Here is a 72,089-nt window from a genome sequence, read left to right as displayed (position 1 = left end):
ATTTCCAGTTTCAAAAAGTCCATCATGTAAAGAGGCTTATGAGATTACAGCTCTAAGCGCATAACAAGAATGGGTTAAATCTCAGTTCCCATTCTCATTACCATCATTGCCACAAGATGGGATTAATGTTGTGCCGTTTTTCCTGCTTCCTCTAAGCCCATCATTATGAGAATGAAGATGACAGCAGAGCAGGTGAGTGAGCTATCAAGGGTGGGCTGCTACACATTTGCCTCCCTTGTTCTTGTTCGGTACTAGTGACTGGCTGGTTGTTCACTGACCTTCCACCTCCACCTCCCAACTCTACCATCTTTAAATGGTTGATAGAGATGGTTGTTGTTTACAATACTAAAAATTAGAGTGCTGCTGAAATCAAACCAATTGCTACATTTCCCCCTATGAAGACAGCACTGACATACCTACATCACATTTTAAGACAAGCAAAACATAGTGCAAAGGAGGTAAAACAATCTCATTTCCAAGAAGTGGCAAATTCCAGGTACGGTTACCTAGCCAGGAATGGTGGCTGTTCACATCCAGGACGGGAGAATTGCATTGTTTATCCCTAGTCTACATCCTCCTACAGTGATGTAGCCATGAATATTCTGTAGATAGGCGAATTCTACAGAGTAGGGAGGCACCACACTTATGGTATCTCCCTGCACTGAAGCTAGAACTGTACACAAAAGTGAGATACCATAATTTAGTGAAATGAGGGGCCATGATTGAACATGGTCTCACTCACCAATCTCAAGAGATGGGGAGATAGAGGCAATACCAATCATTGAACAGTTACACATAGTGTTAACTGTGGTCTTTCATTTTAAGACTGCGTATGGCAAAGGTTGCTTTGACATCATCTGAAAGTCTCTCTTCAAATAAATCTTCATTAGCTGTGTATCATTTTTTAACAGAAGAGGTCATAGGGGATATAGTAGGCATAATCCGGAGTCCTTTGGTGTCTAAAATAAATTCTGAATACAAGATGAATAAGAAATAATGACACAATATTTTCAAGGGCACAGTGCAGTGCTCCTTATTGGAGGGAATCAAGTGATGCCAGGTTGCTCATAAAAGTTGGATTCAATCTTAATTATGACCTTTGTAAGAAATTAAATGTTATTATACCATACGGATTAGGAAACTAAGGGACAGAGAAGTCAAGGTAGTTAATGGGAATAAAACCAAGTCATCCTGAGAAATGCTATTTTGCAGTGATCAGATTCTAAACACAAGTTTTCGGGCTCTTTTTAATGCCCCTCCCCCCATTCTGCTTTTCTCATGTCCTCTAGTCTAACAGTCCAGAGACATCTATTTCTCTTGGTTGGCTACGTCCTATAATATAGGAACACCTATCTTATACTAGACCTCTAGGGACCCTCAGTGTCTATCAGATACATACCTCAGTGGATGTAACTGAACCATCTTGCCTTAGAGTTTGCTTTCTGGAAATTGAAGGGTAAGAACAAATGTATTACATGTATCTTAGATCTAAGAATGTATGAATCTGACAAGTTTCTTACAGTATCTCATTCCTCCAATCTTAAACTCAGTTCTCCACATTTCCACATCCATTTTCATTTTTAAAAGTTCTTGTGAAAATTCACCAGCATTTCAGTCCAAATTTCTCCCAATACACACATTTTTGTATTCAAGTTTGTCTAATATACACTTTTTTTTTGCAAAGCAGCTTCCCCAATGTAATGCATTTTTGTACATTATTTTCAGTAATAGGTGTGTTTATGTGCACAATTTACCCTAGCACGTGCATTCTTTTGGAAACTACTTGGCTTGGCGAACTGCACCGTAAAATTCAGAGAATTGCAATTTTCGATGGATGGCTGTGTTTTCGTATATGTATTGTTTCAGTGTAAGTTCACCGGGTTCACCTTCCACACTGAATTATAGGGTATACTATCATTCCTGCAGCTGTGAATGCTCTGCCAGCTAAGGGGATGCAATTGCCTCCACTGTTGAGAGACCTTTCATTGTTTGTTTCTCAGGAGGATGTGGCTTTCATTTCACAAGAATCAGGGCATGAACTGTGCCAGAAGAGAAATACAACATTCAAAATAGATACAAAGTAGGGGTTGTTGTTTTTTTGAGTGGCAATGCTCACAAAATGAAAAAATGGGGAGGTGGAGGTTTCTTGCTCAGACCTCTCACTGCTCTGCTCTATTTCCCTCTGTTAGACTCAGCCCAGGCTAGTGGGAGGGGGGGATCAGCCAGATACACTTACCCTGAGTCTTGGAGGGCTAAGCCAGCTGGGGCCCCCAGCGGATGCACACTGACATGCCAAGAACAAGACTCCTGCCTCAGACGAACTCTGCTCGGGGCTGTTTAGACTTCCAAAACAATTGTAACCATGTCGACTCAGAAGTAAGTCCCACTGAACTCCCAGGTTAGTAAGAAATAGCCTTACTATTCAGTCAACACTTGGAATGAAATGCAAGCAGAGACTGATGTGGAAGTATGAAGAGGCTCCTGAAAGGCTGTTGAACTTGTTGAGTTACTTGACTATATTTATTGCCAGAGCACACTTTCTTCTGAACCTCCCCGTCTCAAAATCACCACCTCTCCTTAGGGCTACCTGGTCAAAGACATTATAGTGCTACACACTGCTGTACTTTTGAAGAAGTGGTTTGTGTGGTTTATACACAAACCTAGTAAAATGTAGGAAAGATATGGGAGCAGCTGTAACTAATAAAAATAACAATGGTGCTGAAACTGCAGGAGGAGCAGAAGGAAGCACTGGCTGGCTGGCTGAGAACTATAGTTAATTATATTAAATAAAAGGTACAGATTTCAGGGGTAGCAAGTGATTACATTTTCCTGTGAAAGTTGTAAGACAACATGGAGATTATTAAATTGGAAGTGCCTATGGCATATTGCTTTGTAATGGTAAGCTATTCAGCTTGCTAAATGGTTGTATCATTATTTTCTTATTTATTTGTTTAGAAGATTTATTACCCCCACTTCACCATACAGTCCCAGGGCAGGTTACAACAATATAGTCCATATAGTGATAAAACAAAAGTAAAACAGTTTCACACACACACACACACACACACACACACAGAGAGAGAGAGAGAGAGAGAGAGAGCAAACAATAGAACAGTATAGGCAAATCCACACCATAAAGTTAAAGCACATTACTTCCTTCAAGGATTCCTGAAACTGCAGTTCCCCCCTGCTCTCACATAGCTATACCCTCAGCAAAATACAGTTTCCAGGATTGTTAAAAAATAATAATTCATAGGGACTATAGTTTGTTAAGGAGCTGGTAACTGTAGGTTTGTGAGGGGTAAATCACAGTTGCTGGGATTTTTTGAGAGAAGCAACATGTTTTAAATGTCTTGTGTGTACACAGCCTAAGTTTGATAGGTGTTTTTAGCTTAATTCTCTGCATCAATGGAGTCTGTTATCACTAGCTTCTTAGAAAATAAGATGGTTAAACTTTTTAATTGAAGAACTGTTTCCTATAAGCTGCTGATATTTTTCCTATGCATGTTCCTGTTCCATGCCAAGAACATTCCTAATCATGAAGAAAGTATTTGATAAGGGTTATACCAGAACAATGCAAAGGAACTGTGGGTGTTGAGATGGGAAGAAATGATGGATAGAAATGTTTTAAAGATTGACTAGCTCCTTGTGGAATCAGCAAGAGAGGAAGTGGAAACATTACAGGAATGAATGGGAAATGAAGTCACAGAGGATGGCAAAATGAGCTGAAGCATTAAATGAATGCTTTACAGCAAAAGAACACTAAAAATGTGCCATCTGAAGCTACCTGTTGTATCCACTCTCACGGATGACTTCCGGGCTAGTGAGGCAGAGATATTGAATAAGTTAAGGAAAGTTGAAACCAACAAATCATCCACACTGTGTGAAACTGGTCCTCTAAAGGAGCCCAGAACAGAAAATGGCACAGATTGGCACTTTCCTATCCATCACCTTCCAAGGTACAGATTTAACACTGGGTGGTTCTGAAGGAGAAAAGAAGCTGCAGACAAAATGCTTGACAGTAAAGGAAGGTCCTTTAGGTCAGGTTCAATGAGGTCGATGGATGCTTCCATATCCATGCACCCATGACGCTTTTAGCAGCACAGTTGTTTTGCATACCCGTGAACCAAAACTAATAGCCATCATGCATCTTTCCTTTCTAGTGTTATGAAAATGTGATTTACAAAGGAGGAAACAGGCTGGCCAGTAGTTGGTGGTGGGGCTGTGCAGCAAGGGGAGCACTTGGTTTCCCCCTGGCCATTTTATGAGCTTTTTCCATTTAGGAGGAACCAGCCCACCATCTTCCCAAATGAATGTCATTCACTGCCCAACAAGTACAGAAGCCATGACTGTTCTAGGACAGTTCAGCCAAGACATGTCTTTTTCTCTCCCATTTAATGTCCATGCATGTCATAATAAAATATGCTATCATTCATTTAAATGCCTATGGTATAAATGTCACCTGAGGAGTTTATGTCTTAATAAATCTGAAAGATCATTTACCTTGTTGATGTTAACTGCAGTAAGGGGAGCAAAAAGAAAAAAAAGAGGTAAAAAGAGAATAAATGCAAAGCTATATACCTGCAGGAGCTGCTGAATGAAATATAGGTACCATGGGAATTAGGATCTTACAGAATGTAGGATAGTATATAGTGTTACTTCCCCTGAAAGAAAGTCATTTAAATCTTAACTGTCAGACCCCAATTGCACAATCCTTCGTAGAAAATTACTTGTTGGAAGCAGTTTCTGCTACATGGGTGCTAATTCTATTGATCATCACTTGGATTAATTTAATCTTGAGGTCCATTTTGATGACAAGCTCCTGGATGTTCCCTATCCATGCTCAGTAAGGCCATAGCTGTCAACTTTTCCCTTTTCTTGCGAGGAATCCTATTCGGAATAAGGGAATTTCCCTTAAAAAAAGGAAAACGTTGACAGCTATGAGTAAGGCATGTGAGAAGGAATGGGTAGTATTCAGTGCTAATCCTACTCAGAGAAAACCTAATGAGCATGACTAATTTAGGTTAATTAATTTCAGTGGGTCTACTTTGAGTAGGCCTCAATTGAATATACCGTAACTCTCACTCAGGGAAAGTATGTTCTATGTTACATATCTTTGTCTTCCCCAAGTGGCAATGGATCGGACCACATGGGTCAAAGTGGATCAAACTGCATGTTAGTATTAAGCACAGTTAGCCCTTGAATTCAAGATATTTATCTCACTGAGTTGTAGGAGGCCCCAATTACCCTCACAGGGCCACACTTGCCAGTTTCCTCAGAAAGGGAACTGATTGCTATATCACTAGGGGAACTGTAACTCTGTGAGGGGAAAAGGTGTCCCCTAACAGCTCTCAGCACTCAAAACAAGCAAGTTCCCAGGATATTTTAGGGAAAGCCATGACAGTTAAAGCAATATCATATTTTGAATGTATGGTGCGGATGAAGTTTTGGTGTCTCGCAGTAGAGATATGTTGGGCCAACCCTGGTGCTTGAGGTTTTGATCTTTATATGTATTGAATCAAGTTCTGTTTCATGTAGCCTCACATCACTATTTTTCCCCGCTCACAACAGCTGAAAACAAAGCAAACATGCGGTGGTAAATCTCAAAGCATTTCTATGCAGCATATTCTAAAGCTTTTATTGAAGTGAAGAGCTTCTAAATGGTAACTTGGCTGAATGCATTTTTACAGCAATATTTAGTGATCAAAATCCATCACCCAGAATTTTATGTCCAAAATGCTGCTTCCTCAAGAAAGAACTATAACATCATTAATCTGATTTGTTCTTTGGATTTAAAGGAATTGCACATGCAGAGAGAAACTCTTAGCCCTTTATAATATTTTCATATAGGAGAAGCTTCCCTCTCAGTCTGTGTTATGCATTTGGCATCTTCTAACATAGGAGAAACAAGCCAGGAATACTTTAAAGGGATTAAACAAACCTTCTGTCCTGCTTCAGCTTCCTCTTTTAGGGGAGATTTCCATTGATCACAATCCACAGCCGGGGGGGGGGGGGCGGAGTGCTGATATTGCTGGAGTTTTTCTGATACTGTTAGGTAATATATAATTGCATGAGGTAGGTACTTGGTGTAATCTAATTGCTGTTATGTGATCAACTTTTAATGATTTTTTTACTTGATCCTATTAGTCCATATCCACTATGCTTCGTGTGTCACTGAGAAGTTCAGTTCAGCTGGAACTCTGCACATACCCTGGAATTATGCATTTCATTTGGCTTTGTCCTGAGCAGCGAGCATTATGCCATTGTAAAGAAATAAGAGAATATAGTGATATTTCAAGGTAAGTATATTCCTGTCAGAGAAAGCTTAAATAGCCCCCTCCTGATATCCTTTCCATAGTTGCTCCTGTACAGGGAATTTATTGAATAAACTGGTGTGCATAGTGACAACATGAACAAGCCTCATTAGTCCCCAGAACCTCTACCCTATATAAGGTAAGTAAATGTCCTTATTCAGACATTGATCCTAATACACTAACAATAAGGCATTCTTCAGCAAGCATTTTCTACTGATAATTAAGTCTAAATTTACATTCCTGGGTGATCTTTCTACTTTCCTCTACAACAAACACCATAGTCATCTAGCTGACAATTCTTCTTCTTCTAATTAATAATTGTATTAAATTTTAGCACTAAGAAAAACAAACATCATATTTCCAAAATAGAGCTGTAAAAAAACCAAAATTGGCTGAGAGGTCAGCTTGGTCAGAGGTAAGCATTTTGCCACTTGGCAATGAGAAACTCCATCAATATGTTTTAATAATTCAGTTAGCTAACATTTAATTTCTTTCATCCAGCCTTTTTGTGTTGGATCACCATTTGTGTGAGTGCTTACACCTCCAGGAAGTATATTTTGTATACCTAGATATGTCTCAGTCCATCAGTTCCTACTTTGATCAGTTTTTATCTTTCTCCAGTCTCTCCAGTTTAGTGTTTTAAGTATAGCACTCACTGAATCTAGTCTTGTACCTGAACCACTACACTCATTCTCATGAAAATATGGGTTCCTAAAGCACAAAATGGATCTGGGTGGGTTCTTTCAGATCAACTCTTAACACCAGCACCAGCAAATAGAGTTGCCTGGTGGATTAATCTCGGTAAAGATTTGGAAGAAAGATACAAGATGTCATTCTTCAGAGCTTTGCATCTCTATAATCTATCTTCTGAGAAAATACCCCTCCCCACCAAAAAAAAAAAAAAATCAAAACATGTTGGTGTTCAATGAACTCAAAATAATATACTTCGCTGGATAAACTGTAGGTGGAGATCTAATATTTTATTGTGATATTTCATTATTCTTGAGAATTTGTGTTTGGTTTGCTTAAGCACTGCATTAGATATAACAGAAAATACAATTTTGATTTTACTCTGTTATTCTGTATGAGATTTACTTATCAGACATGGAATGAAAAACTGGAAAATTGAACCAAAATGGATTTTAAATGAAAGAAGAGTACTACTAGCAGTTTAGCACAACCTCACTTGTCGGCAGAATATTCAGAACCTCATCAACGTATGGGAAGTTTGTGGAAATCCTGCAGAGTATAATTGCTGTTCTTCTTTTCAATCATTCCATTACATCCTTTGACTAATTGGTTTAGGGCAGTAGTGTGCTGTTAAATCCTATGCATGTTTATTCCATGGATTTCATTAAGGCTTGTTTCCAATTAAGCACACAGCCTTAAAGTTATTTGAAAGTTCTGCAGGCTGCAGACTTTTTAAGTGGCAGGTGCAAGAATCTGGTTCAGGATTTGCACAAAAAATGTGCACACACACATTCAAAAACTTTTCATGTATGGCATTCGCTAGCCTATATTCGCTCTCTAACAAGATGGTTTTCATTGTCTTGCCCTGATATTTGGTCACTGTAAAATGGAATAATATAGTGAAAAGCCATGTGAAGAAATCCTCCAGATTTCAATATTCTTCCCCAAGGCTATATTACCCCAGCTTGTAATCAGAGCTATATTACTTGACAGAGTACATTGATGCACGTATCAAATTCACACTAATGCTGCAAAATGTAGGCTTCAGCTGAGGTAACTGATGGAAAGGTTGCTCGTTTTTCTGTGCAAAGCAGTAATTACTGTTAAAACAAATGTCAGTGAAGAAATTTTCTCCAAATGCTGCTTTGTCCAGCCTTAATTCAAAGATCTGTAATCTGGATTTAAAGAAATTGTGCATGTAGAGAGCAATTCTATCCTTTTATAAGATTTATTTGGGATAAAAGGATATTATGTTCATGGTTTTCATCACACAAAGTGAACATTACTGGATAATTCAAAAAAAGCATTCTACATAGAGGACAGCACCCAACATGACAGTAAGAACAACTATTGCAACCCATTATGGGCATTTACCAATAGATGCTGGTCACATGGGGAAAAAATCTACTAAACACTAGAAATTGTTCCCCTCAAAATGCTGCTTGGAAATGTGGCCTTTCTGGTGAAACAAACAGCGAAACCAGGAGACCCACAAATTCTGAGTAAAACCCGAAGGAACTGAATTTTCAACATGATTTGTATGATGCTTCCATGGTCTTGATTTGCTTCAGCTTCAAGTCTAAATTAAAACATTATTGATCACTTGGCAACAAGCCATGGGAGAGAAGCAAAATGCTTACTAATCATATATAACTTTAAAATCAATGGCAGAGTGTTATGAAAGCCTGTGGGAATGGTTCATGAAAATCAGCCTCATTTCGCATACACTGCATGCATAGATTTGGGGGTCAAGAGAATGATCTATCAATATCATACTTTCTGCCTTTTCCAATGGGATTGGTAAAAACTTCTGCACATTCACACCATAATATCCATAGTTACCCTCCACATATGGAAGTCAGGGTGAATAAAGTTATTATACAGAGTACAGGTGTACTGTAGGTAAGCCTAGATGGTTTCCAGTATCCCCGAAACCAGCACACATCCTTTCAGACATTGGTTCTTGACCCAAAAAGGCATAGTTTATTCATTTACTTTTACATTTGTATCCAACCTTCTGGAGGGAAGCCCTTGGAAAGCATCACATAGGTAGTTCACTAGCTTCACATGGCTCGTCATGTTTCTTTTGACACTTCCCTCACAGCCTTGTGGCTTCGTGTAGAAGGATGGGGCAGCATTTCCTCAAGAGGAGCTATTGTGCCTAATCTCTAGAGTGGTGGTGGTTGTGAACCTCTTGGGTTTCTTGGGCCAGATCTTTATGAGGATTCACCTCACAGGCCAAGTTTGACAGGTGGGTGGGGCTGACCACCTGTCGATCCCCTGACATAGCAATGACATCAGGTGCAAGATTCTTTAAACTCCTAAAGTCAGGATTTCATAGCATCTTGAAAACAGCAGGGGATTCCGGTACAAACCCTGAATCCCTGGCTAAAATGTGCATACAGAGCCAAAACAGTATTTGACCCCACATTCCTGCCCATCATATTATGCCATTAGTGACACCAGCTGATGGGTGGGTTGGTGTGCTTCGAGGGAAATACCTTCAAGAGCCACGATTGCCCTGTGGGCCAGAGGTTTTCTGCCCCTGCCCTAGAACTGCACAGCTTTGAGAGTGAGGTTTGAAGAAGCCTTTCTCCACATTTTAACAATGCTTTGCTATGCTAACCAAAAAACTCTCTTCAAAAAGTCACTGTATTTTCAAAGCTCCAGGCTTGGTCATTTCAAGCCACAAGCCCTACATTTAGTTATTCACCCTTGTTCAGTGTGGGATAGTTGGGTGGGATAGCAGATATTGGTCGGCCATAGCAGAACTCACACTGCACCAAGATGTGTTGGGGGGGGGGGTGATATTTAAGAAATGGCTGAAGGGGGAAGTTATCACTGTTATGACGTGGGGTTTGTGATTTCAGCTCTTTTGACATAATATGCTGGAGACAGTTCTCTAGTAACACTTCTTTATTAAAGCAAACAAGACTGAGACCTGAGGAGGGGAGAGCTACATTTATAGGGACAGGGAACTAGCTAGAAAGGATACATTTTGGAGGGAACAATATCAGGCAATCACAGTCCTGCCTTTTGGAGGAAACCAATAAGACAGAGGATCCAAATACAGCAGCTTAAATGAGCCAATAGTAGCTGTACCCTCTGGAACCAAAAGGCAGTTACTTTAAGGTAAAGGTAAAGGTACCCCTGCCCGTACGGGCCAGTCTTGACAGACTCTGGGGTTGTGCGCCCATCTCACTTAAGAGGCCAGGGGCCAGCGCTGTCCGGAGACACTTCCGGGTCACGTGGCCAGCGTGACATCGCTGCTGTGGCGAGCCAGAGCCGCACACGGAAACGCCGTTTACCTTCCCGCTGGTAAGCGGTCCCTATTTATCTACTTGCACCCGGAGGTGCTTTCGAACTGCTAGGTTGGCAGGCGCTGGGACCGAGCAGCGGGAGCGCACCCCGCTGCAGGGATTCGAACCGCCGACCTTTCGATCGGCAAGTCCTAGGCGCTGAGGCTTTAACCCACAGCGCCACCTGTGTCCCTGCAGGCAGTTACTTTACCCTAATGCAAATACAGACAATAATAATACAGATATAAAATCCTTTGACTCAATACACAACAATCACCCTATAGCAAACGTTAAACGGTCTGGCTAGGATCAGGTGAGGATATTGCTGATCTTTGTGGCAACTGTGACTGATATAGTATATACCAACTCTCTGTCCTTTTAGTCATGATTACAACCAATCCTCCATTCTGATATCCTCTGTATATATGTAAATATATTTAGTAGTAAACTGAGAGGCGAAATGAACATCTATGAAGAAAGAAGCTAAAAAAGATATAGCAGCACATCATACAAATTACAAGATTGCATCAATGGATCAGAACAATGTCTTTGTTTTCAATTTAAGCACGGCACAAACCCAAAGTGATATACTTCCATGTCTGAGTTTTGAATAAAAGCAACTCCACCACTTCAAAATATCCCCTTGTCTAATCCAAATCATGTTAATAATTACAGCCTGCCCAATTTAGCTGCTTTAATTGATATTTTCCTTTCATCACCATGTTGCTGAAGTGATTTTATCAGGGAGAAAAGGACACTCCTGTCAAAATACTCCCTTCCTGCACCCCCATCCTCAAGCCCTGATTTCTTTAAACATTTCTGATATTCCTCAACTTAGCTTTCAGCTACATTTTTGCAGACATCATGGTTCAGGATTTACAGAAGCATATTCCCAATTCACATTTCCCATCAGTCAAGAAAGAAATGAAATGGGTCAGGAGAGGGCAAATCAAAGGTGGATGAACCAACAAACTCAAAGCTCTTGTAGGCTCATGAAAAATAGTGGTGTGTACTCTACTATTCCTCCCACCCTGTCTTCCAGGTGAACAGATGTTTTGATGCACAAGTCTAGCTTTTAATCACTGTGAATTATTTTCTCAAGGCATTCCAATCACAGGATTTGGGAGAAGTATTAAAAACTTGTTGTTTTTTTATGGCTCTCTGCCTTCCCGCATAAGCAGTGGAAGAGATCTTCATTGTATCTTCATAAATATCGGGGGGGGGGGGGCAGAAGCACATTCTACATCAACAGTTGCGATAACAGGGCTCTTGCTGGGTGCTTACATTTCCCCCACCACATTATTTCATGGGGATTTATGTCAATTTTACACACAAACATGCATACCTTTCTCCTGTGCAGGGCAACAGAAAGAAATCTCTCTTCCATAAAGAATAGGTTTTATCCCCAAAATCCTATTGTGGTGGGGCATATGCCTATCTCCAACCAGTGACCCTTGGGAAAATAGAGTTGTTTGGGAGGGGAATGACATTTTTGCTACCTGAGTCTTTCCTGGGGATCCATGCTGTTCCCACACCACCCCACAAGTGGTGAAGTCTCCCTTGTGGGGGAACTGCTGCAGCTATCATCTTGATACTTGGCAAATATCCTTCCATATGAAGGGGTCAACGTGTGTGCAAACCGCACACAAATTCTGAATGCCATTTCTTTTGCTTAAAATTCAGTCTTTGAAAGTGTGTCTCATAGGAAATTGCCAGTATTCTCTGTAGTTGTTGTAGTTGTACCTGTAGTTGTAGTTGTTGCCATCCTTACTCCAGTAATGAAGAAGTAGGTAATAGACAATATTGGTCAGCACTTGTTTAAGTTGGAGGGGGGAAGGGACAGTATCATATTTAGGCTTGTTGCACATTGTACCTGTTCAGAAATGCTTACCTCCTGAATACAGTGGTACCTTGGGTTACATACACTTCAGGTTACAGAATCCACTAACCCAGAAATATTACCTTGGGTTAAGAACTTTGCTTCAGGATGAGAACAGAAATCGTGTGGTGGCAGCGCAGTGGCAGCGGGAGGCCCCATTAGCTAAAGTGGTGCTTCAGGTTAAGAACAGTTTCCGGTTAAGAACGGACCTCCAGAACGAATTAAATTCTTAACCTGAGGTACCACTGTAATTCACATCATGGCTCACTTTCAAATCTGAAAGTAAATAATAAAAAGGGCAAAGCAGCATGATGCTTCCCTGGAGCAAACAGTGTGATCAACCCCATCTAAAATGCTGTTTGATAACCTTGGAAATAACCTTTGGAATGGGGAGGGGGAATGTTTGTTTTACCTATTTAGCTGTCTAACTGATGTAGGTGGCTTTTGTGTCTGCGTCTTTGGCTTGTCTAGCCAAAAAGTAGAATTGTAGGTAGAACGCTAGTTAGGAACCTTGTTGGATCAGACCAAAGGCCCATCTGCTCCAGCACCCTGTTTCTCACAAGGATTGACCACATGTGAATGGGAATAACAGAAGGATATGGGTGCAATGACATTCATGCCATGACTCCTGATCCCTAGCAACTAAAAGTTTTTGGAATAAATATGAGTTGCAGTGCGAAAGGGGCAGGGTGTACTTAACCCCAGCCCCCATATTTTCAGGGGGACAAGCCACTTGGGGGTGATCCAGAATCTGGAGTCTTGCAATGGCAGGCTGGAAAGAGTTGTCTGCCCTCCTATGTAAGTTGCCTCTTCCTGAGAATCCTCCAGATTTGGGACTCAAATTAGGGGTGCAGGGGGTGCAGGGCAAAGCAAAAGTTGCTGAAAATAGTTTCCAGCAGAGCAACATCACTGTTTAAAATTGTTGGAGTTTCTCAGATAAAAAGAAGCAAGGCAACCCACACAGTACTCTGGCCCCAACAGTCAGAGAACAAAATAATAAATGTGGTATAATATAGTAATTTATATTTGAGTTACAGTACAGAGAAACCTATTAAGGGAAAAACAAAAGTTACTGACTTATTCTATATATGGGAAGACGTTAGATATTAAAAATGGTTCATTTTGAAGCAGTATGGCTGCGCAATTCACATGCAGCAATACATTGTTTGTTTATTAGATTATGACTTTGATTTATGAAGGCCAGGGATATACTTTGCTTAGTGCTTGGGTTTTTGATAGGCATCACGTTTTAGGATGAAAAACTGTATTTTGCAAATTTTAAGTGCTCCCCCCTTTCTTTCTGAACATGTTCCCCTTTCACGAACTCCCAGGAAAGGTTTTCTATTCTCTTATAAGCTTCAAAATAATGTGATGGTTACAATAATGATGGTATAAACATCCTAGAAGCAAATAATATTATTATTAATAATAAGACACCTAGAAGCAACTCAGACTTCTGCAAATATTACTAAATATACTTACTGAAAATATACAGTGGTACTTTGGGTTACAGATGCTTCAGATTACAGACGCTTCAGGTAAAGACTCCGCTAACCCAGAAATAGTACCTCAGGTTAAGAACTTTGCTTCAGGATGAGAACAGAAATCGTGCCGCCGTGTTACGGCGGCAGTGGGAGGCCTCATTAGCTAAAGCGGTACCTCAGGTTAAGAACAGTTTCAGGTTAAGAATGGACCTCCAGAATGAATTAAGTTCTTAACCCAAGGTACCACTGTATACCAATAAACAGCCATACACACAGGGTTTGCTGGTTGTTTGGTTGGTTATCAGCTTCTCCAGCCCATGTCACCAGACTGGAATAGTAGTGGTTGGAAATTGCAGTGAGCAGAGTGCTATTGCACGCATTTCCTGCTTTCAGGCATCCTACAGGCATTTGGTCAGCTGTAGTGAGAACATGGTGCTGAACTAGATGGGCCATTGGCCTGTCCTAGCAGGCTTGTCTTATGTTCTTGTTCCACTGCATGGGGAAGTGGGGCACATTGCCCTTGCTAGAGGGTCAAAGTGTAGCACCCTGCTTGTGGTTAACGCTTAGCTGGAATGAAATATTCAACGCAGCAATAGAGAAATTAAAATAATAATTTATTTGTCAGACAAATAAATGAGAGGCTCAGTGGTATATGGTTACCAAGCTCTGGCCTCGCCTCTTGCCATCCTGGCCAGCACTTATATTCCCTTAATCCAGCCCCCTTTGCTCCTCCTGTGGCTGCCTCTGTCCAATCAGCCTGGTTGAAATTCCTATTGGCTGTTTGGTAGAACCAATCACAAAAGATACACCCACAAAAGATACACCCACTTCCTTGCCCTTATAAGGGAGACAAAGAGCTATATATAAATGACAAATAAGTAATAATATATCTTACATGGAATCTTAATTACCAGCTCACCTCTTGCCCTCCTTGCCCTCCTTGCCCTATTGCCTTCTAAAACAAATGTTTAATCTTACATTTTTATGTTCAACAGATGTCAAGGATCTTGAGTTTCACATCAATATTGAAAGATTTCCTTCATTTGAAAGTTTCTAAACAAATGCCTGACAACCATATATATATCAAGAGTGCTTGGATGGCGTCTTCTGTCTAGCAGGGGGGCTAGGCTGGTGGCTGACGTAATTTCAGGATAAATACAACTCTTACAACCATATGAAATAAGAATCTAGCATTCCTTAAATCCTTTGCATAATTACATTTAAGCCAATATATTTAAGCTAATATATTTCATTCACTTATCATAGGTAGCCTTTTAAAAGAATAAAGCCTTTGTAAAGTAAAAAGGAACTCAGTAAAAAACAGCTTTTAAAAAGAAGCCTCTTCAGTTTACACCTCCCCCCTTTCCCCCTCCTTTCCCAGCCAGCTAGATGCTTCTCCCATTAGCTCTTCCCAACAGCTTTAGAAAATTTCCCAAAAATGCTCTTTTTTCTTCTAGCCAAGCCAGTTGCCTTTTTCACTGCTCTTGGCCTTTCAACCTTGGAAAGAAGATCTGGCTCATTTTACTGAGAGGCACATTGGTATTATTTTACTATTTACCCTTGCCTTTAATTGTGTTTTCTCAGCCTTGGGGCAGCATATGTAATTCTCCCTTTTTTATGACTTTGAGAATTGTTTTTCTACTATAAATCAATGGGGCCCCCTTGTCTTAGGAGAAAAACCTCTTGCCAAGGTTCTTTCTGCCTGGCATGAAACATTTGAAAATCCTTTTTAAGCTCATTTTTAAATACAAGCCTTGATTGCAATATATAGAAGCTCTGATAAAAAATGCAGGCTTATGACTAGATGCCTCATTCCCCCCTTTCAAGCTCAAGGACCTTCATCCCAAGTGTCCTTGATAGCTTGACCTTCATCATATTCCTGAGGTAAAGCTCTGTATAGGGCCATGATATGAGGTAGAGTTTCATTTGAAACCATCTTGCTAATTGTACTTCTAAAACATGAAATGATACATGGCATCATACACAAAACCATTACCACTACTGTCAAGAAAAACAAGCAAGACAATAGTATCCCTTTGAGTCCTGTGACATTAGGTAACCAATTGGTGAGCCATCCCATATCCCATCCTTCCCATGTTTGTACTGGGACATGTGCTATATTCTCCATCTTTGTGGCCAACACACGGATTGCCTCACCATTATCTGAAATGTTAAAGCAACAGGCATTCCCTGTCAAGTTCAAGACTCCACATAGGCCTCCCTGCCTGGCAAGTACATAATCCATTCCCATTTTCAGCTGCAAAATGGCGGCTCTACTTTCATCCAACTGTTGTGCAATAAGTCTCAAACTCTGGGCCGTTGCATTGGTTACAAGTTCCACTACTGCTTGCAATCGAATTATTCTGTTTAGATTATAAATAGGATCCCGTGCCCCTTGTATGAGCTCACCTGGATTCCAGGAGGCAGGATCATAATAGGCTATAATGCGCTCTGGCGGCCAATCATCAGTACCGCTCCAACTTTGGGTACTTCCTCCTGCTATATGAGAAATATCAGCATTCCTTCGTGTTCGCCTGGCCGAACTAGTGGGCATAATCCACATTGGTGGTAATACCCAACCCAAGAAACAAGTCCCACTCCATTTGGAAGGGAGCTTTTTGTATGCCCATTCTCCACATATCCACCACAACCATCGGGTCTGAGGTTTTTGGTACGTGGAGTACAGAAGGCGAAATACCAAAAGAGGTAGAGAGTTCACAGTGCAGTATGTTAGATTGCCTTTTTCTGTCACAGTTATGTTCCACACCACTTTCCATGCGTGAATAAAAGGAGGTGCACAGGGCAAGGTATTCCGAGTTCGATAGGTAGTACCGTGTGCCCAGGTATGACTATTCTTAATATAATCCCAAGTATAGTGACAATGAGAAGAGCCTATCATGGGAGAATCAGCTGCATCTGATGATTTATGTACACAGAATTCCCCTTGTACAGGTATAACTCGTAATGGTTTAGTTGAGTTCCATCCGGGGAAATTCTGTATTTCTGTTTGGTGTGGCATTTCGCTTACCATACCAATGGCATCTAATGGTATCGGTAATAAGGGCATACCTCCCTCTGAATCATCTGGCCCAAGAGAGCAAACAAGGCAATTGGTCCTATTTGCAACATTGGCTACCATTTCAGCTAAACCTACCCACATATTGTGGTCATGGCTGAATCCATATTTAGCCAATTTGGTCAGATTCAAGGACCCTTCCCCTTCCCAAGGGATCAGGATTAATAATAAAATCATGTTGATGTCTAGTATATGCATTCCTTCCACAAAAGATTACCTTATTGTGATAGCAAATAATTATTAGCCCCAATATAATTCCCCCAGTGACAGAAATGGGGTACCACCAAGACCAAAACATATATCCCGAGGATCCCCAATGAGTAATATCTCTGATAATTGTTCCACAAGGGGGCAGTCAATCAATTGTATTAGAGAATCTTTCCGTTCACAGTCGCTGGTTCAGACGCTCCTCAAGCTTCAGGCGTGCGCAGGTCAGCCAGCTTCCAGGTTGTGGCTGCAGCAGGCCGGTCGTCAAATGTTGCCCGTGACCTAGCCCGTTCCCGGTAGGGCTAGATACAGGGGTTTTTGGAGAGAGTTAGTTTTAAAGGATTAGAGGGGTCACCTTTGCACGTCCAACTGCCTTCGGACTTCTTCAAACGAGAGTGATGAATCCAGGGGGTCACCTCAGCTACCTTCACCGCTGTTGGAGTAGAGAGCAAGACGGTGTAAGGTCCACGCCACTTTGGTGCAAGTGGATCACGTTTCCACTCTTTCACCCATACGCTATCGCCAGCCTGGAACTGATGAATCGGCTCGGCAATGCTGCACGGCGTGCGTTCGAGGGCCCACCTGTTAAGAGAAACAAAAACACGGGAGAGAGATTGCACTTGTCCCTGTGTCACATGATCTCCTATTTGTTTAAGGTCAGCTGGAATATCCTGAACAAAGGAGGGCGGTCTCCCATACAGGAGCTCAAAAGGTGACAACTTAAGTCTTTTTGTGGGTGCACACCGAACACGAAACAGTGTTATGGGTAACACATCTACCCATCCCAATCCCGTTTCCTGGGTTAATTTTGCCAATTGGGTTTTCAGAGTCCGATTCATTCTTTCAGTTTTCCCTGAACTCTGAGGCCTATATGCTGCATGCAGTCTCCATTTTACTTGTAGGACTCGACATACATCTTGTACCCCAGTGGTGGATTCCTTCCTCGCCCTCTCCCTCCATTTAAGGGGCGGTGGTCTTGCTTCACTGCTGTGGCTAGCATTACCATCTTTTCCTTCTGCCACTTCTTCTTCTCTTGCTTCTCAGCCTCATCCCTATTCCGATAAACTCGGCGTGCAATGGCCATAATTTGGCTCATCAGCATCCCTTCCCATCCTTCTGATTTCTGAATTTTCTTACGAATATCAGAAGCGCACTGGGCCACAAATGTAGCAGTAATCATTCTGCTGTTTTCAGGGGCTTCAGGGTCAAAAGGAGTCCATATACGATAGGCTTCTTGCAGCCTCTCTAAAAAGTCTCCTGGACTCTCATTTGGTTTCTGTTCTACTTCTGAGACTTTAGACATATTAGTGGGCTTCTGGCATGCCCTGCGGATACCTTGCACAAGCGTCTGGCGGTAGGTGGTAAGTCTGGCCAGATGAATTCCATTGTTTGGATCCCAATTAGGATCTTCCAAGGGAAAGTTATCTTGGAGATGACGGTCAATATTAAAAATATTTCCCACTCTGGCCTGCTCACGCAAATATATCTGTGCCTTTTCAATTATGTCTCTCCTTTCCTCAGTGGTGAAAAGAGTATTTAGGAGCTGGCGACAATCTGTCCAAGTAGGGCTATGAGTATTTACTATTGAAGTCACCAAGTCCATCATAGCCTGAGGTTTTTCTGCAAAAGATGGGGTGTGTGTTTTCCAATTCATCAAATCTGTAGTTGTGAATGGAATATATTGCAGGGTCGAAGTTCGAGGTGGCCGTGGTCCGGGTTGCCCGTTAACCAGCGCAGGCTCCTCAAGTGCATCAAATACTCTTCTAAGAGGGGCTACTACGTGATCTTTCTCTTCGCTTTGCTCTAGGGGCCTCAAATCATAGGGGATGGTATTTGTCCCAAGGCGTTCTTTTAGCAGCTTTATACGCCTGGCTGTATTGCTTGCTGACCGATTAAGGTCTCCCTGTAACTTCTGTAATATTTCTCTGGGACTTGGATGTACAGGGGTTTGGGGTGGGCAATCAGTTGTTCCACTAAAGGAGACTTTAGATGCAGGTCTATTAGGAGTCACAGGTGGAATAACCACTTCTGCTTGGGCTTTATTATAGGACTCCAATGCCTCCTGAAGATATTTATCATAATCTATCAAGGAATCAAGCTCTGTGACTCCACTCCCATTATTCATTCCACTTTCTTGCCTTGGGGTTACAACTGGCGGAGTGTTTGAATTAAGCTCCCTTCGATGTGGAGCATAGGGTGGAGGTGGAAGCACCTCTTCCTCTGGTCCCTCAAAAATGGGTTTGAGTTTATTTGGCAAGATTCCTTTCCTAGCTTCAGCTTTTACAGCCAATAATTTGCATCATTTGACTTTGCATTCCCTTATCCATGGAGGATTTTTATTTAATGTGCTCAGCCAGGAATCTATATATGGAAATTGTTCTGGGCACCCTCCAGTTTCTTTGGCGATATTAGACCAAAGTTTGCTTACTAAATTTATATCAAAAGTTCCCTGAGATGGCCATTCAGTATTTTGTTTCGGCCATTCTAGTTCACATAACGTTCTCAAGCGCTCTGGCGTCATTTTGACTCCATATGCCCCTGAGAAGGCTTTCTTAAAATTATTTAACATACACTCAAGAGGTGTATTTTCCCCCTTTGAACCCCCAACTCCCATTGTATGGCCCTGTGAAGTATCCACTCAGTCACTCACACTCAGGTCAGCTACAGATTGCTCTGTACTTTCTCACACATACAATGCGCTAGATACTTCACCACACTCTACCTCCCAATTTTCCCTTTTCCTCCACCAGACCAACATCTGATGTACCCAACCACCTAGCGTACTCAGTTTCCCCTTACTGAGACGCAGAAGTTTGATCAAGACTTCTCTTCCTCCCAATTAATTGGAGGGCCAAAAATCCCTTTGTGCACTTACCCTTGGTTGGTTCCCTGTTTCCCCCGGTCCGTCGCCGCCAGTGAGCAGGGTATCAGACAGACGAGTCTTCTGCGTTCCCCCTGGAAAAATTTACCAGTGCGCGCTGGGTAAGCAGTGGTCCTCTCTCTTGTACCCTGCCCAGTAGGGCGAAGGGGCTGCGTTCCAGCAGACCACTTATCCGAGTCACAGAGGCACCATAAAATGTAGCACCCTGCTTGTGGTTAACGCTTAGCTGGAATGAAATATTCAACGCAGCAATAGAGAAATTAAAATAATAATTTATTTGTCAGACAAATAAATGAGAGGCTCAGTGGTATATGGTTACCAAGCTCTGGCCTCGCCTCTTGCCATCCTGGCCAGCACTTATATTCCCTTAATCCAGCCCCCTTTGCTCCTCCTGTGGCTGCCTCTGTCCAATCAGCCTGGTTGAAATTCCTATTGGCTGTTTGGTAGAACCAATCACAAAAGATACACCCACAAAAGATACACCCACTTCCTTGCCCTTATAAGGGAGACAAAGAGCTATATATAAATGACAAATAAGTAATAATATATCTTACATGGAATCTTAATTACCAGCTCACCTCTTGCCCTCCTTGCCCTATTGCCTTCTAAAACAAATGTTTAATCTTACATTTTTATGTTCAACAGATGTCAAGGATCTTGAGTTTCACATCAATATTGAAAGATTTCCTTCATTTGAAAGTTTCTAAACAAATGCCTGACAACCATATATATATCAAGAGTGCTTGGATGGCGTCTTCTGTCTAGCAGGGGGGCTAGGCTGGTGGCTGACTTAATTTCAGGATAAATACAACTCTTACAACCATATGAAATAAGAATCTAGCATTCCTTAAATCCTTTGCATAATTACATTTAAGCCAATATATTTAAGCTAATATATTTCATTCACTTATCATAGGTAGCCTTTTAAAAGAATAAAGCCTTTGTAAAGTAAAAAGGAACTCAGTAAAAAACAGCTTTTAAAAAGAAGCCTCTTCAGTTTACACCTCCCCCCTTTCCCCCTCCTTTCCCAGCCAGCTAGATGCTTCTCCCATTAGCTCTTCCCAACAGCTTTAGAAAATTTCCCAAAAATGCTCTTTTTTCTTCTAGCCAAGCCAGTTGCCTTTTTCACTGCTCTTGGCCTTTCAACCTTGGAAAGAAGATCTGGCTCATTTTACTGAGAGGCACATTGGTATTATTTTACTATTTACCCTTGCCTTTAATTGTGTTTTCTCAGCCTTGGGGCAGCATATGTAATTCTCCCTTTTTTATGACTTTGAGAATTGTTTTTCTACTATAAATCAATGGGGCCCCCTTGTCTTAGGAGAAAAACCTCTTGCCAAGGTTCTTTCTGCCTGGCATGAAACATTTGAAAATCCTTTTTAAGCTCATTTTTAAATACAAGCCTTGATTGCAATATATAGAAGCTCTGATAAAAAATGCAGGCTTATGACTAGATGCCTCAAAAGAACTATTAGTTGAGAGCCTGGGTGACTGCTTCAGCAATGTACATACATGTGACTACTAAGTAGTTAGCAGGGCCTGGCATAGGCATGCATGAGCTGTGAGTTCGGCTGATCTCATGAAAAAAGAAAAGAGAGTACAGTGGTACCTCTGGATACGAACACTTCTGGTTATGAACACTTCAGGTTACGAGCTCTGCTAACCAGGAAGTAGCTGTTCCTGGTTGCAAACTTTGCCCCAGGATGCGAACGGAAAGATGTGAACGGAAATTGCGTGCCAGAGGGAGGCCCCATTAGCAAAAGCGCAGTTTCAGCTTAAGAACAGACCTCCAGAATGAATTAAGTTTGTAACCAGAGGTACCACTGTATAGATGTCGTAGGAAAGCTGGGAATGAAAAGGCTGGGGGGCGGGCGGGAAAGAGTAATGCAATATAGGAATCTACCTTATACAGATTCAAACCAACAGTCCATTTAGTGCATGGTTGTCTACACAAGGCACAGTGCAGAGTGAATTCTACTTCAAAGAATCGTAAGTTGGAGAGTTGGAAGGGCCCTCAAATGTCATCTAGCCCAATCCACTGCAATGCAGGAAATGAAATGAACTTGGAATGAACAATATTGGACTATTGAGCATGGTAGTCTGACTTCATATAAGGCAGCATTGTGTGATTATTGCTGCTTTTTTGTTTTTGTTTTTAAGTTTCACTTACTTCTATTTTTTCAGCCAGCAACCATCATGGTGCTGACATCTGTATTTTTTATTTAGCTTTTGGCCATCCCAACATAAAAGTGGCCTGTTTTGCTTTCTGGGACTTACCATATGCTGAAGACTATAAGATGATTTGTTGGCATTTGGCTCATTAACTATCCTGCAATGGTGAGTTCATTATACATTGCATGAAATACTACTGTTTCGGGGTAATCAACCATATCTGTCCTATGCTTCTTAAAAATAAAATAAAATCAGAAGTCTGCACTTGGAATAAATTGCAAATAAGACTGGCTCACTTTACAGTATTGACTCTGCTTCCATGATTCAAGTTATGAAAAGAGATAAAATGCTTTGGCAAGAACCCAGGTAGAAGAAGTCATGGATGGAGGGAAGGACATGGAAGTTGAATATAGCTAAGTTGAATGCTGAATGGAGTGGATTAATTTTGTGAAGTGTTATCAGGCTTGTAGAGAAAATAAATAATAGGATATTGATTGGGAATATTGTGTTTCATGATTGTATTTAAATACCCCCATTAATAGAATTTAAATTCTACCTATATCTATATATTTAATGAATTGTATTTATTTATATACTGCCTGTTCATAGAATATAACTTGGTGAAGTAAAACAATATATTCAATAAAATGCAAAACCATAAAAATACAAAACCATAAAAATGGTACAAAATGACTGGCTAATAGAAATCTAAACAGGCCTGTTACACAGTCCTGTCTAAAAAACAAAGGTCTTAAATGGGTGCCTACAAAGATGAATCTCTCCTAGAAGCATCTTGCACAGCATGGCACTGGTGACCCTAAATGCCCGACTTTTAATGGACTCCAGTTGTGCCTCTGCAACATGGGGAACATCTAGCAGTGTACCTCTGGATTACCTCCATGATCAAATTGGGATGTACTTGTTATTTCCCTCTTATAAGTGTATAAGATTGTTGACATGCCCATAGAGGGCGAAGGTGCTCTCCTTTCCACATGCGCTTACCCCTGCTCTTATCTGTTGGTAGAAGATGCAGGAGAGCAAGCAGTGGCAACCAGCAGGAGGCTGCTTCACCCTCTCAAGGGCCAGAAAAAAAGCCCCCCATCCTTGACCACAGCAGCCTTGCTTTCTGTCCCATGCCACCTACCAACAAAATGGATTGCTCAATAACAGCAGGGTGAAGAGAAGTAATGCCCTGCCTCTGTCCTGCCTCTGTGCCTTTAATAGATGCTTCCCTATGTGTTTCTAAACTGAGCACCCCGAGGGCTAGAAACTTGTGTCTGTATTAAATACGAGAGTCCCAGGATGCCAAGCTCTGTCTCTGAGACATAATTCCATTCTTCAATACAACAGTGGGTTTTCTTGCATACCTGTATTTGTCACTAAGAGTTAAGGACAGGGAAATGTAATCCACCCAGAACATGTTTAGAAGGCAAAAAGGGTAACTCTGTTGCTTTTTTTAATCACTGCAGATTGACATGGTTGCCCCTCTGGAAATGGTAGAATTATGGAAGTCCTGTAAAACTGATCCCTCACCCCCAATTGGGACTCTTGTTTCTTGCTTCAAGAGACAAACTCAGATGCCCCTTTGGAAGTTGTAAAGCAAAGTTGTGTTTAGGAACACAGGAAGTTGCCTTATGCCAAGTCAGACCATTGGTTCAGTATTGCCTACTTGGATTGGTTGATACTCTCCAGGGTTTCAGGCAAGAGCTTCTCTCAGCCCTACTTGAAACATCAAGGATTGGACCTGGCTAGCTTCTGCCACTGAGCAACAGTTCTTTCCATGCAGCAGTGGGCTTATTCATCAAGGGAAGACTGCCTTCTGCAATGGTGGATGAACTCTGATTCTGTTTGTCCATATAATTTGTGTTCTATGTCATTCATCAAGTCCACTTCTCACCAGTTAGATATTACTGCTCTACAGGGATGAATGGATGGCTGCGTTTCAGACTACATTATCTGATGGCACTTCAGCAATGCGCAAGTTGTTCCATATTCATGCCAAATATCTTAACTTAAATACATTTTTGGTCTCTTGACTGAATTTGGTTTATATGGGCATGGGATGCCTCCATTGACCTCAATGGCCACAAAGTTAGGTCTCCTGGAAACAAGATGCTATATAAACAGGAGCCATTTTCTTTTTCATTACCAGCATGGGACTCCAAATTTCCAGATAATTAATAGAAGATGGCAGTTAAGACTGAGTGATGGGGAAGCCCTTGAGATGGATGAATAATGAATGCAAGCATTCCTACTCATGTTAGCAGTTAATATCATTGCCTACTGACTACAGCTAGATTACAGCATGACAGGTTCATTTGTAAAAGCCTGTACTGGCTTTAAGGACAGGTCTTGGGAAACTGAGCAGTCAAAGTGAATAGAACTGGTTGGGAGAATGCTGGGGTCCGAGCAGGGATGGGTGACTCTCATAATTCGGATTTCTTTCTGTTTCTCATTTTTCTACCTTTCAGTTCGCCCCATTTGTACATGTGCACTTTTGGCTGGAGAACTACGCTGTGAAATTCAGTGAAGTGTGGATTTCAAAGGCTGGCATTGTTTTGGTTTGTGTATTGTTTCAGAAAGTGTGAACTGGGATCATAAGAAACACATGTGCCAAGGGGCAGGTGGAAGAAGACATTCCCATTTCCCTCTGTGTCCCCCCAAATCACATCCTGAAGGCCTGGGGATCCTCCAAGGCAGGTTGCTGAGATGATCTGCAGGAATAACCCTAAATTAAGCAAATACGTCTTTCAGTTTTAACAATTTCCCTGTCTCCAATTACCCCTCAGGAAACACAGCTGACATCATTAAGGAAGAGCACCCAACCCCCCATAAGATTTGAGGGTGATTAAGTCTCCTCCCGGCTCCCTTGGTCAGTAAAGTGAGATGAGCACCGCAACCCCAGAGTCTTCTGTGACTGGACCTAACGGTCAGAGGTCCCTTTACCTTTAACTCTCCTCACCCCAACCCCCTTTACAGCAGTGGTTCTTAGTATCCAATCAATCATTTTGTAAAGGGTTGCCAGTAATGTTTGTGCCATTTGCATTTTGGTTCACCAAAATCAGCAGCCAGTCTATACTGAAATATTGAAACTGATGCATCAAAGTCATCTGAATCTGGCTGAGGAAGCAACGCATAGAAAGACTCAGCAAACATAAAAGCAGCTTTCAAAATGCTGTACTTTATTAGGATCTGGTGTATCCAAACTAGCTTCTTCTCTCCTATAGAGCTAGCAGAAGTAGATAAAGTAGACTCTAAGACTTCTGATTAGTTGGGAGAAACAGTTCTATATCAGAATGTCTGTTTCTTTGTAGCAATGCATATGTCAAGGCAGAGCTGTCCTCCAGACAATGGTGCCATTGCTGCTTAGCTAAATGGGACTGAGTCGGATAGGGTAGTGATAAGGTGGCAACTGCATAGATGCACCAGCAGAGCCAATCTGGCAATCTTGTAGGTTTCACTTTCACAGCCCAGGCCCATTCAGGTAAGCAGCAACAATGGTGTCAGTAGGGTTTCTCTGTTGCTCTACCCCACCATATGAATAATTGCTGGGTACCATCATATCACAGTTAGATTGCTGGATTTCAATGAATGCTGCTCAGGATCTTCTTATTGTACACCAACTTATGCTTCACTCTTTCTCTTCAGTTGTGTGCATTTCGATAAATTGCTATATGTTAGGCTGTCAAGACCACTTCTCCATAGGAAACCTGTCTACTTATCAGTAGCTTATGCTCATGTTCCTATGGGAAAGATTTATGAGGTTCTATGCTTTAATTTCATTTTCAGGGCAGGGTGGGAGAAGAGTTCATTACCATTGTACTTCCAAATTACTGTTCTTTTAAAATCCTGTTTATGTTGGATTGGCTGTGTTCCACTCCTGGACAAAGGCTGTTTATACCGTGACTTTACCCAATCACAGAGTTTTATTTGGGCTCTACAATAAGCATTCAAAATGCGAGAAGCTGGAAATGTATGATGGAAAAGTCCCTTCTCTAGAGTGACAAAATAACCACCACCATAATCTCTATTAAGTGCTCCAAAATTATAGTATAAGAGCTCTGAAATTACATGTGACATCTGCATGAATAGCAAATTGATTCATTATGTTCAGCCCTATTATAAAAAGCACTTACTGAATTTTGTACTGATTACAACTCTTACAAATTAACAGTTACCCGAGCAAACCTACTTCCAATATACATATATTATTTAAAGATCACAGTTCAGTTAAAAGGAAATAACAGGGCAAATAATCTTGCCACTTACTGAGGAGTGCCATTTCAGTTGAGAGTACCTTCTACCCCCGTGTGTTTGCTTTAAGTTTAGGTAGAGAGGGAAACACTTTTTAATGTGGATATAAATGTGCCAGGCAAGCAGTGATGACTGGTGCCCATTGGACGTGGTAGGGTGGGAGGCAGGGAGTTCTACAGCAGGTGGCACTAGAGGTAATGTCAGGGAAGTCACCTAACTCTAGTTTTGCCTCCATCTTCCTCCTTGATGAATTCTACAATGGTAACGCCACGAGGAGAGGAACCTAACAGCTAATGCCATCCCTTGGAATGGTTGTAAGTAAGAGTACAGGCAGGAAACTGCTGAGGGTAGCCTGAGGTTGGTAGGGCAGTGTCCCACTGTGAAGAAAAAGTTGGTTTTGCTGGACAAGTGTTTCTTTCTTTCTTTTTCTTTCTTTCCCTGCCAGCAAATGGTTAATGAATGGCAGCCTCTGACTGGCCGTGGTTCCAGCAGGGAGAGTTTAAAAGGAGAGGATTCAAGGAGAGACAGTTAGTTAGGAGTTGGGGGTTGGTTAAGGAGTTGAGGGAGTTGGTTTTGGAGGGATGGAATTGAGGTTGGTGAGGTTAGGAGATAGGTAGGGAAACAGGTTAGGAGACAGGCTGAAGTATAAAGAGTGAATGGGAGAAAATTGGTTCTGGGTAGAAACATCCACTCTGAGCGTATTGTGAAGGAATTAGTATGGTGTTCTGTAGGAGGAATAGACCAGAAGTTTACTGGGAGGCAGAGGTTGAGCCAGGAGAAATAGGAGCTGGAAAGGAACAGCCTACTTGGGACTCAAATCTAGTCTGGAGGGGAGAGATTCTTCTAAGGAAAAGATGACGCTCCCAAACCCAGTAAAGGGAGGGGGTGTGGTGAGCCCTTTGGTCTATTACTTAAAGTACCTCAGGAGCAGGAGTGTTAAAGAGGGTGGATACCTGAAAGTATCACCATATAAAGGAATCAAACCTATAACTCAAAAACAACTGAGGATGAATTAAAGTGGAATCGCACTGTATTCTTGAAGTAACCTAAGTTTAATTCATATGTGTTATATGCTAGCTTGCCTTAAATAAATCTTTATTGTTTATTTTAAAAAGACCTGTCTGAGACTCCAACTTACTAGTTATACCCTCACAAAGGACACTCCCCCACCGCAGGATATTCTGGGCTAGAATTTTAAGAGGAAAGGAAAAGAAACCTTTGGGTAAAGGGTTGTTCAGTAAGGTGGGGGCAATTTATCTGAGTGAGAGTGGGCCCATGGGCATGAGAGGAAAAAGTGCTGACACGCCCAATGCACCCACGTGCTCTAATGGACTGGCCTCCACTACAAGCATGTATTTTCATCCTCTCTCTCTCACTTGGGAAACAAAGTAAAAAAGAAAGAAAGAGAGAGTGATAAATGTCCGCTTTATGCAGAATTTGCCTTTTTTGAAATCCCTTTCCCCATTGCACAAGTTGGAATTTTATAGAGATATAAATCACAAAGAAATAAGAAGCCAGTAATGAGATAGAAGTATATGTGAAATATGGATGCAAATCCTCACCACCTGCTGAGCCAAAATAGTCTGCGGAGACTGTCCTCAAAACTGAACTGCCATTAACATCTTGTAAGCACTAAATTTAAAGGCGAAGAAGAGGAGCTGAATTATATGTCTGCAGAATGCCAAAGGCCCACCTGATTTATCTCTCAGCAGAATGTTTCAGCCACAGCTACATAAATATTTTAACATGAATTTAATTTTCATTGGAGTCACATGATAAATCTTTTCATTGTGTGCTATCACTCTGCCCAAAATGAGGTGCCGCTTTGTGTGTGCATTCACATGCGATTGGTCTACGTTTGGATTCAAGGCCTCAAACATGCACCAATGGCTTCGTTTATACATTTCTCATTGCCTTACTATAGGTACTTAAAATACTAGCCTTAAAACTGGGTGTTTTGCTTCACAGACACGTACCATTTATATAGAATTTAAACTTCTAAGTTTAATGCAAATGAAATCATGAAGTGACTGCAAAATTCCCCCCCCCCCGCAAATATGGACATGACTCATCCCTTTCTCTTTAGAAGAAGAGTTTGGATTTGATATCCCACTTTATCACTACCCGAAGGAGTCTCAAAGCAGCTAACAATCTCCTTTCCCTTCCTCCCCCACAACACACACTCTGTGAGGTGAGTGGGGCTGAGAGACTTCAGAGAAGTGTGACTAGCCCAAGGTCACCCAGCAGCTGCATGTGGAGGAGCGGGGATGCGAACCCGGTTCCCCAGATTACGAATCTACCGTTCTTAACCACTACACCACACTGGCTTTAGAAAAAGAGCAGCCTGTACCTGCACAACTGGGCAGAAGTGGACAGGCTCATTATGTGTGGGATGTACATACTGGCCTCCCATAATGGGTAATGGCCAGTATATTGTGGAGCCCTTTCTGAAGGTTGGTAGGGAAGGTGGAAAAGAAACCATTTCCATTGAGCTTTATGGCAATCCTTTCACATGCACAGAACTGTTCAGTGCTCACCCAAAAAATGAGTGTACATGGTTGATGTCACTCTCTGGAATACGCATGCACAAGAGGTGTTGGATTGGACAGCAGTTTGGTGACTGGGGTGGGGTGGGGGGAGCTGAAATAGCTTGTCTCCTAATAAATTAATGAACCAGAGGTGTAGGCTATAGAACATTAGACGCAACAATGCATCACATTATGTTCTTTCTGTAACCAGGATCCCTAAGCAAATGGGAACTCAGCCAAGACCAGGTGTTAAATTATGTTCAGTAAAAAAGATCAATAATGCTTCAGTTGTTGAATTATAATTGCAAACCACATTAACTGCTTCCTGTAACTAATGCAAATGCACACAGCCTCCTATATCACTTCTATAGTTCTCCCTTTCTCGGGAAACAAGAATATGGGGAAGATGAGTTTGTTGTTTAAAATACCACAAGCAACCTTTCAAATGCCATGTTTTCCAGTCATCACGTTAAAAACAAAAGCTAGCATAAATGCAGATGCTGTTAAATGTCCAAGTTGATGGTCATCTGGTTGAGACTGATGGGGACTGTTGTCCAACAACATCTGGAGGGCTACTGGTTCCCTATCTGTGAATTGGAGCAAATGAGTAGAAAACTAGACATTTTATTATTATTATTATTATTATTATTATTATTATTATTATTATTATTATTATTTCTATACTGTCCTTCATCTGAAGTTCACAAGGTGGATTACAATATAAAAATGCAAAAATATATACCATAAAAACAGACACTCCCTCCCTCTTTAAATGGCCATGGAATGTTTAATTAGCCAAAGGCCTTTAAGAAAAGGAATGTTTTTGCCAGTGCCAGTTTTATGTATAAGCTAAACAAGCTATAGCTTAGGGCCCCACTCTCTTGGGGGCCCCAAATTTTTTTAAAGGAAAACAACTGGATGTAAATTTCCAAAATATAAGATAAAAAACAAATAAAAATAAAACCTACATACAGCATCAGTGTGTTGTGTTGTGTAGGCTCCTATTTTTATGTGCAAATGGCTTTAGATACCTATTAGATCTATAAATTATCATATAGCATATATTCAACACAAAAAACAACAACAATTTGTTTTTGCAAAGGACAACTGGACATATAAAGGGCCCCATTACCTTCAGTAGCTAAGGGCCTCATCAAACCTAAATCCAGCTCTGCCTGTCGCCTAAAGATATGTAACAAATTTCGTTTCCAGAGGGTAAATATGCTGCATGAGAAATACTGAGGAGTTTAAGATAATTCAAAGATATTGCATTTTGACATTTTGAAGGTGGTGCAAGGAGCCCTCAGTTTTAGCATTAGTACACCTCTACAAATTAGTAACTCATTAGTAAAACTACAAATTAGTGGGCATCAGTAAAGATCAGCATCTCTGGGCATCTGTCAATGTTCACTTTTGAGCAGGACTTCCATTATTGCCACCCAAAGCCTTGTTTCTCTTTCTCCTTGCCCTCACTACCTGGTGCACTCTCCAGGCATGTGGAGAGAGACATGAATGAGGAGAATCCCCCACTTGCCTCATGCTCTCTGTTTGGGTAGGTGTCCATAGCAGTTGGTTGGGTGGCACTGGCAGGGTAGGGTAGCTCATCTGTCTTCTCAAGTCTGAGCATTGCTTCCCTTTCCTGAGAGGGGAAAGGTAAGGAATGGGGAGCTCAGCAGGTAGCAGGAGCCCACCCACACTCCTCTGAGCTCTCTGCTACTGGTTGTGCAAACTGGACCCATACCAAGAGAGCCTAGTGAAGGAAGCTTGATGAGGAGCTCCAGCACAGGAAAATAATATTCAGTAAGGAGATTTAAGCAAGATGGGATGCAAACACTTTATTGTGGTCGGATCATATCCATTACGCCTTCACACACATGTGACAAGTTATCCACATATTATGCAAGCCTGGGATGCATTGAGAAATTCAATCTTTGTGAACTATGATATCAGCTGTCCTAATCTGTACTTCTTAGACCAATGCACACATTAGAAAGTCCACAATAGAAAGTGTCCTTTCATACTGCATCACGGTGTGCTACGCTAGTTTGACATCAACTGATAGGAAGTGCCTACAGAGGGTGGTGAACACAGCACAATATATTATTGGCTGTCCCGTGAATCCGCTGGATGACATCGCGGAAGAACATTGCCTCAGGAGAGTGAGGAAAATTCTCAGGGATGATTCACACCCTGGCTGGCACTTTCTTGATGTAGAAACATGATTAGTTGCACCAACAGGGTAAAGAACAGCTTCTATCTGTGGGCTGTTAGGCTGCTGAATGAAAAGATAACAACAGGGCAACTGACTTTCGGGTTTGCTGGGTGTGCATCAGTAAATGAGGGGAATTAACACTAAGAGAGCTGATTGGGGGGTGCTTGTGTAATCTCACTGTATACAGGTTGTACAAGTGACAATAAAGTATTTCAATTTCAGTTTCAATTATAATTTAAATATCCAGTGCCATTCACACTTCCTGAATGTTCTGATGCAGCTCTTAGCTCAAAAAAAGGTATCAAAACAAACATTTTGAGAGAACACACATTCAAATGTGATTTTTTTAAAAAGGTAAATAGTTCACATACTAATGCAGAAAGTAGAAAGAAGAAAGCTTAGGGGTGAACAGATGCAAAAGTGACACGGTGATTTGCCCATCCCCAGCTGCAGTTCACAAAGGAGGAGCATGTGAATGAGTGAACCAGCCCAATGGTGAGGATTCAGCTGTCAAGTAATCAAATGTGAACTTGTGCCTGCATGCCAGCCCTCATCACACCAACCATGTGAAGGCATCCATTTGTAGTGTAGCGTTTATCTTCATGTACCCTTACAGCTAAATCTGTCATAGCACCGAAACTCTTTTGTATCTTTGGCAAAGGGAAGCCTTGAACAGCACGATTTGTTGAAAGACAGCTTTCAGTGGGACCATCTTAGAACATCCTGCAGAGTCCCTATTAGCGGTGAACTCTCACATATCCGATACAAGATATTATACATGCTTTTTTTCAAAGGGTTACAGGGCCATCTACACTTCAAAAGCAGGGCAGTGTGTTTAACTGTGACAGGGAGCATTTCATTTTTAACTGCTGACATAATTTCCTTTGCAGCCTAAAAGGGAACTTTATTCATGAGCCAGGCTTCTTCAGTTGAGTTCTGCTAGGGTTAAACTGTGCAATCATCTTCTCCCTGCTTAGTTCTTCTTGGGTCTCTCTCCCCCCCCCCCCTATTCAGAATCTTGCAGCCCATGATTCTCTGAGTTTCCTGCATTTTGCCAGTCTATCACTCAATTCTAGATGATGTATGAGCTGACAGTTGGAATAAGGCGAATCCCTTTCCCTTCTTTACTGAGTCTCTTGATTGTTGGTGGTGGGGGAGGGAATCTACCTTAGACCCTGCAGTTTCTCATTACATTTGTTTTCCAGTCTATTGGGCAAGGGAGGAGGTCTCACCCACAGTGGAAACTTAAATGTTAAACTTCAAAAAGGCTGTGTTGATGGCATTTGATGGCACTTCTGCTTATAGCCAACCCACCAACACACTATCAGCAGCACTGTTGTAAGTAACTGGTCACATCTGTAGTACACCTAGGGGTGTTCATTGACTCTGTACGTGCTCTGAATTACAAAGAATATCAAGGTGATGTGGGGAAAGTTCTCACATTTCCAAGTGAGTCAGATTGCGATGGTAACAATGCCTTTTCAGGCAGATCAAGGAGTCACTAAGCTTCCAAGTGACTGTGTGGTTTTGGCTCCACAGAAAAATACATGGCTATCCCCCCTCCTATCCATCCCCAAATTAAGCTGACTGGAGAAACACCTGAAATTCGTGAGGGGAAAGGGTCCCTTAGCCTGCCTGTTAACTTCTTGGCCAGGGTTATTGTACCATCTTGATACAGTCAAACCTTGGCCAGTTTTCCAGTGCTTGCTTAACAACTGTCATGTAGCAACCATAAGGAATATTACTAAATTGTTGTGAGGCAAGTCCAAGTTAGTGTCAAAAATGTAAAGGCGTTTTGATAGGAAGGTCTTAGTGAATAATTTTCCGAGGCCATTCCAATAAGAGTGGTTTTGGGAGGGATGCTGAAGTAAAGAAACAAGGATTGTTCTTCATGTGGATTGTTACTCTCCTCTGAGCTTTGGCTGTGCAAGCAGGACAAAAGTTATAGAATCCAATTACTAGGATCAATCCTTGAATAGAATCATAGAATTGTGGAGTTGGAAGGTCCACCCCCCCCAATGAAGGAATCACAGCTAAAGCATCCATGACAGATGGCCTTCCAACATCTGCTGAAAAACATCCAATTAAGGAAAATCCACTATTGATGCAGCCTAGAATAGCATTACCTTTTTTTTTTTGCTGCATCACACTGTTGACTCATGTTAAGCTTGTGGTCTACTAAGACCCCTAGATCCTTTTCACATGTACTACTGGTAAGCCAGGTATCCCCCATCTTATATTTGTGCAGCTGGTTCTTCCTGTATAAGTGTAAAACTTTACATTTGTCTCTACTGAATTTCATTCTGTAGTTTGAGCACAGGTGTCCAATCTGTCATTTTGAATCCTGATTCTGTCTTCTGCAGCATTAGCTACACCTCCCAGTTTGGCATCATCTGCAGATTTGATGAGTATCCCCTAAATTCATTCATCCAAGTCATATATAAAGATGTTGAACAACAACAGGCCCAGGACAGTACCCTATGGCACCCCGCTTGTCACTTTCGTCCAGGATGATGAGGAACCGTTAGTGAGCACTCTTTGAGTTCGGTCAGACAGACAGCTACAAATCTACCTAATAACTACATCATTCAGCCCACATTTTACCAACTTCTCCACACAAGAACATCATGGGGGACTTGATCAAAAGCCTTACTGAAATCAAGATACACAATGCCCATGACATTCCTGAACGAAAGGTGGCCCGCATCTTTCCCAAGCTTTCTTTTTATTAACAAACAATTAAAAATAATCTCTCTTTCTCTATCACCTTCAATTAAGGTACTTTTAGGGAGGAGGAGGCACAGAGGAAAAAAGCTATAGCTTTCCCAGTTTTTATAACAAAGGAAGCATCATTTAGCATGATAGCCACTGGACATTTTGTCTGACTTTAGGCAGGTTTCTTACCCAAGGGTTTGCCCCTCTTTTCCCCGGTTTCCTGACTGACCCCACAAAGTAGGGGAGGGAATGTACCTAGGGGAGTGAATAGTAAAGTCTGTCCTTGAGGAAGACCTGCAGCTATTTTTCTGAATTTCAGCAGCCTTTTCTGAAATTCAGAAGCCTTCATCCCCTCAGATGGGGCAGCCAATCTTGAAGTTTGCATCCCATTATGGCAGAAAGTTGGAAAATTTAAGAGACTTTGTTTTTTTTAAAAAAAACCAGCCCACTCTTAGTCCCATCCCCCACCCCCCACAACTCCTTTGTCTGCAAATTTCACCCACTTCTGCAAAAAGTGGGGGTAGTTATAATTATTTTTAGATTGCCCGTTATAGACAAATGGAGTGAAACGGCTTTGGATTTAACAGAGCCTATTTGAACCCAAATAATGAATCAAATTGGACTGACACAGAGCAGATCTAAAACAGATTCGGCTGTGTTCAAATAGTACAGATACCAGATAAAAGGCGAACCTTGAGGTCACTGCACACACCTAGTAAATACAATTTCTGGAATCATTCTAAGGCACTTGTAAAGACACACTTTAATAAACGCACCTTTGATGACCCCTGAAAATGTTTCTGCTTTTTGGTATCGTCACTGGTACAGGGCCCAGCTCATAAAGGGAATTTATGAAGCTAAAGAATACTAAGAATTCTGTCTCGCTAGACTAAAAAGAAGGGATATTACTTTAGTCAGCCATCTCACTAATGGTGGCTCCTATAGGAGATGAAACATTACAAGGGGTACTGCTAGTAATGAGATTGTGCACAGGTACCTAATGTTCTAGAACAGCCATTATGAAAAGCAAGTACATCACTGTTTCATTCTGTAGAGAGACTTCCTATTGTTATATCTGTTGAAGACAAGTGTTTAACTTGGCATCAGATTAATTTTAGTTTGAAAAGTTCATGCCTACCCCTCCCAGATACGATACGGAAGTAGATGGTGAGCAGGTGTATTGTCTGAGCGACTCATAGACTTGAACCAGAAACACAAATCTGTGGCTGTAACCTACTCTGGTGAGCAACCACAGATTGTCATGCCCAGGCTTCTGAGTCCTCAAGGGACTGTGGTCTGTGTAACTGTCAGGCAGCATCAAGCCTCTGGGTTGGGTTGGCTTTCTGAAAACAGTATGAGCCTTGCCTTTTGTCTTGCCTAGTCAACAGAACAATATTCCTGTTGCACTCAGGGATCCTGTGCTGCACAACACATTCTTCAGGTCTAGATTTAAATATGGTTGTTCTTATTCTTGGTGGAGTATTAACAATGTGGGTGGAATACACTGGAACATTTGAATAAGGGTGTAAAAATCTGTTGCATTATTTGGTTGTTAGGGCTCTTTTCCATGCACTGAATGACATTGCAGATGTTAGATATGAGAAGAGTCTAACTGCTGCCATTTAATGAATTGAAAGTCATGGTTGCAGTGTATGTCTATGAGTATAAGCAGGGTTCCTGATTGCATGGAAGCCTCCCTATGCATGGATGCATAGTGCAAGCGTGAATGCATATTACAAGCACATGTTTCAATTTGTGGATGACATAGCCACCTGCTATCTGCACATTCATTTCACACATGGAGAAGAGCCCCAATGACTGACCAGGGTTTAGGTCCAAGAATAATATGAGGGTCATGTTGTCAAGTCAACTTTGTGGCTCAGTCTAAGAACATCTCTAGATTTGCTGCTGGATTTGAACTTAAAGGCAATAGGATCATGAAGGATAAGGATCTGGAAGGTTAGTTTGATCAGTTTCAACATGGACTAGACCAAGATTTCATTTCCGTTTCATTTATGAATTGCTTCCTGTGAAACATCCTGAAGTGATTAACAATGAAAACATCAATAAACATACCCACATACCCTCCAACATTTGTCCAATGAAAAAAACATGAAACATTAAAAAAAACTTTCCTATAAAGGTTTGCCTTCAGACACCTCAGCGTTACACTTTATTTAATGGCGTTACACTGCTCTGAGAGCTCCTCCCTGACACAAAACATTTCACTCTGTGACTGATTCTTCCTGCTGGACTTTTCTCCCCCCACCCCAATATGCACGGAGGTGGTTTGGCTGCTGTTGTGGCACAGACCATATTTTAAGTTATTAATTTCTCAGCAGGGCTGGTCTGCCTGCCTCTCCTTTTCCACTTGAGCTTTAATTTCTTCCTGCAGATATTAAGCACAAATCCCAGATGACCCAATTCCCCCAAATGCCAGTGATTTGCGTACAGCTTTCTGCTGCAGCTCTAATTACCTGGCTGGCTGGGGTCTACCTTCCTCTTGAATTCAATGGGAATTCTCCCAAACCCTTGCAATAGCTCTGATCTCTCTTTTTAAATGACAATAGCTCGGGAACAGAACAGAGCGCAAAGAGACAAATGGTGCCTTGCTTTGATTCTGCCCCGCACCTTAGAAGCAGCTGACCTGCCTTCATTTTTGCCGAAAATTCGTATCTTGCTCTGCTCTTAATGAAACAGGAGTTGCTTGACTCGGGGGAGGAGAGGAGATAAATTACATTTGGATGTGGGAGAATGGGGCTTGTTATTAACAGTGACTGTAATTTCACTCAGGTTATTATTGTGAGCTAGCTTTATGTTGCTAGGCAACAGCTTCATGTGGCCTCACTAGGAAACTTGGTGCTAGGTGGCACATAGGCTACTCATAGATTTCTTTGAGGCAAAGGCTCTATGGTTTGATAAATTTTCCAGCCATAATTCTGGCCATTCTGGGCAATGTCCCGCAAATGCAATTTTTCTCAGATCACTGTCATTAGTGACGTATTTTTGTGATAGGGTACAGGGGCAATAGTTGGGGAAACAAAAAGTTATGTAAGGTATTCATCTATTTAATAATTGTATTTGCCACATTTCAGGACAAAGTCCCCTCAAGGCACTTTGGAAACATAATTAAAACTCACTCTCTATCTATATCTATCTATCTATCTATATCTATCTATCTATCTATCTATCTATCTATATCTATCTATCTATCTATCTATCTATCTATCTATCTATCTATCTATCTATCTATGTATCTATCATCTATCTATCTCTATCTATCTATCTATCTATCTATCTATCTATCTATCTATCTATCTATCTATCTCTATCTATCATCTATCTATCTATCTATCTATCTATCTATCTATCTATCATCTATCTATCTATCTATCTATCTATCATCTATCTATCTATCTATCTATCTATCATCTATCTATCTATCCACCCGCCCACCCACCTGCCCATCTATTTATCTATACCAATTGTTAACAAAATTAAAAACAACAGCAGTTTAATACTTACCTGGCAGGGGAGATACCATGATCATAAAAACAACAGCAGTTTAAAGTAATACGTTTGGAAAAAGGAAAACACAATGTATGATGACCATAGGCACTAACTCCTATACATGGTCTCACAAATCATGCTGTGGACTAGTAACATGATTTCCTGGCAGTAACTTTGTTCTTCATGATTGTTGGTGAGAATTAGGTTGTTGAAAAGGTACAGCATAAATTTCTCCTCTAATATTCCAAGATGAAAAGAAAGTTGTACAGGCAAGAAAGGCTTTTAAATATACAAAGAATCTCCATGACATCAGGAAGATCATTGATAGAGGTGTGGGAGAGGTACAAAAATTTGTTGGAACCAAGACTCCCCCATTGGATCTCACCATTGGAAGTGATGAGTGTGAAAAAGATAAATATGAGGGGGAGGTGGATAACTTATGGAGAATTGATAGTAAGAGAGGGGGGGAAATGGAAAATGAAAAATTATGAAGAGGTGAAAGAATTTGTTTATGACTGGTTGCATTACTATCAGATCAATGAAATGTTTAAAAAAGATTTTGTGGACTGGGGGAGATTTACAGAGTATCTGAAAGGCATATGTGATGTACAGACAACGCTTGTTGGTTTTGAAGAGTCTCTGTGAAAAATTAAGAAATATTGTAAAAAAGAAGTAAGTGAAAGGTAGAGGAATGGCTAAAGGCAATAGTAAGTTTAGAAATGCGTTAACAATAGAAACCTTAACGAAAGATTGGCAGAGAAATTGAGGGAAGTCAAAAATTGATGACTGTGTGATAAAGTATGAGTAGATTGTATAAAAATGTTTGAAAAATGAATAAAAATTATATATATATATATATATGACATCAGGTTTATTCAAACAACAAACACTGTGATATCCTTCACATACTACAGTAACCACTCCTTCATGCTGATTTGTTATGAATTCTGGGCAAAATGATCACCTGAAATTCTCCAGCCTATTCAGAGATCATTTCACCAAAAGATTCTCAGGAATGGAGTCACTATTGGCAATGGAAGAGCTTCTTTTTAATCCTAAAATTATTGTTTTTGCTCTGCTACTAATGGCTGTGTTTGTATCATGGCCACCATTTTGTATCCTCCACAATGCCCCAGACCGAGCGCCATTTTGGGTAATTCTTTGTGTGCTGCAAGGGAAAAGGCAGACACGCCCCCCCCAACACACACACACACACACACACACACCTGGTGGAGGATGATAATAATAATAATAATAATAATAATAATAATAATAATAATAATAATAATAATTGGGCAGCTCCCAATCAAGTGTTAAAAACAGTACAACGTTACATATTAAAAACTTCCCTGAACAGGGCTACCTTAAGATGTCTTCTGAATGTCAGGTAGTTGTTTATCTCTTTAGATAGTCTAGGAACTTTCATATACTACAAAGATATTTTGTTGCACAGCAATGAAGGTTGAAAACTACCTTCCATTTGGACCTATAGAAGGTTTTTATCGAAATTAATGGTAAAGTGGTTGTAACACATCGATAGCAGGGGACTGTTAACTTGTCTCTTCAAAGCTGTGATACCTTCTCCTGCATGTACCATCTGCACCACAACTAGGCTTGAAAAAGTCATCCCACTAACGAAAACATGTGACATTTTTCTATCATAAAAGGCAGTGAAAATGGAATGGTAGCAGCCAAATTAGGTGGCCAGATAGGCTCTATACAGCCTACAAGCCACCAGTTCCTCACTCCTGATTCAATCATAATATTCACTGAAATTTTATTTGCTATAGTAGAAACAGGGCCAGTGCTTGGCTGCCAAGGACATTGAAGGATTCCTCAACTTTCCCTATTAACTGCAAGAAGTGTTTTGAGGAAATACTTTTATGGGTTCTCAGAGATCGGTACTTCCTGAAAATGTCATTCTGACTTCAGGAAACACACTTTTCAAAAGACAAAGATGTGGTAGTGTGAACCCACATGAATCAAACAATGATCTAATCTTATGTCCTTGGAAAGTTCATACTGCTCCCTCAATTCCTTGACCAAGAAAGCTGAGATTAAGGTCACTGTGCATGGGTTGAACTCTATTGTTTTTCAATATACTGTGTCTAAAATAAAGGTAACCGAAGAGCTGATTTTTCAATAAAGCTTAGATGTCCCTCAGGCTGTTTAAATACCTAGCAACTGTAATGCAATAAATGTATTAGAAAAACCAGAGGGGAAAGAAACTAGATTCCTTCAGACTTCATCAACATTTAATGGATGGGTATTTCATCCAAAGGCTTTCAAAACAAAGAGTAGATTTCTATAGCAAAGAGATATGGTTATAATCGCTGAGGCCACAATACCTAAGAAGACTGCTTCTTCTCTTATAATTGGAAGAAGGGACCGTATTTGTTATCCCACCTCCCACAGAAACTCAGAGTGATGTTGGCCCAGGAAAGGACATCTTCTGTGGCAGCCCCTAAATTGTGGAACTCCCTCCTCACAGTGGTGCACTGGTATCTTCATTTTACAGCTTTTGGCAAATGCTGAAAAACCATTTATTTTTTCCTGGCTTTGGATATCTGAGACCCACCTTTGGGACCCACCTTATTTTTGTGATTGTAAGTTGTTTTAAAACATTTTGAACATTGTGTTTTTAATTGTTGTAAGGGTGGAATGAATGAATGAATGAATGAATGAATGAATGAATGAATGAAATACACTGCCACTAAAGCTTCTCTCTAAAAGCAAGAGTCTGGTGTTAAAACAAAGGCCTACTTGTCCTGGAAGGTGTGTGGGTGTCCAGGAACAACATATTATAAACATACAATGTCTATACTGGCAGCTAATAATGTAGTTGATACCATCTAAGATGCCCTTAAGAGCTAGGACCCAAAAGAGAGCAACACTGTCACTATATCTTTTTGTGCTCCTGTTACATTGTGCACTATTTCACACAGATCAGAAAGTTGGTTTAAAATAGCCCAGTTTGCAGCACCCAATAGCAGTCTACTATAAACCAGCCTAGCCTTCTCTGTTGGCTATGAATTACTGGAACCAGTTTGGTGTTATAATACAAACATATATATAATATGCTGTAATTGACCCGGTTACCTTTGTGTAGAAGGGTGCTGTAGAAATGAAATGAAATGAATTAATTTATAAGATTTCTTACCTGCCCTTGACTGTAAGGTCCCAAGGCAGGTTAAAGCAATATAATCATACTATTACCAACCATGAAAACAGTTAATGGTTGGCACCCGTCTGTCTCAGGAGAAAATGGAGAAGTGAGCCTTTGGAGGTGAAGCCAAACTGTTGTTAAGGTTACAGTGCCTGCTATGCCAGTAGAGACCAATACAGGAGAGACACATTTTGTTGCAGCTGAGGCAGCTGAAGGCATCCAAATGTGCTGCTACAGGTGTACCATGGCGTTTCTTCTTTCCATGCTCCACCCAGTGGTCATTCCTCCTAGGGTCACTGTTATGGTTGCACAACCTGACTGCCTGTCTCCAGGCACTGCAGTCATATGGCACATGGCAGCGTCAATGTTGCCAGCCGTCATGTCACGTTTGCAGATATCTTTGTAAAGTAATGCAGAGTTGGTCTGCCAATGGGGCTGCTGCCTGAAGCCAGCTCCCTGTGGAGCAGTTAACACTTAAACAGTTAATACAACTATAAAAACAAATAAAGCATTTCAGAACAAAAGCCTCACAATATAGATTATTATTTTTTAAATAGCATTTGTCTTGCATTTTTATTATACATAAGCATAAATGCAAAATAAACAAACAATACAGTATATATATGGTGGATGAAATGGGGAAAATATATCTATAAAGGCACAAGAACATCTGAAACAGAACACTATCTTGAGTTCCAGATCAAAGCCTTCAGTAATACGAATTTAGACATTTCCCATTTCAGTGTCAATTAAACAATCATACTTAATGTTCCCCATACTTCTAAGTGTGGTGGAGCCACCAGGAGAGTCTCCCTTATGTTCTAGTAGATAACTCTACAGGGTCCCTCTACTTTTTTTAAAGCAAAGAAAACAAATATCTATAATTTTATATAGGACAATCAGGCAGAACTAGTTGAAGAATTTTGACATCTCAATCCTGAAAGCATTTACTCAAAAGTAAGCTTCACTCAAATCATTTGAGGTATAAATGTGACATCTCATTCTCTGTATGTTACCTCCAGCAGAAAACAAATACATTTTCAAAAGGAGGAAGCTGCCACCAGTCTGAGGTGAAAAACATTAAGTTGTCAACTGAATGCATCTCTCAACTGTCAGCCTTCATCAGAGCCTAGCTCTTTTCAGTTTCCAGGTTAGTCATCTTAGAATTTGGCACAAAAAAAGTTAGAAACAAAAACAGCCTATATCCCTTGAAAAGCCACAAGCCAGAAACAGTAAATGAAAAAGTTGTCTGTGGCGTGGGTGCCCTGAAGCCATGACAGCTGGCTGGGTACTAAAAGAAAAAGAAAAAGAAACAGTTCAATGTGAGTTCTTGTTTCATTAATGTGATATGTGTGTAGTCCACCTAGCAATCTGTAGTAGCCTTAATTTAAGCGCCACATACAGCTCGTATCTTGGTTATAAAAAGAGATCTGTGTTACAATTACACATTGATTGTTAAGAAGCTGCCCTTTATTGAGAAAAAAGGACAATCAAAACAACCAAGGCTTCCTCTTATTAGAGGCCCACGAGTGGTGTGGAGGAAGTGGATAGAGGGTTTTCTTCCTCTCTCTTACACCTGAGATCCTCCAGTGAAGTCAAATGCTGGGGAATTCAGGATTAAAAAAAAGGAAATACTTCTTCACACAGCACATGGTTAAACTATGGAATGTGCTACCACAAGATGCAGTGCTAGGATGTATTTAAAGGGGGATTAGATAATGGAGACTAATCACAACGGTTGCACACTACATCCAGGTCCAGAGGTAGCATGCATCCAAATATTAGTTGCTGGGAAACAAACGCACAAGAGGACTCTTACTTCCCAAAAGCATCTGGTTGGCCACTGTGGGAAGCAGGAAGCTGAACTAGATAGGCCCTTGGTCTGATCTAATACTGTTCTTTGTATCCATTCTGATGCTGCTGGGATCATCTTGTGTTCTTAGACAAATATGTAACCTCATGTAGTGTAGTTGATATGGCACATATGAGGAATCTGGGGTCCTTCAGGTATTGTTGAAGTCCAGCTTCCCCTCATCCCTGATCATTGGCCATGCTGGCTGGGGCTGATGGGAGTTGGACTCCAATAATAACTGGAGGACAACAGGTTTCCCATCCCTGTCCTATGGGATGCATTAAGCACATGTATTTTTGCTCCTTGTTGTAGGGATTGAAAAGTTTTCTGAGGAGATGGTGAGAGAGTTATGATGAGATTGTGACAATTGGCTGATGAACTTCAGGCAAGAAGCAGCTTTCAAAAAGAGAAAAGAGACAACAGGTGGTATTCAGCTAAGTTCTACTCAGAGTATATCTGTTTAAATGAACGAATGACAAAGCTAGATTCATTGTTTACTATGGCACTATTCTGAGTAAAACTTAGTTGAATAACACTCATTTTTCTTTCTTTACAGTATTGCCTTTGATTTCAAGGTAATGCTATGTAGTCAGTCAGATTTGGCTACATGGCGACATCAGGAAACTAAGTCAAAGATAGGACAGAATCTCTAGAACTGCTTTCCCATCACACTTTTGAGAATCAAAAGAGGATGGTATTTGGTGTAGCCCTAGTTAATACAGGGATTGGAAGAGCAGATAAATTGCTGAGGCTGGCCCAGGTGTGTGAAAGAAGAACTGGCGAAATCTTATTGATCTCTTTAATTGACATGCCTTCTAAGAGGAAGAATCAAAACTTTCAGTCTTTAAGACACTGACAAAAGGTAATTAAGAAGAACTTGAATTGACTAGGAAAGGAAGTTAACTTTATAGATCTATTACGATTTCACTGTCTCTCATTAGACCATCTTTTCTCTTTAACTTTTCAAAGACTCTTCTCTTTCATGCTGCCTTATGATATTCCATACCCACTCTGTTCATACTTACATGTCTTTCTGTAGTTAAAAATATTAATTCTCCCCAAGTATGCTGCTGCTGCTGCTGCTGCTGCTGCTGCTGCTGCTTCTTCTTCTTCTTCTTCTTCTTCTTCTTCTTCTTCTTCTTCTTCTTCTTCTTCTTCTTCTTGGAAGCAAATAAAAGCAGTTCAATTTCAATTCTGTTTCAGAACTTTGTTCTAAAGTAGCGACAAATCACTTTTTCAGCACCACCTTCTTTTAGTAAAAATATGTTAACCAGTTTTATCAGTTGAAATAAATAACAATCCAAGAGCAGCCAGCATAGACTCAAATTAAGAATTAATATAGGTCTGTAACCCAATAATATCCAGAACATGCTGCCTCTATATTTAATCATTTAATCATCAGCCTATATGTTTTCTCAATGGTCTGTTTAAAAATGAACTATGCTAGGTCATTTATAACAGTTACTGGGAATCACAAATGAGGAGAGCACTACCTGCTTGCAAGCTTCTCGTAGACATTTGGTTGGCCACTGAAAGAACAAGATGCTGGTCTAGATGGGCCTTTGGCCTGATACAGAAGGGCTTTTCTGAAGTGCTTAGGAACTGAAATAGAATGTCAGTTGATCCACATGATTATAACAAAGAAACCTGGAAAGTTTCTTTGTTACTGGTACTGAGTAGATCCCAGTACCTCTTAACCAGAAACCTTTACGAAACTCACAATGCAATTCAATATATGTCTACTCAAAGGTAAGCCCCACTGAGTTATTTTCCTGGGACTTACTGCAGGTGAGCATGAATAGGATTGCAACCTTAGGGTTATATCCAGTTGTGTCCCTTCACTGAAGTGGAAACTTCTGTGAGCAGAAAGTGGGGAAGGTCAAATTTGCACGTCTGCTGCTGTTTCAAAGTGTCTCCCAACCTATGAGGCAGATATCAATAAGTGTAGAGGGCTGCAAAGGGCATGGGAAATAAGCAAAAATTGCTTTCAGTGCTGCCCTCAAGCCCCACTTTTGGCAGGGATCAGTTACACTCAGAAGTTTCAGTGTTTAATTCAAGACCTGTTGGATTCAGGCACACTCCTGAGTGTCCGATTGGGAAGTGGCTGGGACCTTCCTTTGTAGCATAGCTAGAACTCATGCCAAGTGAGGGTTGCATAACGGGGAAGGGCCATCACTCAATGGTACATCATATCATCATATCATTACAACAACATAGTTGATTATAATATAACAAATTTATTCAAATAGATGTGGCAGAATGTGATTATCTCCACAGAAAATTCACATATCTATGTTGTTTCCAGGATTTCAGTCAAAGGGACATGTGAATTATAAATAATGTTGGATAACAAGGAGGCTGTGATTGCAAAGCTTCAGAAACAGTGAAAGGATTATGTGTCATTTCCACAAAACAGACAAGTCACGGCCATACTGGTGCCAATTGCTCTATGAGAGCTAATTGATACTGGGGAATATGGAGGACTTCGCTTGCCATCATCTTATTGGGGCCAGGATGTTGTCGCTCACTGGAGTGGCCAGTTTTAGCTAGACTTTAGAAAGCAAGGATGATGCAGCTGCTACACTTCACCTTGTCACCTTGGCTGGGGAACTCTGCAAAATAGCAGATGGTCCTGAATTTGCAGCCATGAATCACTGTCAACAGCTTGTCTCTTCAGACTGTCTACAGTACAAAGAGCTGCTGAAGCCTTCCGTGATATTTTCATTATGATTAATGTCACTGATCTCTAGTGTTGATTCTGACATAGTATTGATTATCAAAATTATTGTCTTGATTATTGAGAAAGGAATAGCGGGGAAAGAAAATCAGAGTGATTCAAAGTGTGGTAAAGATTTCTGTCATCATCTCTGATAGGAGACAGTGCAAGGATAAATCAGTATCATGCATTCATTAAAACTTCATACAGTTTCATGAGTTTACAATAAAAAGTATAGCTATTTAAAAGTTGTTATTAACAGGTTTGAATGCTTTTAAATATAATATAAATGTGACCTTTTGAATGGCAAACTGTGAATCCAACTGATGAGAGACCAAGAGTGAGGGAGGTCATTGTCTCATAAAAAACAAACACATTTTTTTAAAAAATCATCAAACAAACCACTAATTAAAAATGTAGGTATACCAACTAAGGCATGTCAACAAGGGTGATCTACAACATCTTCCATTCTCAGTGATTGTTGGACACTTGGGACAAACGTTTTTGCATTGCATTGACTAACAGGCTGATGTACAAATGCCCATGGAAAAGAATCACATGGGTGATGACAGCCATTCAGAAAATAGCAAAGAGGGCAACTGAGGTTGAGGACAGTGAGGTCAAATAAAAAGAATGGCTACAGGAAATAAGGCACAAAAAGGGGACTCAACTTTATAAAAGCAATGTGAACATTCAGCAAGGCAACTACTTTTTCAATAACCTTTGTAGCTATAGTGTGAAACAAGTGAATACTTAGCATAGCTCTAAAATTTCTGCCTGGTGTTTAAGCGATGGAAGCATTTTAAGCACCCAGCTCAAAAGCCTGTTCTGTCATTGACTTTATGCACTGTATATTTGAAGAACCAAGTGGCTTCAATGCCAAGGGTTTGTTTGTTTGTTTGTTTGTTTGTTTGTTTGTTAGAATGATTTCACTGATATTGGGTGCAGTCTAGGAACAGAAGTAACCATTGGTATTATTCATCCGACTTTAGTTTTCACTTCTTCCTTCTGTGTACTCTAACTTTCCTTTCTTTTGTGTATTTCATAAAAGTGACATAATAATGTTAATTGTTGTTTATTCTCCCCATTTTTGTCAGAATAATGTCAGGAATGTTGTAATCACATGTTTCTGATGATAGGATTAGGATTAGCCTAGGTTCCAGGAGTCATTTTAAAGAGCTTTTTCAAGGAGCACATTTGTAACTTGACAGCTGGTTCTTCAAAAGCACATTCATACTCCCAGTTGGTATCTTCAAGCTTAGTAGTTATGCCTTCTGAAATAATAGGTGTCAGCCAACACATAAAAAATCTTTTTGAAACTTTGAGGGCACTTTCAATGATTGACTTCTTTTTTTGTTCCAGAATTTCCAAAGCACCTTGGTTTCTGTAATTAAATGTCTTATGAAACATCTTTATTTCTGGAACAGAATATTATTTCACATCATGAAATTGGCTTCAGATCAGCCCAGCTATGTAGCAAGAAAATTTTTTCCTAGGGCCAAATCTATGGAGCAAGTATGGCTGGAGTCAGATGGTGAGTTAATGGTGAATGGGCAAGTAAAATTGCAAAATATGCAACAAACCTTCACTGTCTTGTCTGTGTTCCTAGCAATCAGAACAAGTTGACACCATATAGGCTGCAATAGTGTGGTATTATTCAATACAAGCACATACCTAACTTTTTATAGAAACCAGTTCATAATGCCTAGTCTCTATCGAAACCTGCAAGAGTTGCCTCACACAATTTTAGAAATCTGATTAAGGTAAGAGATTTGGGACTAAATCTGTAGCAAGCAGATCTACTGCTACAATTTTGATTATTTAGAATTTGAATAGCATGGAGAATATCACAGGTCCCAAAGCCAGCAATATGGGCTGCCAGCTGCCATCACTTACTTTGATTGTGGTGGGTATGCATTTCTTCATCATTTTCACATACCGCACAAATACAAACACAAACTGGACTCCTTCCAGCAATTCTTAATTTCCTCTTCCAAAACTTGATGAAACTCCTTCAGTACTCATATCAGGGAAAGGGAGCATGAATTTTTGTTGCCATGGAACCAGACCAATACACCCTTCATCCTGATCCGGTTGCACCTCACTAGCTGGTTGGTTAGGCTATGAGTGCGGATACACATCTGAATTGCACACCCCATTGAAAGTATTATGGTGGGCATGAACGACTAGATGTTCTCCTCCACATTGATTTACTTTCAGTATAATGTATTTCGAAATGCACACCCTCATATGAGATTATGCAGGATTGCAGTGAGAATCTAGCTGTTCAGCACTAGTGAGTAATGAAAACACCAGATTACCATAGCAAGACAGTGACATGGCACAGCAGTGTTGGCCCAATAACTTGGTTGCATTTCATCTCCCTAAATTCAGAGCAATGGGAGGGCTTCTTTTTTCTTCTCACCTGCTATATCACCAAGTCTGAAGCTGATAGAATTTGTTCACTGTGCAATCTCAGTCATTCAAGTTTGTTTGTTTCCTTAAAAAAAGAAAGAAAAAAACATGTTAGGAGAAGCTGTTCAGGAACCAAGGCTGAAAAAAATACATGAATTGTGTGAAAGAATAAGAATCCCATTGCACCTTTCACACTTTTTAAAGCATGCTAGTAGCCATTTTACAAAAGTGAAACACTTTTCTCCCTGCTAAAAAAGTAGTTTTCACACCGAACGTTCAACAGAACAATTTAATGCAACACCATTTTACATAACCTGTCACTACTAACACAACACCATTTTCATAACCTGTCACTGTTAGCTATCAGCAATTTGACTTTGATGGCTAAATCCTTGTAAAGACCAGTAAAGTCACAGAATTTGTTGCACCTGCACAGTCCTGAGGATTATTTTAGCAGAGCACAGAATAATTGTGGAGACTTTCTGATGCATATTGAAGCAGTATTGTCTTCCTCATAATACTTAGTCTCATCATTTTTGGACTCTGTTTTGATCACTGAATAGAAGACTCTACTCAGTGTATGTTGATGGAAGATGTTGGCCATTTGACTCTCTATAATTATCTTTTACTTTGCCCAGCCAAAAGTCTTTCTTTTCAGTTTATCACCATAAAAACAGATATTGAAAAATAGGTTAGAACCTATTTCTTTTTATAACTGTACTTCCGTTGCTCTTTTTATTTCACCCCCCACCCACTCAGGAAACAGTACAAGGTAACAAATACTGTCACGACAATCTTGATATATGCAGCTAGCATCTATGTTACATTGTTACAAGTATATGAATGAACTGAAATTGTCATCCCCTGTAGTGATGTGGTAGATTTTGCAGTCTAAAATCACATAGCAGAAGAAGAAAATAGTGGATTTTGTTTGTTTGTTGTTCCTTTCTATCTCCCCACCACCCCTTTTGGTTGCAGGATATAATTTTTCAACTAATATTTGGCATCTTGTTATAAACCTCACAGAGGATGTTGGGAAAATAGAGCTGTGGTTCACTGAACATCAGAACCCGGAGGATCAAATCACAAAATCTCCAGGCTGCTCGTAGATATGAAAAAAGAAACCAAACTTCAATTTCATTTCTCCACAGCCTTGTGAGATGTGACGCTGGAAAAGCATTAGGAAGAATTGAGCTGTGCAGTGTGAGCCCTAACGGAAAACATGAAGCAACTGAACCTGAAAAGACCAAGGATCTAAGTGGTTTGTTTTCAGACTATGTCCTCCAATCAAATAGGCTGTGTGTAATATGATAGTCTTATATTGTGGGTTTCTTAGAGCTGGGAGCACAACAGAAGCAGCAATGAAGGTCAATGATACATCAGAACAATTTGTCATCTTCAGATATGCCCTACCTTGCCTAATATTTCATACTCATATGCCCTGCACACAGGCAGAAGCACAGCTCCTTAGGAAGGTCCATAGGCAGAGGCAGCAAGATTGCACAAGACAATCCAAGACAATAGTTGATAAGTTCATATCCTTTAATAATACCACCAGATATTTCAGCAGGGGCAAGCAACAGAACTATGTCAGTAGTAGAGCCAGTGATGCTGACAAAGCACATGGTTTGAGTGCATTGGGTGATATTCAACTACTAAGTTGTTGCTTGTGTGGAATGAGGGATCCACTTGTGCAACAGGACCTTCTCCCCTCTTACTATGCACCACCCACACTCTCTAAATCAGCCCTGGAGGGTTGGGGGATCTTCAGAACAGGTTTAGGAGGACCTAAGGACACCCAGTGGGAAGAGAGGGCGGGAAGCCCTGTTGCATGAACAGACTTCATTGCCTCCACTCATAACCCTCTTAGCATTATGTTTAATTCCACCTATAGGATCCCAGGCTCAATCCCTGGGATCTCCAGTTTAAGGCTGGGAAAGACCTTGGACATTCACTGCCAATCACAATAGACATCACTGGACAAAAGAGACAAATGGCTTGACAGCAGAAGACAGTGTGATATCATCAGACTATTGGTTCATCTAGATCAATATTGTTTATAGTGACTGGCAGCGGCTCTCTATATCCAGTCTACACACTGGCTTGGGAGGTGATTTCAGAGTCTTATTTGGAAGCTGAGTTTGCAGATCCCCCCACCCTCTATGGGTAACTGGAATGCTTCTTCAGCTTGGCTTATTACTGAAGCTGGAAAAAGACTCTGGTATGATGACACTTGCACAGAATAGGCAACTATCATGCTCCACTTGTGAGCATGGTGAATAATGTTAATTTCCAAGCCAAGGAAGTACAAACATGTCAACAGCATCACTTGGGAGAACTGCTTGCATGATCTGGTTATTTCATCACTTGGGAGAACTGTGGGTCAGCTTTAGTTGTGGATGAGCACCAATAGCTAGAACTCTGTTTCCAGTTTAAACCAATCCACCTGCAAGACTTTTCTTTTTGTTTACTCTTTTCTTTTTATTATTTTTTAGAAAATACATTATTAACCATGCCTTCAAGCTGAGATCCAGAGCCCCCGAGAGCAGAATCAAATTCAGAAAGTCTCGATCAAAACCTCTCTGGCATACCAATAAGCTATGAAAGGGTAGAGGGTAAAGAGGAGCTATAGGGGTGCCTTTAAGAATTGTGATGTGTTTTTATACTTTCAAATAATAAAAAAAAATAATAATTTAGGAGATGGATCATGTAATTATTTAAAAATATGAGACGCAATTGCCATCTATGCAAAGAAAAAGAAAAGCCGGTGCCATTATAGCCTTACAAATCTTCACTTATGAAAGGAAGACAAACAAATTTATTACCCAAGTTGGGGTTTTATAAAATATTGAGTGGGATTATGTGTTCTTTGGAAGCAATATTATTTTAATCTGTCATTAGAGGTTCAATCCCTATTTATATGAGAAGATCAATCATGTAATATGATTGACTGACAGGTGGAAAGAAGTCCAAAAATGTGAATGCTTTTCTTCTTCATCTATAAAGTTTTTATTTCTAGACTATTTGTTTTATATGACTGCAATCATCACAAAGGAGTTAACACATGGGGGCAGGCCCATAGTGCCACTACTGTGCCAATGTGACCCTCTTCATGTGCCAGCTGAAACAAAAACAAAGCCCAGAAGTACCTTGAGTTAATACTGTACAGTCCTACTGCAGCCTTGAACCAACTTCATTGCTGGGAATGGTCAGAGCAGCTCTAATAGATCCAACTCCTGTTCAAAAACAGCATCAGAAAACCTGTTGAACCTCATTCTTTCCTCCACAATGGGACGCAGCTTTATGCACGATCAGGAGCAACTGTTTTGGGTGGTGGCTTTTATACATATTCTGGGACCATGTGGTGTTCCAGTCCTCTAAATGGCTAGAGTTGCCTGATGCTCATCTGCCTGAGCTAGCACTGGAGGTAAGAGCACAGGGCTGTAGATTCTGCATTTAGGATACTATCCCTTTAGGTCAGGAAGACCATATGTAAGCAAAAGGAAAAGGGAAGAAAATGTTTTAGTATTGGAAAAGGTTCAGAAAAGGGCAGTCAGAATGATCAAGGGGATCAAAATGATCAAGTGACTCCTCTATGAAGAGAACTTCTTCTTTTTCTTCTCTTCATTTATATACTGCTTTATATATATATATATAAATTTTAAAAATCTAAGCAGTTTACAACCTACATTAAATCATTAAATAAAACATTCCAGAATAAAGCATTATTGAAGAAAGTCAAATATAAAGTATACGTTTAAAGCAACATAATTAACAACAGCAACCTAAAATATTCTCTTAAAGATATCAAAATAAAACATTACAAAGGAGGTCAACTACAGAATGCACATTTAATGCAGTTAACAATAGATGATTGATAGATAGATAGATAGATAGATAGATAGAGATGATAGATAGATAGATATAGATAGATAGATAGATAGATAGATAGATAGATAGATGATAGATGATAGATGATAGATAGATAGATAGATAGATAGATAGATAGATAGATAGATATAGATAGATAGATAGATAGATAGATAGATAGATAACTTTCCAAAAGAAAACATTAATAAAGGAAGTCAAATATAAAATGCACATTTAAAACAGTACAATTAACAAGAGAATAAAATATTATCATAAGCATGGAACATATCTTCTGCTGTTGCTGTCAACCCTGCCAATGGTGGTTCATGATGGGCGGTGGCTGCAGAAGTTCAAGCTCGATAACCTGGGTCTGAACTAAGTGACAGCCAAGATGGTTGTAGCATTTGGGACTTGAGAAAAGGTGAGTAAGGGATGACATCACTATAGTTTCTATAATTATGCATGGCATGGATAAAATGGCGCAGGACGTGCCCAGAGTGAGGCTTGTAGCATGAGCATTTTCACGTGACCTCTGACCTCTGGAAAAGTCATCATAGTGCAACAAACTATAGATTGGGATAGCTGGGGTGATGAGAGATGGTATGAAGGGACAGAATAGAAGCTGTAGTAATCCCAAGAGGAAGGGGTGGTGATAAATCAGGAGAATTCAGGGCTATTTCACCCTATGAGCTTCCCACCCAGCTGACTCAGTGTTAGAGCTTTGGTGGGTTTGGGGAGTTATTGGTTCATGGGGCGGGAAAGGATCCCCCCCCCCCCAAGCTTAATTGAATCCCTATGATGGTTGTGATAGTTGTCTTTCCCTCAGTGAACTGAGGCTTAAATATTAGGCATTTGATAGAACTTTGTAGAATTTGGTAAAAATGGCATTGAGGAGTAAAGGAGGCCCTCATAAGGGGCCTGAGGGGAGGATTGGCTAAGGCATGCCTTAAGCTCAGGTTAGGACCTCTTCCTTGGCTTGCACCACATCAGAGTTCAAGTTTGGGCAACTCCCTTAGAGGAGGTTTGGCTACTTCCCCAACCCAATAGAGATGCCATTCCATCAGCAGGGGCTGAGTGAAATGCAGGAAAGGAGCCTTGCCCTACTGCCACGCCAACTCCATTTCCTGTTGTCGTCAATAAAGATTTGGCCCGATCTCACCCAACAGCTGTGCCCCGTCTCAGTCATCTCAATGCTCTCTCAGGGCTGCAGAATGCACCTGCCTGGGCAATAAGCCAGCCTCTTAAGGCACATACCTTCTGTGGTCTCTTTTGATATAATTGGCCCAAGCTAAGTGCTGTCAAAAAAAAAAAAAACCCTTTCATTGAGTTAATTGGATTTTGAGTCAGGCTTACAGATGCTATAACTGCCTGTCAAAGGAAATATGGCATTTAGTGATTTGCAAGATGCTAAACATGGGGACAAATAGCCTTGGACTCTACTTCATAGCCTGCTACTGAATTATTACATAGCCTTAAGCAAGTTACTTTTTTTGAGGTGGTGGGGCATCTGTCTCAGTTTCTCTTTCTTGGGGAAGGAGGGGAATGCAGCTATAAACATTTACCAAGCTGCTGTGAAACTTAATTAAATGATGTTTTCCATAGAGCCTTGAAACTTTAATACACGATGTAACTGCCAAACACTATTATTACTGTGGCACTAACAATAGCATCTGTCAGCAAATGGTCTAATCTATATAACTAAAAATATCAGGAGATAAAGGCTTCCAGTAGCTTCAAAAGAAGGCTCCACCAAAGCAAACTCTGAAGCAAAAGATTGCTTGGCAGCCTACTTGAAGAATTTACCAAAGAATCTGCACCCTTTTCTCATCACAAATGGCCTCACGTAGGATATTCATTAGGCTTTCTTTTGAACAGACAGAAGATCTTTTGAAAGTTCTTGTGTAAAATAAAGCTAAGGGAATTTTTCTATACAAAGAACACACAAAAGCTTTTCATCTTACTGCCATTCATACTTTGATCCCTTCGCGTGGGCAACCAGTGGTTTACCTTACCCTTTTCATGGATCTTATATGTAATTATTTCAGTTTTTCATACCTCAATCTCCTACGAAACTTTCAGTTAGACTGATATATATGTGTTGACAATTGTACAAGAGGGAGAAATGAAATATGCTCACATGATTATTCTGTATCAATATTCTCAGGTACTTCTGGTATAGAAGCTTTCACAGTTCACGGCCTTAGGATGCTTGTTTTTCCATATGCCATATAGGTCTGTGCTGTTTAAATAACTTCTTGAGTGCCTCCCACCCAGCACTTAACCCGGTTGGGAACAGGCAGGTTGGAAATGGAAAAGAGAACAAGTTTTATAGGCTTAATGGTGAAGTCTCAATAGACCTCATATATCATAACATGAGAGGCTGTAGCCTTTCTAAGTTACCCTCTCAGTAGAGATAAAGTGAGGTAGCTTCCCACACCTGTACCTATCTGTACCTAGGCAGATAAGAGAAAGGTGGCTTTTCTTATCTGCCTAGGTACATAAAGGCAGAAAAACACATGCAAATCTTATGGAGCAGCTGAGAAATGGAAGAGGGAGAAGTCTGAGAACAGCAAGAAGGGAGAGATACCGAAAGAGGGAAGGGGCTGTTTTAAATAATGGCAGTATTTGAGTAAAGCAGGGATTGATGTACACTGAGAGGTAGGTGCTGTTGGGTGTTGCTGTTTTTTGTTTTGTTTTTCAAATAAAAAAGAAACCAGATTTAACAAGGAGAAATAGCAGAAAAGGGCACAACACCAGCAAAAACCTAACACAACAGAGCCCTTCCAAGTGCTCTTGTTGTACTCAAAGCTTGTTTCAAAATGCCACTCCTCCCAATGTTGCCCCCATTCACTCTGTTCAAATCTCTGCCATTATTTAAGACAACCATTTTCTCCCTTTCAGTGTTTCTACTGTCTCACTGTACTCAGACTTCTCCTTCCTCTGTTCCTCAGCTGCCTCATTTAAGAGAGATAAACGATGTGTAAAGTAAAGGTAAAGAACCCCGACAGTTAAGTCCAGTCACAAACAACTCTGTGGTTGCGGCGCCCATCTCACTTCATTGGCCAAGGGAGCTGACGTTTGTCCACAGACAGTTTTTCCGGGTCATGTGGCCAGCATGACTAAGCCACTTCTGGCAAACAAGAGCAGCACACAGAAACACTGTTTACCTTCCCGCTGGAGCGGTGCCTATTTATTTACTTGCACTTTGACTTGTTTTCGAACTGCTAGGTTGCTAGGTTGGCAGGAGCTGGGACCAAGCAACGGGAGCTCACCCCGTCACAGGGATTCGATCCCCTGACCTTCCAATCGACAAGCCCTAGGCTCAGCGGTTTAGACCACAGCACCACCTGCGTCCCATAAAGGATGTTTAGCCATAAAATATTCCATAGTACTTTACTCCAACCTCTGCTCTTGTTTAAATCCACTTTTTTTTACTCATACTTCTGCCATTGTTTAAAACCAACACTCCCCCCCTCAGTTTCCCTCCCATGTCATGGCCGCTGCTGTTGTACAACCCTGCCTTCAGTTTTGCTCCCCTACCCTACCCTGACTTCATGCAACTCCAGTGTTTTGAAATGGCACTACAAATCCTCCAGTTGGGGCTGAGCTATTATTACACTTTCACTATAGAGACAAGGTCCCAGGTCAAAGTCTAAGTGACCTTAAAACCAGTAGAAGGGTCTGTGGCAACACAGTGGCAAATTAATAATAATAATAATAATAATACTGTCCTATACCTTGGGGTCTCAGGGAGGTTCACAGAATAAAAGTAAGATATAAAACCACAAAATACCTAAAAACAACCCAATAGCCCGCCCCCATCCCCACCCCATTTTAGAAGGGCATAGGATGTAAATCAGATCAACCAAAGGCCTGGTTAAAAGGGAACATTTTTGCCTGGCGCCTAAAGGTGTATAATGAAGGCGCCAGGTGAACTTCCCTGGAACAGTATCCCACAGATGGGGAGCCACTGCAGAGAAGGACGGTTCTCGTGTTGCCACCTTCCAAACCTCTTGAGGAGGAGGCACACGAAGGAGGGCCTCAGGAGATGATCTGCTGTGACAGGCTCCCTTCTCCTTGGTCTCCCAGAGCACAAAGAGAAATGAAGAGGGCAGAAAAAAGAGAGAGAAGATGCAGTTAGACTGCTGGAGAAGAAACCAGGGAAGGAGCATTAGAAAGCGGTGGGAAGGCGGGGACCTTCAGTCCTCACAACTGTGACACTGGGGCAAGACCAGTTCTAGGCCTTCACTGCTGGTTTTTTTGAATAAAGAGTTAACTTCCCTGACACTGGGTGTTTTATTGCTGGTCTGCCCCTGACTCCAGTTCCTGACATGAGAGTAACCTCATAGGTAGAGAGTAATCTAATTTAGACTGCCAATCCTTTTTAAAAAAATGATATTTATTCAATTTTAACAATAAAAACATACATAAACAAACAAACAAAAATAAACACGTATAATTTCCATTCTTATTTCTTAAACCTAATTTTCCCGACTTCCTCATACTTCCCCCTTCTGTATTCTAGTTTCATTATCTAATCAGCAAGTCCATTTCCTTATTTCCCAAAATCTTTAGTAATTCTATTCTTTTTCCATAATCAACTCCCCTGAAAACCACAAAATTTTAAACCCATGCCAATCCTAACCTTCACCAATTTTATAATAGTTAATAAGATAGTCTCTAAATTTCTTCCAATCTTCTTCCACTGTCTCTTTCTCCTGGTCTCAGATTCTGCCCGTCATCTCTGCCAATCCCATGTAGTCCGTCATCTTCATCTGCCATTCTTCCAGAGTGGGTAGATCTGGTGTCTTCCAGTACTTTGCAATGAGTATCCTTGCTGCTGTTGTAGCATACATAAATAACGTTCTGTCCTTCTTTAACACCACATGGCTAACCATACCCAGGAGAAAGGCCTCTAGACTGCCAATCCTATAAAAACTGACATGGCAATTGGGATCACTGAATTCAGCTTGAGAAGACACACACCAGATTGTACTGTTAGAGCTCATCCAGACACGTGCCATGTTTTTAGGCACAGGACCGCACTTTAAAGTTCCATGTCCAAGCACTCCTCTGCCCCTGCTTTCCCCACAAAAACCCGCTGTTTACTGCTGAGTCAGAGCAAGCAGAAAACCTGTATTGCCTTTTGTTCTAATTCTGTATTCTGCAGGTGTTCTTGGGCAAAACAAAAAAGGGCTTAGACACAGAGCTTTAAAGCATGAACCTGTGCCTAGAGAGAGCAGGGCAGGTGCTTGAACCCGGCAGCACATATACAGTGGTGCCCCGCAAGACGAATGCCTCGCAAGACGGAAAACTCGCTAGACGAAAGGGTTTTCCGTTTTATGAGTTGCTTCGCAAGAGAAATTTCCCTATGGGCTTGCTTCGCAAGACGAAAATGTCTTGCAAGTTTGTTTGCTTTTTCTTAACACCATTAATACAGTTGCGACTTGACTTCAAGGAGCAACTCATAGAATGCAGTGTACATAGTAGCCTTTTTTGAGGTTTTTAAAGACTTTTGTGATTTTTGAAGCTTTTCCAAAACTTCTTTTGCAGCCATTTGGTAAGTTAAGCTTTTAAAACTTTTTTGGGGGGGTTGGATTTTGGGTTGGGGTGTTTGGAATTCAAGGACTTGGTGTTGGGGAGGGGTTTGCAAGAATCTGGAAGCTTGTGGTTTTTCCCCTGCATTTTTATGATTTTCTGTGACCATTGGGACACTCTGCTTTTTTAAAAAATAAATTCTGGGTTTGAATTTCTGTGTGCTGGGTGGCTGGGGGAACAGTTGGGGAGGGGTTTGCAAGAATCTGGAAGCTTGTGGTTTTTTTCTGCATTTTTATGATTTTCTGTGACCATTGGGCCACTCTGCTGTTTTTTTAAAAAAATTCTGGGTTTGAATTTTGAAATGCTCTTTACAGTATGTGTGACTTTAAAGAGCACTTAATAAACTCTTGTTGTACCAAATTTGGCTTTGTTTGGACTTTTTTTTTTTACCATAGGAACGCATTAATTGATTTTCAATGCATTCCTATGGGATTTCGTGCTTCGCAAGACGAAAAATTCGCTAGACAAAAAATTCACGGAACGAATTGATTTCGTCTTGCGAGGCACCACTGTACTAAAATTGGAATGATACAGAGAAGATTAACCTGGCCCCTTTGCAAGGATGAGAGAGCAGGACAAAAGGTAAGTGTGGATGAGCCTCTTGGTCTGCACAATTCCTCCTGCACTCAGTTACAAAATCACAGATTTTATAGTTTTAATAACATGCCTGTGCTCTCCTCCCACTCCACTGTTTTGCTGTCCAGATAGATGAGGAGTTCTAAAGAACTTGAAAGGTTGTTCACATTTTTGTGACATTTCTCTTGTTCCTAATAACAGTATTGTGCTTCTATGAAATTCGGGGGGTTCCCCCCCCAATGGATGGTCATGGCTATGTATGTTTCTTGTTTACCTGCTCAAATAAATCCCCAGCTTGATTTTTGTACAAGCTCCTTCAGCTAATTTGATGAATGGGAGCATGAATCAAAAAACAATGAATCAAAGGGTAGACAAGCCATGCATTGTACAGTAAACAATACAACCTTTTAAAAATACATTAGAGTCAATATATGACGAGCGGGCCGTCTATGTCTCTAAGCGGAAAGGGGAATGGTGCTCAAGGTGGGTAATTAAACTGACAGCAGAGCAGCTGAGAAGTTGCTGTGAAATTTTTATGTCAACTTCAATGTAGAAAGCCAATGGGGAAATTCTGATTCCAAGGACACTTTTTAATGGAAATCAGTGTGTGGCCTTGACGAAAGATTGAAATCTCTAAGGAAGCTGTTGTGGAGCACATCAGCATCTAGGACAGTATAGTATTCTTCTGAGAGTAGGGAAAGTCTTCTGAGGAAGATTTACAATTTGTCTTCAAAGAAAGACTTTTTCCTCAAATTGGGGAGGGGCAGGGAGAGAAAATCACATCTGTGGTTCCTCTTATTCACACTGGAGCTTGGGGACATTCTGAGACTTTCAGCCTGGCAAGCACCAACTCGCAGAGAGTCTAATTAAGGAGCAAAGTAAGCAGAGCCTGCTATGGTCAAGCCAACCTGACTTATGGAGGGAAGGGGAGCACCCCTAATGCAAGATGGGCTCTCAGAGCCAAGTAGAATGGTTTATTAATAAGGGAGATAAAGTCATCCATGTGGAGAAACATTTTGACTAACTTTTATCATCATCTCTTGGAGGGGAATATTACATAAATAAAGAGTGTGCTTAACTCTCTCCTGATTAAATCAATGGGCTTCAATGGTGCTTACCTCTGGCCAGTTTTTGCCGCAGGGTTTTTGCTCCCCTTCGTAAGACCTTTGTACATTTATTAATATAGGCTAATCCGTCTCTCATGCAGAGCAGTGGCCTGTGACACACAGAGTCCACTTAACATTAACACAGGAGGTAAAAGTGGATTGTTCATCTAGATTCTCCTAGACTGTATATTACAATATATAAAATTGCATAGTTTCACAGTTGCTCTGGGCCTTATGGAACACTGAACTTTCAGCTACTGAACATTAGCAAAGGACGTAGAGTAGAGCAAAGAAAGGTATTTCTGCTAGGTCCAGTGGCATTAGAAACAATTGTGAATATGAATACCAACTGCTTCACTTATTAAACTGTTTATACCCCATATTTCCATTTAAAACCACTCAAGGTGGACTGCAAGAAAGAAAAGCAGACTAAAACAATGAAAAAATAGGGAAGAATATAGAAAGAGAACAGGGACTAGCAAACGATAATACCTCCTTTTTTTACCTTTTAATTGTATTTTCTGCGTTTTCTTGTAATTACTATGGAGATGTTTGATGTAGAATGGCATATTTTGTTATTCCCTTCACAAGTGATTTCTCAGGAAATTTTGGCTACAGCATAGAAAGTTTGAGGGGCATCTGACAGGGCTCTGGTTTGGAAGTAACATTGACTTTGCAGTTACTGGTGGCATAAGCAGTAGCCCGGATGGCACAATAGTGTTAGAAGCGTCCTACTCTTGTGTAGTACCCTGGCAGAGATACATGTCTGGCTGGCATGTTCTCTCCCTCCTGGTCTATCATTCAGGAGCTTCAAAAGCTTTCTTCAGCCCGAACATCACAGCAACCAATGCCAACAGAAACCAGCACACTTAGGGATCCGCAGAGTGTTCGCAGTTTGCATAACAGAACTCAGTAGCTCAGCATTTTGGCTAATCTACGTTTATTTACATATAATACACTTGGAGCATTCTGATTTAGCTTCTTCCTCTTTCTCATCAGACAGCAAAGAGAGAAAGAACAATGGACAATAGTCCCACTTCACGGAACGTAGTAACACAAACATCCTATCTCCATCATTTCCCACTCTGTGGAATGAAAACATACACTGTCATGTGATAGACAACAATCTCATGACTGCAAACATGGAACAGGAATCCCAACAAATAATGCCATTCTGGTTTTCTTTGTTTTAACCAGACAAGGTGTCTGAGGATATTGGTGGGCATTATAGTGTCACTGTCATGGGCAGATAGGATTTGGAGTCAAAGTCCAGGGGAGTTGTCTCAGCAGGATTTGGGTTTCCCAAGGAAGCTAGAGGTATCATTAAAGTAGTGGGGAGATTGGGGTGGGCAGTGGTGACCACAGTGTCACATTTCTGCAGCAGGGTCTTCCCAGCTGCTACCAGCAACTCCCCACTATGAATATCTCTTTTGGCACATACAGCACTAGGAAGACATCACCACACATGGGTTAATTGCCATATATTTAAATAAGCTGTGGCCTATTTAAAATCAAATTATGTCACTAGCAAAGTGCAAAATCTGGCTATTAAGATTCAACATATTTACTTTGGAAGATGAATATTTGAATCTATAGCTTCATATAATTTAGCCAAGCTATATTGCCTGAGTTCCTTGCTAATACTGACTGTCCAGCAGATCATGGAGATTCATCTGATCTAGTAAGATCTTATCTTAAAACTGTTAAAAAAGAGCTTGTATTCCACAATCCACATGCAGGAGCCTCCAGATGGTTAGAGATATGGATCCGAAAAGTTGCTGAATAATACATTTGTCTGATAGAATCGGTTCCATGTTATCGCTAGCTGTTCAGCTGTCTTTCTCAGGCTTGTCATCTTGCTGCTCTACATGACTACCTATTTCTTCTCCAACTCACATCTGCAATACTGCCCAGCATGAGACCACTTTTTCGCTGGGATTTTAATTTCAGCATATTAAATGTTTATGAATTTCAATGATAAAAATCCTTATGAGTTATTTAGCATGCATGCTAGAGCATTTAAAATGGCTTATTTTGTCTCTGGCTGTGCCATCTGCAATAGAACTGGCTTCACATTTATACAGCACACGTAGGATAATGAATGGAAGGACTTTATTTCACTCCCATGATGGACAGAAAGCAATGCAAAGCAAACATACTTTGAAAGTCAATATTAAAAAGATGCTTTGAGGAGTTTTTCACAGCCATATTTTTCATAAACCAGAGATCTGGCTAATAATATAATAGCACTGAGTATGACTGATGTGAACTATAAGACAATCTTAGCAACCAACTAGCTGGTTCTTAAGTAGTCCAAATACCATGTAACTTTCAATACTCACAACTGAAGAGGGAACAGATAGACAGCAACAAAGAGCAACATTTCTAATCATAATCCTGTTAGGTCTTTAGAAAAATAGGAAACTATCCTATAGGAAATAGGAAGGGACAATATTTTTCCTGTGCAACAGTTACTTGGGGGGGGGGGCAGTTTCCACTGATTCCATGTGCTTGGGAACACTAAACGTTGTGAGACTTGCTTTTAGATTTACATGACTAGGACTGGGTTACAAGTAACTGTATTTTTAATGTCAATTTATTTGACTCCTGGAAATGTGCGAGTCCTAATGCAAGAGATTTTACATATGCAATTTCCAAGCTTTAACAATTTTTCCCCAAGATATGTTTTTTTACTATTGTTTTGTCTAAGGCAAATAAATACTACAGGTTTAAATGGAAAAAGGTGGTCCACAATATGCAAAGATTCTAAGACAAATATGCAAAGGTTAATAAATATATTTTTTTTACTCAGGCTTTTAGGGGTAACGTTAGGGCTTACCCACACTTCCTCTTCTCCCACTGCTTTCACCTGGAGAAAACTGCTCTTTAGTGCTCAGTTAGAGCAAATGGTAATTCTGGTTTTCTCCGGACTGATGTTTGCTTTGATTTAACAATAAAGAATGGGTTTTACCTGGGAAAGAAGTGGGGCAAGGGAAAAACTGCTTGGCCTCTGCCTAGAAAGCATGGGTCAAGCGTAAAATTGCTTGGACCTATAAAAAGTACGTGCATATAAGTGTATGCTAAATAAAATGGCTCATTGTCAAGAATGAAACTGGTGTGTGGTTGGTGTGTGTGTGTGTGTGTGTGTGTGTGTGTGTGTGTGTGTAAAATAATTAACACAAATGAAATATGCACAGACTTTGATTGGTGGATGATACAAAGTGAAAGGTCACATTTAGGTTGCTATAAATCATCAGAGGCAAGTAAGAAAAATGTGAATGAACTGTATGAGGGAGAACAATATGTACTTGAAACTTCTGAGGATGTTTTATTTGAAAGGGGCTGTATTTGTTGCAATGGTTGCCTTTTCCTTACTTCTGTGGAAGTGCATACCTGATCCGCCAAGTTATGGAAAGGTGAAAAAGATGTGTCAGTCTGCCGGAGAACAGGGCTTCTAATGTTTTTGAAAGCACCTTCCTGTGACACTTTGCTATTGCTGGTGACCAATATTGGAAGTTGTGGAGAATGCTTTCAATCACAGCTAAACTGTTTAATAAGCTTCCAATGATGAGAAATGCAGCAACCTGTTTACAAAGCATATTTGGGTCACACAATGCATTCCGCCTAATCTTACAAAACAGCTAATGCCTGATGTGATTCTCGCATCTCCCTCTAGTGTTTTAGAAGTCAATGAATGATGGAAATGCCTGAAAACAAATGAAACAGTAATATAATCTTTCCATGGATGTAAATGGGGAAAAAACAGAGTGTCCTTGGTCTAACTTTTTTCTTGAGTGCTGTGTGTGTGGTGTGTGTGCATATGCACCCACAAATTCAGTCTCACTTGGATATATATATGTGTGTGTGTACCTTAACAAGATTTGACAAGCATATAATTTAATCATTTCTGCTACCTTCCATAATCACATTACTTTCTTAATATGTAAAGGTGGGGGGGGGGGAGATTTTCCATTTTAGACCCAAACATGTGCTGCAGATTTTGGCAAAGTGACACATTTTGGGGAAGAAGAAAAAATATATGAAAAACTCTGGGGCATTAAATATTTCATGTGATGTTGAAAAACAAAGCATCATTTTGGATCTAAGTAGTAACCTTATTTTTGATTCAGAACCAGTTGCAGTGACTATGTCTGCTGTGCTTTGGCAGAGTTTGGGGCTCAAGGAAAAGGAAAAGATCAGAAACCAGAAGGGAGGTCTGCTTGCAGTTTATCTGGGTGAAAGTAGATGTTGTTCCAAGTCCATGTGACTAAATGAAATGTAGTGATGAAACATGGATGCAAGTTGGTGGTGTTAAAAAAAAAGTTAGTCAACAGCAGTGTAGGATAAATGAACAACAAATAGAATATGTCTTTTGGACATGTTGCTGTTATAAATATAATCTGCTTTGGCTGTTAATTGACTTCTCCGTAGGAACGGTGGAAATGTAAGTCCTGTGGTGGAAGCAGGGTTCATTAACAGAATTTGCTTCACCCTTGTAGTTCTTAAAACTATTTTCTTCTCTCCGGAGGAAAAGTTATTTCCATACCAAAACACTTGTAGGAAATGTGGTAGTGTGATACACTATAGGCTGGTCTGAATATGACCTTTCTTATGCAGATGACAAAGAGCTGCTGCATTAAGTGGTATCCGGTTACGAACTTAATTCATTCCGGAGGTTGGTTTGTAACCCAAAACCGTTCTTAACATGCCTCATGCTTTTGCCAATGGTGCTTCCCACTGCTGCCGCACTTCCTGCGCATGACTTCTGCTCACATCCCAGGGCAAAGTTCAAAACCGGGAGCATCTACTTCTGGGTTAGCGGAGATCGTAATCTGAAGCATTCGAAAGGTATGTAACCCAAGGTTCCACTATACAGTCTTATGATTTTATCACAGTATAAACTCCACACCATCACGAGTTAGCATCAGTTGGAATAACATGGATGTATTTATTCTGATGTGGAAGAACAATGCAATGTCTGAGTTCTGCACTGTATGGTGACAACAGCAATAAGACACCACGCTGAAGCAATTTCAGATCATCTCTGTTTGTGATGAAGGCAACATATATCTCAACCCTCAAACCACAGATTTAAGTGCATGAGAGTTGTAACTTCTCATCACTCAGTATTGATTACATAGCAATGCACTTTATGGGAGTCACACCAAGATATCTACTTGTTTCCTGGATACCCAAAGCCATTCAAAATCTGTATACATACAGTTGGTCTGAAGCAACAAAAACAACAGCAGCAAATAATTTAGTTCCTTTAATACTTGGTTATATTGTTCCTGGCCTCCATATTCAGTGATTCGGAAGAACAAGGAAGATTTGTATCCATTTAGAGTATATTCCAGGTCTACTTCCTCAAAGACAGGCACATTATAAACTTTTATCAGCAGTGACACTAATTAACACCCATTTCACTGCCTGGAGATGAAGGAAGAATAGTCACAGAGACACAACTTCCCCTCTCTTTTCCTGAGGTGAATTTTTCAAGAGTGAAGATTGAGAATCCTGAGCTGTTATTGTCCACACTGCTTCAGAGTATAATGTATAATAAGGTTAGCAGATGTCCCCGTTTCCTGGGGACAGTCCCCGGATTTACAAATCAGTCCCCTGAAAAAATCCATCTGTTTAGTAGGAAGTTGAAACGTGTCCCCGGATTCATTGAAAAAAATCTGGTAACCTTACTATATAATAGGCAGTTCAGATTTTCCAATACAAACCAGGAACACAAACAATAAACTTTGTTGCACTCTGGTAACATATGCAGGGTTTTCCTGATTTCTGCCTGCAGCATATATTCTTTCTCTAAATCATTATGACAGGAATTGGGAATAAAGAGGCAGGACACAATGTCTGGCCACAACTATTAATTCCAAGAGTCTCTGCAGAGGGAAACCACAGTGTGGGAAGCTAATCTAATCTAAACAAGTTTAACTGTATTAGAGAGAGCCAAGCCTTGACCAAACAATGTATCCTATGCTCCATAGCACTAATCAGGTAAGACAGGTAGTCCTCAAAGGCACTTTGTATTAAGCCCACAGGCCAAACAACCCATAGTAGCTGGTCTCAGGTAACATTGATCACCTTCAAAGATGCTTACCAACTCCCATCTCTACTACTTTAGTTTCCCATACCTTCCTGATATAATATGACTGAAATAATCTAGTCAAAACCATCCACCTTCTGCTCCCTTCTCCTAAAGCATCCAACCCACAATGCACAAGCAGGGGAAAAACCTCTACCCAGCCTCACAGGGACCATTTAAATCTGTAGGATGCATGCCAATAACAGATAAAGGCCTGGTGGAGCTTGACAGAGGCCTATATATCCCACACCCCCAGCAGTGTATGTGTGCATGCACACACATGCTACATACACATGCTACATACACATGCTTAGCCCAATCTCCAGGGATATGGCATTCTTACTCCAGATGCATTAGCCATCTGTCAGCCTTTCCCATTTCTTGCAAACATAGAAGCCAGAAGCATGCTTCATTACCAAATGCATAATGTGAGATGGGTTGGACCTAGACACAACAAAGAAGCGTTTCAGTTTAAAGTGTTGTAAATTTAAAGAGGGAAAACAGGTAGAGAGAAACGGGACTCCACTTCGCCATCTGGTGGCACAATGTTATATCACACATACAACATATATGAATCACTTTTTCTTTACCAGTCTAGCTTAGTCCATGGACTCAGTGAAAACAAAAAGGGGGTTGGCTGTGGGAGTCCCCTACAAGAGAAGGATATTAGCACACAGTAAAGCAGCAGGAGGATAGAGGGTAGTTTTTGGCCAAATTCACGCCATACATTTGAAACATTATGATACCACTTTAAAAAGTCATGGCTTCCCCCAGAGAATTCTGGGAAGTTTGTTAAAGGTGCTGAGAGTTGCTAGAAACTCCATGCATGTTCCCCTCACAGAGCTGCAATTCCCAAAGTGGTTTAACAATCAATCCCTCTTCACAGAGGACTCTTGGAATTGTAGCTCAGTGAGGACAATATGGGTCTCCTAACAATTCTCAGTGCCCAAAACCAAACTGCAATTCCCATGTTTCTTTGGGGAAGCCATGTTGAATTATATACATTTGAATGTATAGTACAGATGGGGCCTTACTGAAAATTACACAAAGAGAAAGAAAAGTGGGCACATGCCATCTTGGGTGGCAGCGCCCTGATCAGTGCTGTAAGCATTCATTAACAAGTTTATACTCATTATAATTTGCTTTAGGCTCAAGAGGTATGTGCATATGATGTTTGGGATTAGGGTAATCTCTGAAACATAAAGTTTCTTTTCCATTGGCTTCAACCTTGCCTACAACAGGTACAGTTCCACAAATACACAGCATTGTTTTCCTTGCTATTGGGAATAATAGTTCATTCCCATTTTCTCAAGCAGAACTTATAATGTGGAATTATGGGTAAAAAAAAAAGAGGTTGGCCAATTGAACAAAAAATTCGCTTGGCATAATCTTCATTTTGAGCTCAGAGATTGCAAATGTCTTTCCACAAACCAATAAATGAAAAAAACAACCAGAATGTGTTGGCTGGAGAGTTGGAAGGGATTTAACATTATTCTAACTCTCTCTCTCTCTCTCTCTCTCTCTCTCTCTCTCTCTCTCTTCATGTAATGTGGATCTTTTTGCTTGTAAACCTCACCTTGGGGAAAATAGATTGACCTTGAATTCTCTCTACTCTTTAGATTTCACTTGCCTTGGTGGCAGTTATATTGCAATTCAAGCGGTAGAGTCCAGTGGGCTGCATAATATCAAATGTTATTGAGAACTATCTCCTCTTGGAACATAAAATGAAAATGGCACTAGTGCCTCTTTTGCTGTATTACTTATGTGACTTTCTCCCTGAGGGTTGTAATTAGTGAAATGTCATTAGAGGTAGCTTTATGTTTTGTGGTTAAACTTGCTCTGCTCAGATACAGAGGGGGGTTAAGAAAAAGAAAGAAAGAAAGAAAGAAAGAAAGAAAGAAAGAAAGAAAGAAAACTCTAAATTACTATACATAGACTTTTGTGAATTTTCAGAAAATGGAAACTAGTCATACAATAGAACTATCTTTATGTGGAAAATAAAGAAGGCTATTGAGTGATTTAGGGAGCAATCCTATACATAAAACGTTAGTGTAAAGCAGTGTAAACTAAGCTGGTGTAAAGTCTACCAGATCCAAACTCCGTTTAGGAGTGGAGCTACTACTGGCTGAAATGGCCTACCTTTTTGTCAGCTTAATTTACACCATGCTGAATGGGCTTAGCAGCCAGCCTAAGTCCCCCACCCCCCAGACTTGGCTCAGCCAGCTGCTTGCTGACAGGAATGGGAGAAACAGGCTAACTTATCTCTGGCTGTACTGAGGATGGGGAGTTATGCCTGGCTGAGCTGGAAATTCAGTGGAGCCTAACTCCATGCATCCAAATGGATCTTGCTATGCTATAGGATTACTCCCTTAAGCCACCTGACATTTTTCACCTTTTAACCAGCACATAAATGAAGTGCATACTTGCAGTAAACACATGGTGTAATTATAATTACTCATGAACAAGACTGCAAACTGATACACACTTATAAGTCCAGGCCGTTCCTGGTGTGGCCACTGTTGCACACTGAAAGCTTCTAGGAGCCACAGATGAGAGCTGAGTGCAAGGTGGGCACCCCAGAAGGAGCATTACATTCCCCTACCAGAGGTACTATCCTCCCTAACTTGGGAGAAGGCACAGATGAATCTGTCAATTTCAGTTTCTCTTGGTTCCCACACTCCCATCTTGAGTTTGGTTCATGAAAATTCCTGAATTTTTTTGACAGCATCTTACTGTACATTTAGTGTACCTAATATTTGGTATGTGATTTTGCCTGTTATACCCATTTTTTTGCAATAAACTTTCCATAATATAAAGTGAGGACATTCAACCATCAAGGTACAAGGAAAATAAAAGACTCTGTACCGCCATATAACAAGCTCCCTCACTGGGTATTCACGAGTTCCAGTCATGTTATTTTGCTTATTTTAAAATGATTTATAACTCACCCTCCAACAGCTTCCCAGGAAGGCCTAAAAAAATGTATGGCATGCATTTTCATAACTTGAAATTTGCATGCCAGCAGAGTGAAAGCTTAATTTGTGTGGAGGTAGGGTGTGTGTGGAAGACACCTGAGAGAAGTAACATCCTGTGGTTGATGTCTATACCTAGGTGATCAGCTTTCCTTCCATTTTATGCTCACTGTTATCTTGTTGCCAAGCTGCTTCCAGAGAGTTTGTAGGAAATCAGTAACCTGAATTAACTACAAAATTATAATGCAGATCAACAAAAAGCTTTGCTGAACATTCACAATTGAACATATTTGATTCAAAATAATAATTTCAGCATCTTTAACAGTCCCTCTCCCTATATCTTTTAGGCTGGTTTGGAGCATTTTTACTAATGCCCCCCTCGCCATTAACAATAGTCATGTACTTCTTTATCTGCATAATATTTATGTTGCAGTGTATGTGCATCTTCTCTCTTCATGCAAAGGAGAGCAGATTTCTTTTGATTTTAAATACTGGTTAGCGTCTTTCTCACAAGGTATCTTGTGGACCATATTCACATACAAATGTGGCAGCCTGAGGTCTGCATGTCCACCTGTCGCCACATCATAAAAATTGTGGGAGGGAAAGGGAGGGTGGAGAACCATCCAAAATTGCTTTCACAGGCTCTTCAAAGTCACTGAAATTATGCACACTGAAAGTACTGCAAAGATAGTGGGGAGATCTTTGGTTCAGCTTGTGTTCATATTTGAGTCTACTATAACATATTAAGTCTTATTTTTGCCCTTATTTTGATAGGGTTGCCATATTCTGAATAGCAAAAAAGAGGACATGTTTGCTGACTTCAAACTATGGATCGCTATGATGACTCTTATTTTACATACCCATGAAAAAGAAAACGTCTCCTGGAAAAAGAAAACATATAGCAATGTCTGTTAAGAATAATTGTTGAATTGTACATTGGAATGGACAATAACTCTGCATATGTCTGTATGTTTACTGCTGAAAGCATAGCAATGGAAAATTCCATTGAAGCTAAGCAGGAGCAGCAGAGAGCCTAACAGTTGATAATTAACTAGGAATGTACCTTTGTCATGAGGTATTTATCTTAGATGGCATGAGGAGTACTTGGTTTCAAATCTCCATTTTGAGTGTGTGAATTGTTCTTTGTTCTCAAGCCACTGAAGAGAAAGGTGTGCAAATTATTATTTCCAGAAACACAGTCTCAGGCAGTAAAGGAGGCTGTTGAAGAGTCAGAGGTTTGTTTTCGGCCCTGGATGAAGCAATTTCATATTTCTAAGATGCTCATGATATTATGCAACTATTTGCATGCAACATTATTGTTTTGAGTGTCTGTTTTGGAACATGTTCTGCTAGTAAAATCTTTGAACCATATTTTTGGACTGGACCATTTTTATTCCAAGAAGTCAGCTTTTATTTATCATATTGCTTCCACAAGCACAATATTAATAACCACAACAATGTCTACTTAAAGGTAAAGGTTAGGTCCGGTCGTGGACAACTCTGGGTTTGCATGCTCATCTCACTCTATAGGCTGAGGAAGCTGGTGTTTGTCCACAGACAGCTTCTGGATCATGTGGCCAGCATGACTAAGCTGCTTCTGGTGAACCAGAGCAGCGCACGGAAATGCCATTTACCTTCCTGCCAGAGCGGTACCTCTTTATCTACTTGCACTTTGACGTGCTTTCGAACTGCTAGGTGGGCAGGAAATGTCTACACAGGCTGTTAAAAATGGGTCTTTACATTTCAATGAGGCTTGCCCTGGAATACTTCATACTTTTGAATTGACCTGATCTTCCAACTAACCTCCATTGATGAGGCATTTATTATTAACAGAGACCATTAAAGTATCTTGTATTGGGAATTGGGGTTGCTTGTGCGTAAATTCCAAACTGCTCCAAGCTGGTCGTATAGCTGAACCTTTCCCCGGTTTAAACAAAAAAAATAATCCTTCCAGTAGCACCTTAAAGACCAACTAAGTCAGTTCTTGGTATGAGCTTTCGTGTGCATGCACACTTCTTCAGATACACTTCTTCAGATACACTTCAGATACACTGTGTGTATCTGAAGAAGTGTGCATGCACACGAAAGCTCATACCAAGAACTGACTTAGTTGGTCTTTAAGGTGCTACTGGAAGGATTATTTTTTTTGTTTTGACTATGGCAGACCAACACGGCTACCTATCTGTAACTTTCCCCGGTTTGACAGCCCTAACAGTGCGACTGTCTCAGTCACTGGCAGAATCCGTCAGTGGGTGTTTCCTGAACTTCTTCCAACATAAAAATTCCTTGACAGCAAGTCCCCGCCTTGCTTCTCTGCGCAGAAGTCTGCGCAGAGTGGGCGTGCCAAGCGGTGGTCCTGCGCTCTCCCCACTGATCTCACTGGAAGAGTCTCAGAGCCTTCCCTCCGAAGTATTCTCAGCCTCTCCTTTCTTCCTGGTGTCACCTTGGTTTCCTTCTCCAGCGGAAGCTCTCTCTCTCTCCTTGCTAGTTCCCTCTCCGGCATCATTGGGGAGCCTTACCTCCCCACTCAGCTCCGATGGCAGTTCCCTGACATCCACCTCCCTCCCAGGGCCCTCCCCCTCCCCCGTCCGTTCCTTGGACGGTGATGCGGGGAACCCCTGGAAGGAGCTATCCCCTCCCTCTGATGATTCAAACACCGCTCTCCACCTGCTGCTGTCTCTTTCCGCTGCCTAATCTCCCCAGTCGGATTCCTCTCCCTCGGATAACCCCCCTTCCTCCTCTTCGGAGGTGGGAAATCCCACAAACTCTTCTTCATCATCCGTGGGACCAAATTGCTCCACCCAGAACCTCCCTAGTGGGAACCTGCGATGAAACTCCTCCTGCAGATACTCATCCCTGATCTCTTCTGCTGGAACCCATGTGTTCTCTGATTCCGACTCCCCCTCCCAAGCCACCAAATATTCCACTCGCCTCCCTCTCCACCTTGAATCGAGAATTTCAGCTGCATGACCACTGAGTTCCCTTTCCTCCATCTGTGGATGCAGGGGTGTTTCTCTTTCTTGTCCCAGAAATTCCCTCCCCTCCCTGTACGGTGAGAGTAAGGACCTGTGGAACACCGGGTGCAGTTTCATGTTGGAGGGCAATTTGAGTGTAAAGGTCACAGGATTCACCTGTTGTCTTACCTCGAAAGGTCCCAATCGCCTTGGCCGTCATTTCTTAACCCCCCTTTGAACGGTAACCCTTGGGTAAACAACCACACCTGGTCCCCCACTCTTATAGTTTCCCCTTCTCTGCGGTGCTTGTCAGCCTGCCTTTTGTACGCTTCTTTTGCCCTTTCCAGGTTAACCTTAAGTTGTTGGTGTAAAGCCTCCATTTCTTCCACAAATTGTTCGGCCACCAGTACACTCCACCTTCCCTCCCCCTCCCCTGGGAAGGCCCTGGGATGACACCCGTAATTGGCCATGAATGGACTCATCCCCATGGACACATGTTCCGCGTTATTGTATGCAAATTCAGCCAACGCTAGTTTGTCCACCCAATCGTTCTCTCTTTCGTTGACGTAACAGCGTAGGTACTGTTGAAGTATGCTATTAGCTCTTTCTGCTTGTCCGTTGGTTTCTGGGTGTCTGGCCGTCGAGAAGCTCACCTCGACGTCCAGCAGGCTCATCAGCTTCCTCCAGAATCTGGAAGTAAATTGCCTCTGTCGGACAAAACCCTCAAGGGGGCGCCATGCAACCTGAAAACATGATCTACAAACAGCCTAGCTGTTTCCTCTGCTGTCACTGCATGCGAGCAAGCAATAAAATGACACATTTTGGTCATCAAGTCAACTACCACCATTACTGCCTTTTCTCCCCTGGTCTTGGGTAAATCGGTCATAAAATCAATTGATACCACTTCCCATGGTTTCTCTGGTATGGGTAAAGGCTCCAGTAACCCCGCGGGTGCTGCCCTCTCCCCTTTAGCTTGCTGGCAGCGCTCGCACCCCCGTACGTATTCCCTCACATCTTCCCTCACCCTTGGCCACCAGAACTGCCTGGTGAGAAGCAGCATTGTTTTGTGTTGACCGAAATGTCCCGCTGTGGGGTTGTCATGAAGTTGTTTGAGTATTCTTCTCCTCAAGTCCCCTTCGGGTATGTACAACACACCCTTATAGTACAAAGCCAGCTCCTTTACCTCAAAACCCCCCTGATTTTCTTCTGCCTCTCGGATCTCCCTGATTTTGGTTTGGGTGTACTGGTCTTCCCTCGTCAACCCGGCTAGTTCTTGTCTCCCTACCAACACTCCCCCACACACCCATCGGTCCTCGGGTATGACATGACGTACTTCCGGCACTCCCTCTCCTTCCAAGTACTCGGGTTTGCTGGAGAGAGCGTCTGTTCTGACGTTTTCCTTCCCAGGCACGTACCTTCCTTCCCAGGCACGTAAACTTGGAAAACTCCTGTGCTCACCGCACTTGTCTTTGGTTCAGGACTCGCGCAGTCCTCCAATATTCCAGGTTCTTATGGTCCGTACACACCTGGATCTTGTGCTGTGCACTTA

Source organism: Podarcis gaigeae (assembly GCF_964106915.1).
Source record: "Podarcis gaigeae genome assembly, chromosome: 1".
Lineage (NCBI taxonomy): Eukaryota > Metazoa > Chordata > Lepidosauria > Squamata > Lacertidae > Podarcis > Podarcis gaigeae.
The sequence above is the reverse complement of the archived record's forward strand: the minus strand, read 5'-3'. Positions refer to the sequence as shown.